This window comes from Erinaceus europaeus, chromosome 1, assembly GCF_950295315.1.
Source record: "Erinaceus europaeus chromosome 1, mEriEur2.1, whole genome shotgun sequence".
Taxonomy (NCBI): domain Eukaryota; kingdom Metazoa; phylum Chordata; class Mammalia; order Eulipotyphla; family Erinaceidae; genus Erinaceus; species Erinaceus europaeus.
This window is the reverse complement of record NC_080162.1, coordinates 56,316,094-56,387,322: the sequence shown is the minus strand read 5'-3', so window position 1 is coordinate 56,387,322 and position 71,229 is coordinate 56,316,094. Positions and strand designations below refer to the sequence as shown.

At 42.0% G+C, this 71,229-nt stretch overlaps 2 protein-coding genes and 1 non-coding gene across 8 annotated transcripts; 1 reads left to right on the top strand and 2 right to left on the bottom strand.

Moving 5' to 3' along the window:
- Window positions 1-17,484: 17,484 nt before the first annotated feature.
- SNX5 (sorting nexin 5) lies at window positions 17,485-35,429 on the bottom strand. Of its 4 annotated transcripts, XM_016189449.2 has the most exons (14): window positions 35,290-35,429; window positions 34,955-35,039; window positions 31,046-31,150; window positions 28,588-28,698; window positions 27,213-27,334; window positions 26,221-26,344; window positions 25,137-25,232; window positions 24,136-24,241; window positions 23,970-24,045; window positions 23,124-23,163; window positions 22,955-23,041; window positions 22,065-22,224; window positions 19,269-19,354; window positions 17,485-18,317 (listed from the first exon to the last, which is right to left on the bottom strand). In XM_016189449.2, exons 2-14 carry the CDS (start codon window positions 35,003-35,005, stop codon window positions 18,267-18,269), a joined length of 1,215 nt encoding a protein of 404 aa, XP_016044935.1. In that variant the 5' UTR covers window positions 35,006-35,039; window positions 35,290-35,429; the 3' UTR covers window positions 17,485-18,266. The 4 variants fall into 4 exon arrangements, with proteins under 4 accessions (XP_016044935.1, XP_060042365.1, XP_060042367.1 ...); XM_060186382.1 differs by lacking the exon at window positions 34,955-35,039 and having other exon boundaries at window positions 35,290-35,396; XM_060186384.1 differs by lacking the exon at window positions 27,213-27,334 and having other exon boundaries at window positions 35,290-35,344.
- On the bottom strand, window positions 33,283-33,518 carry LOC132542961 (small nucleolar RNA SNORD17). The gene has a single exon (XR_009553930.1). It is a non-coding gene; the product is annotated as a small nucleolar RNA SNORD17 (small nucleolar RNA).
- Window positions 35,402-49,609, top strand: MGME1 (mitochondrial genome maintenance exonuclease 1). Of its 3 annotated transcripts, none has more exons than XM_007525669.3 (5): window positions 35,402-35,531; window positions 36,597-37,177; window positions 40,790-41,012; window positions 47,845-47,977; window positions 48,570-49,609. In XM_007525669.3, the coding sequence occupies exons 2-5, from the start codon at window positions 36,670-36,672 to the stop codon at window positions 48,729-48,731; spliced, it is 1,026 nt and encodes a 341-aa protein (XP_007525731.1). In that variant the 5' UTR covers window positions 35,402-35,531; window positions 36,597-36,669; the 3' UTR covers window positions 48,732-49,609. The 3 variants fall into 3 exon arrangements, with proteins under 3 accessions (XP_007525731.1, XP_060042374.1, XP_060042379.1); XM_060186391.1 differs by lacking the exon at window positions 35,402-35,531 and adding an exon at window positions 35,608-35,724; XM_060186396.1 differs by lacking the exon at window positions 35,402-35,531 and adding an exon at window positions 35,609-35,709.
- The last annotated feature ends 21,620 nt before the right edge of the window (window positions 49,610-71,229 follow it).

Here is a 71,229-nt window from a genome sequence, read left to right as displayed (position 1 = left end):
TGTGGTGACAGGCAGCTAGACTGCACCAATTTCAATGCCCTGGCTGTGAAGTAGAGCTTTGCAAGACATTACCACTACAGGGAAAGACAAAGGGTGCAAAAGACCTCTCTGTCATCTTTCGCACAACTATGTGCACCTGCAATTATCTGAAAAATTAAAAGTTGATTTTTTTAAATACACACACACACACACACACACACACACAAAGACTAGATCCATTGCATTTTCTATAAGAGCAACAAGGAAATAATAAGATAGAGGAGCCAGGTGGTAGTACGCCTGGTAGAGTGCACACATTACCACCTTCAAGGACCTGGGCTCAAGCCTCCAGTCACTAGTGGTGGAATAGCCTTACAGATGTCTCTGACCCTTGATCAAAAAAAAAGCAAACATGGAAAACATAAGAAAAGCACCCCATGTGGTAGTGATTCTTGGTTGATTATACACATTGTCATGCACAAGGACCTGGGTTCAAACCCCTGCTCCCCATCTGCAAGGGGCAAACTTCATGAATGGTGAAGCAGTGCTGCAGTTGTTTCTCTCTCTCCCTCTCTAACTTCCCTTCCCCTCTCAATTCCTCTCTGTCCTAGCAAATATAAGAAAAATGAAATAAGGCAAAAATAAAAATTATACAAAAGAAAGAGAGAGGAAACACAATTGAGCATTGGGCCAACCAGAGAGCTCACTTGGCTGATACACTTGTTTTGTCATGGGCATGACCTGGGTTTGAGCCTGGCACCCATGTCACTGAAGGAAGCAAACGTTGGTACTGTAGTCTCTCTCTCTCTCTCTCTCTCTCTCTCTGTGTCACTGAGGGAAGCAAGTGTTGGTACTATAGTCTTTCTCTCTCTCTTTTAGCTAATTTTATTGATCTGCCATTTTTCTTATTAGATAAAGATAGATGTTGGGGGGGAGGTGAGAGGGAGAGAGACAAAGAGACACCTGTAGCTCTACTTCACCACTTATGAAGCTCCTGCCCTGCAGGTGGGTCCTTGCACACTGTAGTGTGTGCACTCAACCAGTTGTGCCACTGCTGGCCCCTCTCTGTGTCTTTATCTCTGTATATCTGAAAAAAGTCACTGAAGTGATGAAGCCCCAGAAATGGAAGAAAAAAAACCAAACAAAAAAAGAAAGAAAGAGCATTAATTAATTCTAGTAATGTAACATCCAGTAAAGAAGAGTTGTAGAAAAAGAGTAGAGAGGGACCATGTGGTGGCACATGTGGTTGAGTGCATACATTACAGTGTGCAAAGACCCAGGTTCAAGCCCTTGGTCCCCACCGGAACTGTGGAATCTTCATATGCAGTGAAGTAGGGCTTCAGGTCTCTCTCTCTCCCTCCTTCCCTCTATCTCCTCCTTCCCTCTCAATCTCTGTCTCTATCCAAACATATATATATATATTTTTTTTTTTTAAACCAGAGCACTACTCAGTTCTGGTTGATGGTGGAGTGGGGGATTGAACCTCAGACTTCGGAGCTTCAAGAAAGAAACTCTCTTTACATAACCATTATGTTATCTACTTCTGCTAATAAATATTTAAAAAGTAGAAGAAAGAAAAAGCAAAAAAAAAAAAAAACTAGGAGAGGAGATTGTCAAGGTTAGCCAATAAAACCACTAGAATAAAAGAAGTGATTTCCCATATTAAATGGCTCACATAAAGGTAAATCACCATAAAATATCAGAACTCTGAGACCAGAGAATACAAAGAGGAGAAATGAAAAAGAGCCTTTCGGGGCTTCTGTAAATGTAAGTGGTGTAACTTTCCACTGTAGACTGAGAATTCTGTTGTCTGCAAAATCAATTAGCAATTTCTGAGACTGTTTTCCAGTATCTTCTTATTCATCTTTATTTTTCTCCTCTTATTGTCATTTGATCAAGGATTTAGGAGCCAAAACTAATACCTGTGTTCAATCTACCATCAATTTAGAAGTCCGGTGCTAGAATTTTACTTCCTCTCCAAAGATTTTCATTGCTCCTGTGGAAAACTGAGCCTGGAACTGTCCCTCAGCTTCATTTGCACATTTCTCTCCTGGCAGAGTCCAGGTCTTCTGGCTCAGAATTCCCTCTCTAGACTCATATGCACAGCCCAGGTGCAAAAGTTCACTGAGGACAGGCTGAAGATATATGAGGAGCAGAGAGGAGGGCGTAGTCAGAATAAGAAGCAAGAATTCAATCTAAGGGGTTGTGAGAACCTGGGACAAACCACAGTAAAACTTAGCAGGGAATCAGGTCATGTTTTATTTTCTGGACGTGGCAGAGAAGCATGGGACCCAAGAGATAAACAGATTGTCTATCAATCCAATGGTCTTAGCAAACAAGAAACCAGGAGTTTGCTCCGTTTGTTGGCCTGACCTGTTAACTCTCCTTACTGGAGGGGTTGACATAACTCAAACCTCATGAAATAATGCAAGGCCTTATCCCTCTCCAACTCAAACAATAAACCTGTGACTACCCAGTCATTAGGCCAAATGATCACTCATTTCTCTGGGGTGTGCCTTTGTGCAAACACTGACCCTGCCAAGCCAGGGAGGCCATTTCCAGGCCAGTCTACCTCGTGGCAACAGAGAGGAGCAGAGGAGGAACTTGCCACGTGAAGCAGAGGCAAAAGGGAGATTCCAGGGGTGGGTGGAGATTTATAGTCAGCTAACAGTCTTTACCCAAGTTCATAGCCTCTCCACCAGCTCTCTGTACATTTCTAGGCCTTTGATATATCACTTAACTTCTCTGCACATGTTTCTTCATCTGTAAAATGGGGGGTGTAGATTGTGGATGTTATTGGTGCTTTACTCATTTTGTATACCTTTACGATCTCTACATACAATCAAAAGGCTTTTTTTAAGCTGTAAGAGTCTGCATACTTAGACTAAAGAACTAACATGCCCAAGAGCATCCCTCAACAAAAGCTGGTATATAAATACCCCAAGGCTCTCCAACAAGACAGTTGCTCATAGTGGTGATTCATTGATAAAACAGTAGTGGCTATCTTGTCTCACCACCTCATTTCCCTTGAGACCAGCCCTCCTCCATGGAAAGGGCTGTACTCTGTAACAGGGTCAGCTTCTAGTCAAATAGTCTATGAGGACCTGGGAAGTGGAACCATGAATAAAGTATTAGAGTCTCAAGTATAAGGTCCCAAGTGTGATCCCTAGCATCTCATGTATGTACCAGAGAGATGCTCCCTTGTTCTTTATTTCTCCCTCCCTTCCTCCCTTCTCTCTCATAAATAAACACATCTCTTTAAAAAGAGAAAGAAAGAAAAAGAAAGAAAGAAAGAAAGGAAGAAAGAAAAGAAAAGAAAAAAGAAAGAATGATCTCTGTACTTCAGAACTTGGTGTGAAGGGGGAAAAGCTTTATTTTGTGATATTTCTTAATAGGAGAATGGAGTTTACTTGCCACAAAGCATTCTTCTTCTACTACAACTTTCTTCTTCTCCTTCTCTTTCTCCTCCTTTCTTCTTTTTTACATGTCTCTCTTTTTTTCTCTACTTTATTCAGTAGGACAAACAGACATTGAGAGAGGAAGGGGAGATAGAGAGGGAGAAAGACAGACACCTGCAGACCCGCTTCACCACTTTGGAAGCATCCCGTTGTAGGTGGGAAGTGGGGACTCAAATTTGGGTCCTTCAGCATGGTACTATGTGGGCTTAGCTAGATGTGCCATTGCCTATTCTTAACTTGTAGCATTAATTCAGCTTCATTACTCGGGTGAGACCTTTCCTTTTATAGTACACTCTAATTCCATCTCAGATGGTTCACTTTCTAACAAAGTACCAAAACCTAGATATACACCAGTTTCTGTGAGAGAGAGCATATGTTCACACGTATCCATAAACTACTGCAAAATATATACCTGAAAGCAGAAGTACACTAGAGTTTGCAGTGAGTATCCCCCTAACACTTCCTCTCCACTATTCCAAGCTTTGGGGTCCATGATTGCTCAACAACTTGTTTGGCTTCGTATGTTAACTCTCTTTTCAGTCAGCAGGTTCCAGATGTCATCAGGATGCCGGCCAGGCTTCCCTTGACTGAAGACCCCACCAATGTGTCCTGGAGCTCTGCTTCCCCAGAGACCCACCCTACTAGGGAAAGAGAGAGGCAGACTGGGAGTATGGACCGACCAGTCAACGTCCATGTTCAGCGGGGAAGCAATTACAGAAGCCAGACCTTCTACCTTCTGCAACCCTCAATGACACTGGGTCCATGCTCCCAGAGGGATAGAGAATGGGAAAGCTATCAGGGGAGGGGGTGGGATATGGAGAATGGGTGGTGGGAATTGTGTGGAATTGTACCCCTCCTACCCTATGGTTTTGTTAATTAATACTTTCTTATATAAAATAAATAAATAAAAAGAAAAAAAGATTCTGGGGTGGGGGGAAGTACAGGTCCTGGAAAAGGATGACGGAGGACCTAGTGGGGGTTGTATTATTATTTTATTTTATTTTATTTATTTATTTATTTATTTATTTATGAGAAGGATAGGAGAGAGAGAAAGAACCAGACATCACTCTGGTACATGTGCTGCCAGGGATTGAACTCAGGACCTCATGTCTGAGAGACCAATGTTAAATTAATATATATATATCACTCCCAGGAGTGGTGGAGGAAAAAGACTAAAAAAAAAAGAGATTCATGGTCCAGGAGGTGGCGCAATGGATAAAGCATTGGATTCTCAAGCATGAGGTCCTGAGTTCAATCCCTGGCAACACATATACCAGAGTGATGTCTGGTTCTCTCTCTCTTCCTGTCTTTCTCATGAATAAATAAATAAAATCTTTAAAAAAAAAAGAGATTCGAATGTTTATGAACATGAAATACACTCAAAATTACAAATATAAGACATGAGCAAAAATCCTAGAAAAGCAAAACTGATATGTGACATTTCTTAGCACACTTTAAGAATGCATGTAACTTCTATAATTAATTTTAAAAAATTTAAATCTTCTATGTGGGGGGAACGGTTAGAAGTTTGGGAAGGTCTGCGCTGTAGTGCAGGGAGTTAAGAGCACGTGGCTCAAAGCACAAGGACCAGCAGAAGGATCCCAGTTCCAGCCCCCGGCTCCCCACCTGCAGGGGAGTCACTTCACAGGTGATGAAGCAGGTCTGCAGGTGTCTCTCTTTCTCTCCCCCTCTCTGTCTTCCTCTCCTCTCTCCATTTCTCTCTGTCCTATCCAACAACAAATGACATCAACAATAACAATAATAACCACAACAAGGCTACAATAACAAGGGCAACAAAAGGGGAAAAAACGGCCTCCAGGAGCAGTGGATTCATGGTGAGCCCCAGCAATAACCCTGGAGACAAAAAGAAGGAGGGGGAGGAGGAGGAGGAGGGGGAGGGGGAGGGAGAGGGGGAGGGGAGGGGAGGGGGAGGAGGAAGAGGAGGAGAAGAAGAAGAAGAAGAAGAAGAAGAAGAAGAAGAAGAAGAAGAAGAAGAAGAAGAAGAAGAAGAAGAAGAAGAAGGAGAAGTAGTTTGGGACTTAGATCTTTCTCCTCTCTACAATGTTTTCCTCCCATTTTCCTCTCACCAAAGGACTCTAGCTCCTCCCTATGAAATTAAGTACTTTTGGGGAGTCGGGCAGTAGCGCAGAGGGTTAAGCGCACGTGGCATAATAACGACAATAATAGCTACAACAATACAACAACAAGGGCAACAAAAGGGAAAATAAATAAGTAAGTATTAAAGAAATAAATTAAGTACTTTTGATAATTAATTTCACTAGGAGAAGCCAACTAAGAAATTGGTTGGCCAAAGGTCAAGGTTATGCTGCAGTCTCTGAACTCTTCTGTATGCCAGGCAAGGGGACCTATAGGTCACATGAGTTAGGAATTTTGTTGTTTGTTGTTGTTGTTTTGACACTGGGTGATCACTGTGGGGATTTTAAAGTAAAAATAACATCATTTGTAAGAGACAGTAAAGTTGAATCTGACTACGTGCTCCCAAAACAATTACAACTTTCATTTTGTAAAGAATGGCTGGATATTCTTTCAAAGAACCAGCTCTGCTTATACACCAAAGATACGTTTTGAGCATACTCTGGTTCATAACTGATATCCAACAGAAAACGACAAGTTATAAAGGCTCCCCCTTCCCTCCCCACCCTGAAACCACTTGGCCAGAGATCTAAGCCATCTTAGTAAAAAATAAGACACCATGGCCCTTGGGGCAAGATACACTAAGCTCTGTATCTGTGGTCCTTACTCAAGATGCACGACTTGTGAGAAGACCCCAACTGTAAGAAGACCCAGAAAGAACTAAATCAGAAGTAACTGATCAGTACTCTTCACAGATATCCAGCTCCTGGAACTATATGAAAAGACTGAGAAACTGTTGCAGGTAGGAAAGCAGAGATAAAAACAAAACAAAACAAACAAACAAACAAAAAACCCACCTAGTAGGAAACTAACGGGGGCGGGGGTACACTGAAAGGTTCTAGAGCTAATGAGTGCTACTTTAGCAGAAAGCTAGTGAAGTTCTCACAGGGTCTTTAGCTTGACTGAGGATGTTATAACAGGATTGATTTCCTAGCTTAGGTTACTGGTTTATAACTTTGTAAAATGTGCTATTGTTTTGTAAAGCTAGGGAAAGTCTCAGTACTTATTCTTACCATTTTTGTACTACTTTTCCATTTATTTTATTTGTTTATTTATTGGATAGAGACAGAGAAATTTAAAGGGAAGGGGAGATAAAGAGACACTTGCAACACTGCTTCATCTCTTGCGAAGCTGCAGGTGGGGTCTACCACTTTTTTAAATGTTATTCAAAGGTAAAAGTTAAGAAGAAAACAGCAGCAGGGGCTGGGTGGTGGCACACCTGCTTAAGTGCACACATTACAGTATATAAGGATCAGGGTTCAAACCTTGGTCCCCACCTACAGGGGGAAAGCTTCACAAGTGAAGTGGTATTGTATGTATTTCTGTCTCTTTCTTTCTGTCTTTTTTTTTTTTTTTTACATTTTTTAAATATATATATTTATATTCATTTATTATTGGATAGAGAGAAATTGAGAGGGGCTGGGGAGAGAGAGAAGGAAAGAGAGACACCTGCAGCCCTGCTTCACCACTCGTGAAGCTTTCCCACTGCAGGTGGGGACCAGGGGCTTAAACCTAGGTCCTTGTGCTCTGTAATATGAGCACTTAACCAAGGTATCTCTTTCTATCTTCCCCCTTCTCTTTTGTTCTCTCTCTCTCTGTACCCAATAAATAAATAAAGAAAAGAAAAAGAAAACAGAAGCAGAGACTCTCCTGCCCTAGGCTCCAAATTCCCAGGTTCAATCCCCCATACCATCATAAGCCAGAGTTGAGCAGTGCTCTGGTAAAAAAAGAAACAAAGGGGAGTCGGGCGGTAGCACAGCAGGTTAAGCGCATGTGACACAAAGCGCAAGGACCTGCTTAAGGATCCCAGTTCGAGGCCCCAGTTCCCCACCTGCAGGGGAGTCGCATCACAAGCTGTGAAGCATGTTTGCAGGTGTCTATCTTTCTCTCCCCTGTCTTCCCCTCTCTCCATTTCTCTTTGTCCTATCTAACAGTGATGACATGAATTAAAACAACAATAATAAAAAAGGGGCCACAAAAGGGAAAATAAATAAATATAAAAAAAGAAAAAATATTTAAAGAGAAAGAGACAGAGAGAGAAATGTCCAGCTTTTTAACAGTTTGTACAGAAAGCAGCAAATGTCCAGCTTTTTAGCAGTTTGTACTTTTAACAAGAAAGGGACAGTCACTCTGAAGTCTTGCCTCTCCAGAGCCCTTATCCACTAGGGAAAGACAGAAACAGGCTGAGGGTATGTATGGATCAACCCGCCAACACCCACAACCAGCACAAAAGCAATTACAGAAGCAAAGAGTACCAACATCTGTACCCCATGAAGAATTTTGCTACATATTTCCAGGTGGGGAGAAATGTTATAGGAAAATGATCAGAGGGCTCTGAACTCCAACTCTATCAGGCCTTGGAGAGAAAAGAGGAAAACATCCAGAAGTGGTAGTGGGTGTAGGTATGACTTGCAAAGGAAAAGAAGGCAGGACCTTAAAAAAAAAGGTGTGTGTGGGGGGACAAATATATACAAATATAGACAGATAGTTATAGAAATAATATTCAACCCATATCCATAACCTTGGGAGAACTACTGTAGCTTCCGATGGAGATACAGAACTCTAGTGGTGTGAACAGTGCAAAATTATACTTGTTATCTTATAATTTTGTAAATCAAGGTCAAGTCACTAAAAAAAAAAAAAAAAGGTATAGTCATCACATTTGTGTTGGCTTGGGCTATGTTCAAAGCCAGAGAAATGGGTGAGTGAAGATTAAGTGCTTAAGTTTTCTCTCTCCTCTCTTTCTAAAACATACCTCTGAGGTTGGAAGAAAAAATTACAGTCATATTTGAATAGATTTGGCAGGAAAAATTGCTGTGACCTGACATTGCCTCACACATTTATCAATAGCATTAGGCCCAGGCCATAGTACTGGCCATGCTCAGAGTTGGATCACATAGAAGATAATGCATACATCTTTTTCCAATTATTTGACATCTCACCACAACCTGTTAGAATTTGGGTCAGAAACCAGTGCTGCAGTCAGGAAGTTTTGGTACGTTTAGAATGTTGGAACCTAAGCTCTGGAACTACAGGCCAGAAAGGATGTGTGTGGAGGCAAGACAGGTTGAAAGTATCTCTGAGGGAGAAGTGGTGTGGAGAGGCTTGAGAAAGCTCTAGCAGAGCCAGGGCCCTGTGCTGGAAGCCAGCAAGGAAGGTGGGGCTGCCTGGTGAGCCACCTGCAGAGAAGGGGCAGTCCCACGGAAATACCAGGAAGTAAAGTACAAGGAAAAAAAGGCAGGTTTGCCACGTCTGCTACTGCCCTTTGAGCAAATAACTGAGTGTTTGAGGTTGACGAGAAATAAATATTGACAAAAGTGAGGAGTAGCAGCAAGACCAGGTGCCCGAGGCTACAAAGGGAGGAGCAAAGACTAGAAAGGGCCCCGTGGATATCTTAGGAAATACCAGGCCTCTGAACTCCCCTCCTGAGTAGCCCTGGAGAGGCTTCTTCTCCAGAGCCCTGGAGAACTTTGAGTCAGGGCCCCAGGATAGTGAGCCAAGTAGGAGTTTAGCTGCTTCTGTTTGGCAAAGGCGTACCCAGAGTGGCCGCTCAAAATCTATGACGAATGCTAGATAAACACAGACCCTGTATCAGCAAGAGATAGTGGGTCCCTAAGTCCAAAGGGTCTGCCCGCATTTTTAAAGTAGAGCTTCTCAAGGTGCAGGAATAGGGATCTCATCAGAGGCTTCTTGATTAAAACTACACATTCCTGGGCCCTACCAGTCCCTGGAGAGACTCAGGATGAAAGCCCAGAATGTGCATTTTTATCACCTTCCCTGGTGACTCTGAATCCTGCTTAGGTATGAGACGCATTGGATCCATTCAACAAGAGTATGCTGGGGCCCAGAGAGCAAGCACAACCTGTTTTAGCCCCACAGAGGAAGGGGAGTTCCTGTTTCCTGGCTTCCACTTCATCAGTCTGCAGTCTTGTTAAAGTTCGGAGGCTCCAACAGGCCAGGCTAGCGTCGCGGTGGTAGACAGAGACAGAGACTCGGGGACACACAGTCTCACACTTCCCACCCAAACTTTGGGCTCATTTGGGGTCTCAATGTCTTTTTACTGCAAGACTTCCTTGACTTTCTATTTCAAGTCCAAAAATGGAATCCTTGATGTCCTTCTGTCCCAGTACTGGCCACATGGGATTGTAGTAACCACCCACCCTTGGTGCTTGTTATGTGCACATGGTCTAGACTGACACCATCAGGAAGTTCTCTGCAGCTCAGTTCACTTCTGCCTGGTTTCTTTAACCTGTGAGCAGCCAAAGGAACAAGGTGCTGCCACCGCCAGACCTGATGGGGTTGTCTGCTTGTCTGCAGGCTAATCATGGCAGCCAGACAGAAGGAAGGCTCTCCTAGGCCAGACCTTGCTTCTCTGGCTATATATGCAGAAAAATCACCTCCACAGGAAGGCAGGACTAGGAACTGAGGAGAGGCATCCAGGAGAAAGGAAGTCCTACATAAAGAAGGACAGTTGAGTTTCACGAGTGGTGAAGCAGTGTTGCAGGTGTACCTCTCTGTCTCTCTCCCTCTCTAGCTCCCATTCCCTCTTGACTTCTGGCTGTCTCTATTTAATAAATAAAGATAATAAAAAATTAATTAACAAAAATATTAAAACAAAAAATAATGTCAAAGAAGGACAGCTGGCTAGGCAGCAGCCAATAGATATTCACCCTACCCAGCTCCATTTTCCTGATATCATCATCATAATGTTCATTCACCACCACCACCACCACCCCAGACTCCTCTGATGACCAAGACTCTTCAGAATTAAGTCTAACCTGACCTCTGCCTCTCCTACCATCATGTCTGGTTCTGCTTTCTGGTGACACCCCAAGTAGCCTGTCCCTCTGTTCTCCTTCTAGCCCAAATGGGCTCACCCATAGTTCATGTCCCCTGAAAGTCACCCTGAATATCACTCCCCTCACATCAGACCTCCTAGCTCCAGCACCCCTATTTCCTCTGATGTTGAGTTTCAGAACCCTCCCAGGCTGGCTGCCTGCCCAGTCATTGCCATTTATCACACACAGACCACACTCCCCTGCTCAGACCCTCCATGGATCCCCTTTATCTGACAACAGAATCCTCATTATGATGTTTAAGACCCAGCTAACTATGGTCCCAAAATATTTGTTGGTCATTACGCCAGGCCCCCTACATTGCTTACCACTGTGGTCTATTTACATAATCATTGTTTTGCCTGAGACCCGCCCTGCCTGCAGGGTACTGGTTTAATCCCCATTGGTTAGATGGAAGCTTGCTACTTTCCCCACTCTTTTCTTCTCTCCACCCCCTATCCTACCTATTTCTTTTTCCGACCTGACACTTTCACTTCAGAAGATATAAAGACATTTTTCTCTGATCAATAAAAGAATTGCATTACGTTCCCGCTTAGCCACGAGAGTTCCTGGTTCCTCTCCTGTGTGGCTGGGTAAGCAGCAGCCTAGGTTGGCTTCAGTCGAGTTCTCTCCAACCCAGAGGGCATGTGCCCGAGAAGAAACACCCTCAGGCTAGCCTGGCAAATATCACAGGCTTTTAAGCATTCATGGATCTGTTTTGACTGTAATAGTAATAACGATAATAATAAAGTAGGGCTGGGAGCCATCAGGGCAGCAGCACACCTCTTGCACACCTAAGACCCCAGCTTTTATCACCAGCACTGCTATATGTCAGCACTGAACAGTGCCTTGGCCTCACTCTGTGTGTGTGTGTGTGTGTGTGTGTGTGTGTGTGTGTGTACATGTGTGCGTGTCTCTCAAGAAAGCCAGTATGATAAACCTTTTAAAAATGTAAATATTTCCAAGTCCTCTGACCCTGCTAGAGAGCAGATGTACATATGGTCATGCACTTCTGCTTTATTCCTGAGGGATAATGAAGACACCAGCAAGCTCTGGACTTCACCTTCACCTTTGTAAATGGGAGCTACAGGCTCTCTGTTACCACTGCCATTCTAAAAAGCAAAAATTTAAATCTTAAAAAAAAATTTTAATCTATTTTTACAAAAAAAAATCTATTTTTACCAGAGTACTTGCTCAGTTCTGGCTTTTGGTGGGGACCTCAGAGCCTCAGGCATGAAAGTTGTTTGCATAACCATTATGCATGCTATTTACCAGGCCTCCTTAAAATTAAATTTTAAAATGTGTTGGACAGGAGGCAGCTTATATTTGAGAAGGCATCAACCCATAAAGTTAAATAGGCATGAGCTTGAGTTTCTGCAGTTGTGTGGTCTTGGGTGAGTGACTTGTGCCTTATCTTGATGAGCTTTAGTTTCTCATCTATGGAGTGGGGAATATAGTAAAAGGCGAAAGATTTATGTGACCTGAACAGAAACCAAAGCGTAGTGGGGAGTATAGTAAACAGCAAAAGTCCTGCAATGTTTACAGCACTTCCCGTCAAAAGATGGAATCAATTTCCCTCCTCAAGTCTAGGCTGACGTTGTAAATTGTTTGGGCCAACAGAAATGTGGTAGCAGTGACAATGTGCCTGTTCTAAACCTAGGCTTCAAGGGCCTGCAGATTCTACTTTCTTTCTTGGGAGGTTGCCCAAGAAGGTCTAGCCTGGGAGATGACAGAACATGTGAGAGATAAGCCAGCCCCCTGAGGCCAATGGAAGCCACTAACTTCAACTGACCTGCCAGTTGTCCATAGACACAGCTACCAGAACTGCCCAGCTGAATACAGCCATGAATGATTAACAGTTGCTACTTCGGCACTATAGAGGTGGTTGTGTAGCAAGTTAACTGATAGCACATCCTAAAAACATCCCGAGGGTGATCTTGCCCTCACAATTGCCTCTGTAGCCCTCTCCCCTGAAATGTCCATATGCCCTTTTCCCTCACAGCACCCTGACTTTTTCTCTTTAATTAGTGCATGGGTCAGCTTTATGATGGTACTGGGGATTGAACTTGGGGTGTCCAGGGCCTTGGACATGAAAATCTGTTGCATTACAGATGGTATTATCTGCCCATATCCAGTCTATATAAATTAGCAGCTCCATCCCATTCACTCTTTCTAATCTACATTTCACCATTTCCCCTTTTTATATTTATTTTTCATTTTGTTGCCCTTGTTGTTTTTCACTGTTGTTGTGGTTATTATTGTTGTTATTGATGTCGTCATTGTTGGATAGAACAAAGAGAAATGGAGAGAGGGGAAGACAGAGACGGGGAGAGAAAGATAGATACCTGAAGACCTGCTTCACTGCTTGTGAAGCGACTCCCCTAAAGGTGGGGAGCCAGGAGCTCGAACGCGGATCCTTATGCTGGTCCATGCACTTTGTGCCACCTGCGCTTAACCGGCTGCACTACCGCCCGACTCCCCATTTCCCCTTTATTTTTGTTGCCAGGTTTATAGCTAGGGCTTAGTGCCTATATTTTAAATTCCTTTTTTTTAAAATTATATATCTATTATTGGATAGAGACAGAGCAAAATTGAGAGGAGAGGGGGATATAGAGAGGGAAAGACAGATAGACACCTATAGCCATGCTTCACCACTTGTGAAACTTTTCCCCTGCATGTGGGGTCCAGAGGCTTGAACCTGGGTCCTTGCATAATGTAATATATACACTTAACCAGGTGCGCCCGCACCTGGCCTCTAGCAGTTATTTTTCTTTCCTCTAGACAGAAAATAAGAGGTAAAGAGGAAGGGGGAAGCAGAAAGAGGAGAGACGTCAGCACTACTCCACCACTGGTGAAGCTTTTCCCCGGCAGGCTCTCCCATGTGGTGACCTAGGGCTAGAACCAGGTTCTTGTACATGGTAACACACATGTACTACTGAGCCACCTGCAAGCCCTCATATTTCTACTTCATATTTGCCTATTGTCTTGCCTCCCCTAAAACACACAGAAAAATGCAAGCTTCATGAAGTTAGTGTGTGTTTCGTCTACTAAAACCTACTAAAACTTCCAAAACCTACAAGAGCCAGTTGCTTGTGGAAGAATAAGCCTGTCATATATCTTAATTCCTACTCTGTCGTTCATGGACTGCATATCCCAGCCACTTCCCCAACTTACTCTGACCCTCACTCCTCTGAATCAAAGCAGCCTTTGTACTGAAATAATCTCTTCAAAGCAGGAGAAGTCTTTACCCTATTCATTTGATCCACTTCTTTTAGATCCACCAGTGGAAATACTCCCGTTTCTACTTTTCAACTTAGAAACTGAAGATGAAGTTTCATGAGAAATCAGGGTACTCTGAGGCATGTCTGACCTATAGCTCCTCAGGCCTTGGGACAATTACTTCCTGCTACCCATCCTAAGACCCTGAGTTTCCACCCCTTGCACCAAATTAGAAGACTTCCCCTCTCCTCCAAGCTGGCACAGATAGAAAACTCGCCCCTCACAAAGGAGACTGACAAACCCAGCAAGCACCTCATTACACTGACTTCTAACATTGTCCAGTATGAAAAACTAAAGGAAAAGCATCCGGCACTATTACTTTAGACCACAGGTGGGCACTCCCTGAGACTCAGAAGAGGGGCAAAGAGAGAGCTCCCTTGCCACTTTAGTCCTCTTTCCCTCTTGACAACTCAGGGGAAAATCCTATGAGCTAGGGAGGAAAAGCACACTTAAATGAGCTCATCTCACACCATAATTGAGACTGGGACACTCATTTCTTTTCCAAGAGCCAACGGGAAGGATTTAGGCACAAACATGTTTTCTGCCTCCTAAGGAGGAAGGACCTGGGTTGGACAGTGGAGTGCACAGGATAGCATGCACAAGCACCCTGGTTCCCACCTGCAGGGGGATAAGATTCAAAAGTGGTTCTGGTGATGGGAATTGTGTGGAGTTGTACCTCTCTTATCCTATGGTTTAGTCAGTTTCCTTTTTATAAATAAAAATTTTAGTGGTCCAGGAGGTGGTGCAGTAGCTAAGGCAAAACTCTCAAGCATGAGGTCCTGAGTTCGATCCCCAGCAGCAAATGTACCAGAGTGATGGCTGGTTCTTTCTCTCCCCCTATCTTTCTCATGAATAACTCTTTTTCTATTTATTTATTCCCTTTTTTGTTGTTGTTGCCCTTATTGGTTTTTATTGTTTACTGTTGTCCTCATTGTTGGATAGGAGAGAAATGAGGAGAGGAGGGGAAGACCGAGAGGGGGAAAGATAGACACCTGCAGATCTGCTTCACTGCTTGTGAAGCGACTCCCCTGGGTAACCGGGGGCTCGAACCGGGACCCTTGCTCTGATCCTTGCGCTTTGGGGCACCTGCGCTTAACCCACTGCGCTACTGCCCAACTCCCAAATAAATTCTTTAAAAAAAAGAGGAAAATTAAATGAAAAATTCAGAAGTGGTGAGACAGCGTTGTATGTGTCCAACAATTGCAGTGAATTTGTTGTGCAAGCATCAAGGCCCAGTGATAACCCTGGCAGCAACAACAAAAATAAGACACCTACAATATTGTTTCATTGCTCTGGAAGCTATCTCTTTGCAGGTAGGAAGCAGAGGCTTGAACCCAAGTCCTTGTGGCATGGTATTGTGTACCCTCACCTGGCCCACTGTGAACCCCTCCAACACTCCCAATTGTTTGACACCATGCCCAGAAAGCAAGTTCTCAAAACAGGAATAGCTTCAGTAAGATTAGTGTTGAGTCACAAATCTAAGGCACACATGGGTCCTGAAGAGGTCTGCTTATGTGCGAAGACACTATTTGGAATTAGTTATCTCATACCATGACATTTTTTCCCCTGCTTCAGATAGTCCTTTAGCCACAAGACTATCTGAACCCTGAAGAATGTTAGGCTTCCATGGTACACCCAGAGGTTCAAGAATGTCCGGGTTATCTCTGCCACCTATAGGTGGCAGCACGATAGTGCCTTACACTACCTCATTTACTGGAAATATTTGCAAATAGAAAATAGAACAAAAATCTCAAAGGAACCACCCAATGTGCCATCTCCCCAGCCCAAAACTTAAAAAAAATTATCATCTTTATTTATTGTAGACAGCCAGAAATAGGAAGTGGGAGAGAAACCTGTAGGCCTGCTTCACTACTTAGGACATTTTCCCCCTCCAGGTCGGGGCTGGGTCCTTCTTCTTCTAGCGTTTGCCCTTCTTCCATAGCCAGTCAACAGCGTCAGGTTGAGCCTGATGTAAAGTTTCGAGACCTCCTTTGAATCTGGAAAGGTGGCAGTCGTTGACTATGTGGGTCATAGTCTGTCTGTAGCCGCAGGGGCAGTTCGGGTCGTCTCTGGCTCCCCAGCGATGGAACATAGCAGCGCACCAGCCATGGCCTGTTCGATAGCGATTGAGGAGGGCCCAATCATAACGTGCTAGGTCAAAGCCGGGTTGACGCTTGCAGGGGTCTGTGATGAGGTGTTTGTTCTTGACCTCAGCTGACTGCCAACTCTGTTTCCAAGAGTCTGGAACAGAGTTCAGTGTAGGCATAGGGGACCAGATTGGGTGACGAGACGTCAAGCATTGGACAGGGTGGGCGAAGATAGCCGCGTATATTGGCAGGTCCGGTGTGGACGTGGGAAATGAACTTAGATGATGTTGCATCCGGACGAATATCTGGCGGGGTGATGTTGCTAAGAACTGGCAGCCATGGAACCGAGGTGGAACGGATGGTTCCAGAAATTATCCTCATGGAGGAATTTGGAATCGACCAAGTGGACATGGGGGCTACGGAACCATACTGGGGCACAGTATTCTGCAGTGGAATAGCATAATGCCAGAGATGATCATAGTGTGGAAGTGCTCACGCCCCATGAGGAGCTGGCCAGTCTTGCAATGATGTTATTCCTCGGCCCACCTTTGCTGCAGTTTTTATGAGATGTTTGTGAAATGACAAGAGTGCGATAGAGAGTAATGCCAAGATAGACTGGCTGGGCTTCATGCCGGATTCTCGTATCGCCAAGCTGCACATTAAGCTCACGCAAGGCCAAGGCATGGTGTAGATGGAAAACAGATGATACCGTTTTTGCAGTGCTAGGGATTAGACGCCATTTTTTACAGTAATCAGATAAGGGCTGGGTCCTTATTCTCAACATCAAGTGGCGCTGCAGTACCTAGGGAAGTTGTGTTTATGTCATTTTATCCCCCTCAAATAAAATTTGGGTAATAAAAATGCCTGAGCCCCATAAAGTGGCAAGTTCCAGCTACTGACCTCATACTGCTTCATTATGAAGGCCAGGAAACCGGGGGGGGGGGGGGGGACAGTAGCACAGCAGGCAAAACAAGGACCCCAGTTTGAGCCCCTGGCTCCCCACCTGCAAGGGGTGGTGGTCACTTCACAAGTGATAAAGCAGGTCTGGTGTTTTTCTCCCCTACCCCCCTGCCAACCCTCCCCAGCCCTCCACTCTATCCTATCCAGCAGCAGCAATAACAAAGGTAACAAAATGGGAAAAAATGGCCTCTAAGGAGCAGTGGATTCAGTGCAGTAACCCTGGAGGCAATTTAATTGAAATGTCTGCTGTGGTAAATTCTATCTGGCTGATTAGTTGACAAAGAAACCCATACCCTAGATTCAGTTTCCAACTTTTGCAACTCTCATTCCATTTATAACTGGCTGGGTCTGCTGAAGTATCTTCACACTGAGTTAATAAAAGATATAAGGCACAGCATTCTTGGGGACATAACTTATGTGTCAAAAAATCACAATCCTATAAATAGAAGCAAACACAGATCTATATACTTCTTTATAAAAAGGCATGGGGTCAGGCACTGGTAAATCCAGTTGAAAACATATTCAAGCCCCTACTCCCCCACCTACAGGGGAGCTTCCTGAATTGTAAAGCAATGCTGCAGATGTCTTTTGTTTTTCTTCCCCACCACCTCAATTTCTCAGTCTAATAAAATAAAATAGGAACAATAAAAAGTTTACAAATGTTGGCTCAGAAGATACTGCATTCTTTTCCAATGTAGTCAGCCTTGTTTTCCACAAAAACACTCTACACGGTAGCATGACTTATTTCTTTATTATAGTCTATAAAAGCAATCCAAATGCACACCCACCATTAGGGAGTTCACATCTTAATGTAGATCTGGCTATAACCTAAAGTAGACCATGATGTCTACTTTATATAGGCCCTTATCTACCTCCTGCAATTATTTATACCCCAACTTAATGACTAAGAGGGGAATGGCTGGTATATCACATCAAAGGGTTAACTGGAACATGATGGTAGGAGAACCTGGTGGGGGTTGAATTGTTATGTGGAAAACTGAGAAATGTCCCACATACATGTAAAACTACGGCATCCTACTGTGAACTATAAACCACTAACCCAATGAAGAAATTAAAAAATTAAGAGGGTAACGATATGTCTATCATCATTGAACAAGTAGCTGAATTACTTTGCAATCTGTATAAATGGGCTTGCAGGAAAATGGGCACAAGAAATAGTCAATGGCATGTAATAGGTAACTGCTTATCTTGTTTCAAGAGGCATTTTCCTAAACCCTTTCTTAAGGACTGAAGACCAATTACAGAGGACTCAAGTATTTAGAGTCTTCTCACTTTGAGGTACTAAAAGCCTAAGATAAAGATTAGTCATACCTAAGTAGCATGCAATAGAAATGCTTTTAAACCAACATGGTTAAGTGTTGAAGATTTTTAAAAATCAAAATATTTATTCACATTAAATTTTAAACTAAAGTAATAAATCCTCTGTGGTAATGATTTAAGTGCAAGTAATCCCGACTTTCACATTCGTGTGCTTCTTTCAGGGAAAAGGCAAATCAGTTGTTCTTGAACAAGTCAATACAGCTCTGCAAGAGGGAGACATTGTTCTGGAAGAAAAACAAGAGTCAAAGTAGAACAATGAATGTTTCTTAAAGTCCAAGACTTTCTATATACAGTTTCCTTGTTCTATGCACATATAGGTAATTAAACTCATTTATAAACTAAGCTTTTTTTACTAGAGGATTTGGTACTATTAAGTCACAATAGAAACATAAAAGTATACCCCTACATTCCATTTTACTTTAAGAGGCAGAGACAGTGAAGGAGATCATAAAACTGAAGCATCCTTCAATAAGTTGAAAGCCAAGCTGGATGCAGGGTGGGTAAGCATAAGACAAAGCAGCACACCATCCAAGTGAGCTATTTCACTAGCTCTAACCCAATTTCACTGAGTTTCCTCAGTCTGGTAGTACTACTGTTTGAGTGAATCACAGATTAAGAGCTAGTCAACTGACAACTAGCACATCGTTTATTTGCTTCAATTGCAACCATATCAATTCTATCTTCTGTGACTTATCCAAGTGACATGTAGGGCAACAGCAAGTGTTTGTTCACCAGGTAGAGCAAAGATCTAGGTTTAACCTGTGGGCCAACCACATGGGAGTACTTGCAGAGGGGAACCTTACCAAATTATTGACCTCCATCTTTTCTGTACAAAATTATACAGACTTACATATATTAAAAGGAGATTAATGTGGTCTATAAAGTTGTAGAGGAAAAGAATGGCAGCCAACAGCAAGAACACCCTTCTAAGAGGATGATTTCATTAAATCATTACTGGTTTCTGACTTGCAATGCAGAGAAACATTTAACATGTACCTTCTACTTATAAGTAAAATCACAAGGGTATAGAGCGTTCACCCAGCAGTAAAACCTCAAGTTTGATGTGTATTGGAGATGCTCTAAAACTAAACCATAAAGCAAACTCCATGTGTCTGATGATACAGCAAAGTGGAAAATGACTTACAATAATCTCTATAATTTTTAAAAGCTCTTACCTTGGCATGCTTTATTTCCAGTTCAGACATTTCAATTAGATTCTTTCTAAATGCTGCCACTCTCTTTCGTTTGAAATTGATGAGTTCTGTAAGAAACCAAGTTGAACAACTTTCAGCTTCGTGTTAATTCTCAGTATTACTTACTTACAACTGCATAGCTCTATTTTTGTGACTAAAACACAAGAGATACTGTATGTAGTATGAAACTGTAGCGATATGCTTGTCACTGCCGGTAAGAATACTGAGCAGGGGAGTTGTGCAGTGGGTTAAGCACACATGGTAAGAAGTGCAAAGACTGGCAGAAGGATCCAGGTTTGAGCCCCTGGTTCCCCACCTGCAGGGGAGTCACTTCACAGGTGGTGAAGCAGGTCTGCAGCCCTCTCTGTTGTCCCCTTCTCCCTCCATTTCTCTCTGTCCTAACAATGATGACATCAATAACAACAATAACAGTAAAAAAAAAAAAAAAAAAAGACAAGGGCATCAAAAGGGAAAATAAATAAAAAAATTCTAAGCGGGAGTCGGGCGGTAGTGCAGCAGGTTAAGTGCACATGGCGCAAAACCCAAGGACCAGTATAAGGATCCCAGTTCAAGCCCCCGGCTCCCCACCCTTAGGGGAGTCCCTTCACAAGGGGTGAAGCAGGTCTGCAGGTGTCTTTCTCCCCCCTCTCCATTTCTGTCCTATCTAACAATGACATCAATAACAATAAAAAAAAATAAGAGGGGAATAAATATTAAAAAGAAAAGGAGCATCAGAAATCAGAACGGGGAGAGTGTAAGAGTCCATGGCTTATATGTATATTAAATGCCTCAATTCAATACCCAACACCACAAAACAAACCATAATTAGAATGGTCACTGACTACTTAGAAAATCGTAAATGATTTATCTTCTTTATGTCAAAGATTGTAGAGAAGCCTGGGGAGATGGTGAATCACACAAATGGCTTTTCTGTTATTTTTACATTTAAGAATGGCACTTTCACCACCAGGTTAATTAAGCGCACATAGTACAAAGCACAAAGACCCAAGCAAGGATCCCAGTTCAAGCAGGTCTGCAGGTGTCTTTCTCCCTATCTTCCCTATCCTCTCAATTTCTCTGTCCTATCCAATGGGACATAAAGAAAAAAACGGCCTCCAGGAGCAGTGAATTCATAGTACTGGCACCAAGTCCCAAGTGAACCCTGGAGGCAAAAAATTTAAAAAGTCCTACAACACTGCCACTTATGTTCACTTTCAGTTCATTCTCATCAGTTCAGGCACAAATTGTGGAAAGAATTCTACAGTATTATAAAAACTACTAAAATGCCAAGTATTATGCATTTAAGCTTACATGGTGGAAAAACTGGGGATATTATCAAGCAACTAATCCTAGGCAATAAAGATAGGCCCAAGATGATATTGTTTAAATTACAGCTTTTAAAAAATTCTCTCAAAAATTGTCAGTCACTAAATACTCTGGTCTGTGTATCTAAGATTTCAATTCAGTAATTCTGAAGCATGAGTGCACAGGTAAACAGTTCAAGGACCCATGTTCAAGCCTCTGGTCCCACCTGCAAGGGGAAAGTTTCACAAATGATGCAGTGCTGCAGGTGTCTCCCTCTCTTATCTACCCCTTCCCTCTTGATTTGTCTATCCAAAGTTTCTAAAAACAAAGAAATCCATGGCAAAAGTATATCACATAACACTCAAGCATGAGGTCCTGAGTTCAATGCCTGGCAGCACAGGTACCAGAGTGATGTCTGGTTCTTTCTCTTTCTCATTAATAAATAAAATCCTTTAAAAAAATACATTTTAGTGGTCCCAGAGGTGGTGCAGTGGATAATGCACCGGACTCTCAAGCGTAAGGTTCTGAGTTCAAGGCCCGGCAGCACACGTACCAGAGTGATGTCTGGTTCTTTCGTCAATAAATAAAATATTTTAAAAAATACATTTTAAACTATGCTTTAACATAGTAATCTGTGATCAATAAAGTTGATAAAGGAGATGTAAGGAAATACTTGTGCATACAAGTACTTAAGCTGAAAGGCTAGAGTTAGGAAGGAACAGAAAGTTGGCTAAGATAATCATCGGCACTGCCTAAAATCTATAAATGACCTCAAATTGTGTCCTAGATCCTCATAGTTGATCCTGAGATAATTTTAAGGTAAATGTTGGGGTTGGTTGAGTCCGGTAGAGTGTACATGTTAGTTAGACCATGTAAAGTAGCTAATTCAAGCCCACTATTCTACCTTCTCCACTTCCCCAACCCATCTGGTTCTATCAAATAAAACAGAAGAGCCACTGCGAACAGTGGATTCACAGTACTGGCACTGAGCTTTAGCAATAACCCTAGTGGGTTAATAAAATGTCATTTTGGGATTTGGGCAATAGCATAGTGGGTTAAGTGCACGTGGCGCAAAGCACAAGGACTGACTGGCCTAAGGATCCCGGTTCGAGCGCCCGGCTACCCTCTGTAGGGGATTCGCTCCACAGGCATTGAACTCTGCACGTGTGTCTTCCTCTCCCCCGCTATCTTCCCTCCTCTCTCCATTTCTCTCTGTCCTGTCTTTCTCTTCTAACATCAATTAACAATAAAAAAAAAAAGGGCAACAAAAGGGAAAATAAGAGTCTGCTTGCATATCCATTATGCTATTTCCTCTACCCACAAATGTCACTGTAAAAATAACACAAGTTAGAGACAACTGAAGAGTTACAACACCAAATGCAATGCTGGGGCAGCATGCTATAATGGAAAACATTTTTTTTGCAACCTTTCCTCTGTAAGCTGGAAACTATTCGAATTAAAAGGTATAATAACCTTCTTTTGCAGACTCAGAGAGCTGTTCAAATTTCTGACAGCATTCCTGTTGGTTTGTCTCAGCCAACTTGACATCTTTGCTTTTCAAACGGGCTTTATCCAGTGCTTTGTTTGAGTTCTCATAGTCAATGAGGGCTTTGGTACGTCTATATAACAGATCCTGAGGGGGGGGGGGGAGAAACAGTAATACTCACCAGAGAGGAACAAAGAAAAACCAGTTATCTAAACCATTTCAAAAATTATACAAATAACCAGTGTCTAGAAGGCTACACAGCATGTAGGGCATGAGGTCCAGAGCTCAATAACCAACATTACATATGCCAGGCTATTGCCCTGAATTTTCAAGTTACTAAAACATGAGGGGAGAAATATACTTTCATCCTGCCCAGTATTTGTTAAAATCTGTGTTCAGCCAAGATTAGCAACATTTTTCGTATGAATAAAAATAAAACCTAGCAGTGAAATTAAGTTAGCTGTTATGTAACAAAACATATGCAGCAGCCAGAGAAAGAGTTCAAGGAATAAAGCACAGGACAGACATGTTTGATGTTCCTGATCCAATCCAGGCTGTGTATGCCCAGTGATGTTCTGGCTTCTTTCACAATATAAATTAATAAATCAGGTCTGGCAGGTGGTACACACTACCAAATTCAAGTTCGTGGGGTGAAGCTCCCAGATCCACTCATGAGGGGGGTATAGGTGGGGGGAAGGGCTTCAGGAGCACAAAGAAGTCCCAGGTGAGCAGTAATATGAAGGTTTAATTCAGTGGTACTACACTTTGGTTCCTTCCAGAAACCAAATCAAAAGAAATACATCTGAAATTAAATCTGCCCTGGGAGTCAGCAAGGAGTAACCCAGATATAACAACTACACTGAGGAAGAACCCTTACCTTGGCAGCCTCTATGTTGAGCATGTAGTATCGAAGGAGTTCTGTCAACTTTAAATCTTCATCTGAAGAAACTCGACTCTCCACTTTCTATAAAAAAAAGTCACCATCTAAGCAGAAATATAGATTATATAAAATATATACTGTATGTTGATTGCATAACAATCCTTACCCTAAGTTTTTCAAAGAGCTCAGCAACCTTCAGCAGGTACCTGAAAACAGATATCTTGGTTTATACTTAAGGTCTTGATATCTCAAATATAAACTTCCCATAATTTTCTGAATTTAGCACTGGTAGCACTGATTACTTTTTCCAAATAGTACTTTGATCTAGTAGAAAATAAGGTAAGTGGCTTACAGCACCACTTGCACTGGACTTCTTTCTGCCTTCAGTTATCGCTGGGGCTGGGCTAAGTGTCTACACTTCAAATCCAGTGCTCCTGGCAGCCATTTTTTTGCCATTTAAAAAATTTATTGGGCTTGGGAGACAGCATAATGGTTATGCAAAAGCCTTTCAAGACTGAGGCTCTGAGGTCCTTGGTTCAATCCCCAGCACTATCATAAGCCAGAACTGAGAAGTGTTCTGGTTTCTTCATCTTTCCCTCTGTATCTACTCTTTCTCATTAAAGTATTAAAAAAAAATTACCAGACAGGAGAGAACTTGAGGGAGGTGGGGAGACCCCTACAGGTGAGGAGCAGGGTCTCAAACCCGAATCTTTGTGCTTCATCTTATGTATGCTTAACTGGTGGGCCGCCATCCAGCCCCTGCACTGTTACTTTTTCTGATGTGGGCTTGCACCTATACATTATCATTGAGCTGTATCCCTGGTTTCTGGTGTGTGCTTCTCTTGGTGTCGCCTCAGTCATTTCTGACAAAGAAATCTGAACTGCCCTATAAGCAGGGCACTACTACTGAGCTCTGGCTTAAGGCAGTGAGGATTGAGCTGGAACTTGGGGAGCCTCAGGCATGAGAATCTCTGCATAAGCACATGTCATCTGCCCTGACCCCAAAACTTACTTTTTGATTGCGGTGGGCTCTTCTAAAGCCAGGCTGTGCAGGCAGGCTGCAGTGTGGATATAGTCATCTGCAACATCTGTGGAAACAAGGACAATACTTCTTATGTAAATAGAACTGGCATATTAGCAAAGGTACCTACCTACCTGAAGACTGACTGGATGCTTACTTTTATGTGATCTTGTCATTTTGTCGGCTTTTCCACAAGAATCCTTGATTCTATTATAATAATTAATGAGGAAATTCTTCTCTTGCTCAAAGAAGTCATCTACCTCCTAAAATAAGAAAGGTGAAACTTTGTAAAAATTTGTTTTGCATTAAAGTTCTTAAGTCTAACCCATCACAGATCAATCTGACAAAGTACCATTTCATATGCTAATCAAAAACCAAGTGCTAGTAAGAAATGTCAAATGAATTTTCTAATATAGTCTGGAGTCTTCTTCAGACACCAGATACTTGTAAATACAACTTAAAAAGGAGATAGGGCCCTTGAGCGAGCATGAAAAGTCCTAAGATTTTACACCAGTACCAAATTATGCTGGAGTTAAGCAGTACCTCTGGCTTCTCAATCAATATAACCAAAATTACTTTAAAACATTAAAATATATTCACCAAGTCCATGAAGTATAACATGTAAATGAAATTTAAGTTTGTTTCCCTAATTTATGAATTAAAGTTATCTATTTACATGAAAACAATTTTTTAATTTTAGTCTTAATTTTTTTATTGGATAGAGACAACCAGAAATTATGAGAAGGGGGTGAGAGCAATACAGAGACACCTGCATCACTGCCTCCCCAGTTGCAAAGCTTTCCCCCTGCAGGTGGGGACTAGGAAGCTTGAACCAAGGTTGTTGAGTATTATTATTTTTTTATTGTTGTAGTTATTATTGATGTTGTTGTTGGATAGGACAGAGAGAAATGGGAAAGAGGAAGGAAAGACAGAGAGGGGGAGAGAAAGATAGATACCTGCAGACCTACTTCACTGCCTGTGAAGTGACTCCCCTGCAGGTGGGGAGCCAGGGGCTCGAACCGGAATCCTTACGCCAGTCCTTTGCGCATAGTGCCACATGCACTTAACTCGGTGCACTACCACCCGACTCTCCGGTTGTTGAGTATTATTAACATGTGTGCTTAACAAGGTGTGTCACCACCAAATCAAGTTACTTACCTTAGCTCCAGAAAAAAGGACTTCATCAGCACTCTTCACCACACTTTTAAAAAATCCTCCAAACATCTCTTTGGTATTTTTCCGCCTAACACTTAACTGAAGAAAATCAAAGAGAACAGCTTATAGTATATACATTTTTCTAGGTTAAGTTCTTAATACACCCCAAGTAATATTGTTTACCAAAAAGCATAGACATAAATAAAACACTTTGAAGTATATCAAGAACCACATTTAAAGTATCTAATGACTGGCTAAGTCTGAAAGTCCTAATTTGGTGCTTTTAAGACCTATTTTACTTATCTCAGGAGACTGAGTCCACATGAGAAACAGAAAACACTGAAGCCAGAGCCACTCTGGTACATACACTGCCATGGATTGAACCAGGAGTGTCAGGCATGCAAATCTTAATAGCTCTACTACCTTAGCTATTTATTTCCTCCTGGCTTTGATACATTTTAATTCAGATACTTTGAAAAAAAATTATCAAAGCACCCAGTCTTCATAGCTTTAAAATTATTCTATTACAGGGGCTGGGCGGTGGCACAGTGGGTAAAGAGCACATTGCACAAAGTGCAAGGATCTCAGTTTGAGTCCCGGGCTCCCAGCTTGCAGCTGTCTATTTCTCTTTTCCCGTCCCCTCTTGATTTCTCTCTGTCCTATCCAACAACAATGACAATAACAACAAGGGCAACAAAAAGGAAAAAAAAAAATCGATTGCCTTTTCTCAATAATCTCACTTGCATTAAAGAGTATCTTAAGTTTTGGCGTACATATTCCATGGAATAGTACGATGCAATCAAAAGATAAACAACTCAACTGTTTTTAAGATGTGTAAGAACTATGGGAGGTGTATCTTTGGGAGATGGGGGTAGGGACATAGAACTTTGGTGGTGGATGTGGTATGGAGCTATACATAATAATCTTCAAATATTGTAGCTCAAGATAACAAAGAAGCAATTACATTTTAGAAAAATGTACCATAATGATAGTATTATATTATCTATGTTGTAGTTTATTTATAAACATAGGTAGTATATGTAGTACATATTGACTGTAGCATGAAAATGGAATAAAATAGCCTTACATCTTGGTCATATTCCAAGAAAACATGAAAGTTGCGGTCTTTACTGAGAACAGGATGTGAAGAGAGGCGCTGAAGGAAAACCTCATGGGAAGATACAGTCTTCTTAAAGACAGCAAGATATTCACTGTAAGAGAAGGCATAAAGGCATTCAGTTGAGGTCACTAAACTCATACTGCTTCCAACTCCTTGAGACTAATACTTCATCTAATGCACAAAGTTCCAGTCCACTGTTCCCAACTTATCAGTATTAATATCACAAAATTATACACAATCTAGGCTAAACTAGTCTATGTCTAATTTGATAACAAGACTTATTATTTTGAACTCTGTGGAATGAGCCAAAACAATAGTGGTGCTTGAATTGCTGGAGCATATCCTCAAAGCCTCAACCTACATGCAATTTCTACTGGTATTTAGTAGTTTAAAAACACTGCCTCTTTGAAATAATGGAAATGTCCAGGAGGCAACAAAGCAAGTTTCATGTTAGAAGTTTTCTCCCCAGAGACCCTTGAGGTTTGCTCCCAAGCACCACAAACTCAGGTGAGCAATGCTCTGGAAAAATGAAATGAGAATGAAAATAAGGTTTAGTGTACTGAACCAAAAGACTCTAGGGTGAGGGAAATGGTCAGGTCCCAGAATATGGTAGTGGAGGACCAAAGCCTGGGTCACTCACACCTAAATCAACATGGGTGCTATTCAGCATTTACAATTTAGTTAAGTGTATTTCTAGTAGTCAAGCCTGAGGGATGCTTTTCTAATTACCAGAAACTTGAAAAATTAAAATAAAGACACAAAGATCTCTCCACTATACAAAAATCAGCATTCTATTAACAAGTATAGTCTAACCAGTGTCAATGGTCTCCAGGAAAGTGATGTGTAAGTAAGGTAGATCACACATGTCCCACCCTCTGAATTTCTTTAAATTTAGGAGATGGAAACACAGTATATACACTTTTTTGGTAAGCAAAGCCCCATTAACAAAATTCATTTACGCTTCCAGCTCTTGCTTCATCTTGGCAAATTCTTCTTTAGTCATAGACCCTTCACCCTCACCCAGTTTCTGCATCTTCTCTCGAGGGCCATCAAAGTCAGGCTTTGTAGGAGCAGGAGGAATCTGCAGAAGCAGAAAACTCATTAATATATATATATATATATATATATATATATATATATATATATATATATATATAAATTTATTTTGCCCCTAGGGTTATTGCTAAGGCTCAGTGCCTGTACTACAAATCCACTGCTCCTAGAGGCCATTTTTTTCGCTTTTGTTGCCCTTGTTGCTTATCATTGTTATTAATATTATTATTGTCCTTGCTGTTGGATAGGACAGAGTGAAATCTACAGGAAGGGAAGACAGAGAGCAGGAGAGACAGACACCTGCTCCACTGATTATGAAGTGACCCCTGACCCCCTCAGGTGGGGAGCCGGGGGGGGGGGGACCTCAAACCAGGATCCTTACACTGTTCCTTGCAATTCACACCATGTGTGTTTAACCCACTGCGCTACCAACTGCTACCAAGTGACCCCTCTCATTGATATTCTTGTGCCAATAGTAATGATTACTAAGTAGATAGAAAGTCCAACTGGACCATTTGAAGGTCAATTCACTTAAATCACTTTTTCACAATTTAAAATAAGTATACTGTTGGCAATTGGGCACAAACACATCTACCCTACTATGTTGGTCTAAAATCTTTATAATCATTAATGCTGAATAAAAAGTAAAGTCACCGAAGTACCGTCAAGATTACAGTCTCCAAACCTCGATCAAAAGACTAATCTTGGGTCACTACATTTCTGTACTAAATTTTACTAGGCCAGAATTTTCAGCCTGCCTGGCAGGACAAGCCATTTAATTCCCCTTTAAAATTAAATCTCTTCACTTTTATTTATTACTAGAGTACTGGTCAGCTCTGACTTATGTTGGTGCAGGAGACTGAAACTGGAGCTTTCTTCACTTATAAACTCTCAAGGGCTGAGCACAAAAATAACAGCCTCCTTTACTTTATGGCTTACCATTAACAGTGAGGTTTGTCTTAAAAAGTAATCCTATATTTGTTTTTTAAGTCAGAGAGAATGAGAACAAAGCACTGAAGCACCCTTCAGTGTGGTGGAAGCCTAGCTCAAACCTGGGCCAGGACAATGGGAAAGCAACACTGCAAATGAGCCTGACCTCAAAGAATCCATTCTATACTTCAAAGAAAATATGAGAAATACCAGTCCCAAAGGGATTCAGAATTGTTCCACTATTAGACTGCTTTCCAGTTTATACAGTAAAGAACTGGAAGATTATCTACAGCTCACCAACTATTAATACAATCAACTTTAATAATTACTTAATTTTTAAGGTACACTTACAATGAGTCCAGCATAGTCTGTAGTTTCAATAAGAGTATCATGTAACCACACAAAGTCTTCATGTTGCCTTGTAACAGAAAACTCTGAGCTCTGAAATATGGGCAGAGTTGTCTGTAAAGAAAGGAGTCAAAAGCTAAATTAGGCTAATTTTTTAGAGAAAGTGGTTTGGGTTTCCTGAGCAAAACAATGAGTAAATTCTGCTGTCAGTGAGAGCCACTGAACAATAACAAAAAACACGATCCCCTCACCACTCAACAGTGTTAGTTAAGATTAAAAATATGTTATAAGGAATTGTTTTTAGCACAACTGGTTAAGCTCACCTTTCCATGTGAAAGGGCCCAGGTTCTAGCCTCCCTGCAAGGGAGAAGCTTCATAGCTGTGAAGTGTCAGTCTCTATCCCTACCTCTCCCCCTCCCTCTCAACTTCTATGTCTTATCAAAGAAAAAAAAAAGCTACCATTAAAAAAAAAAGTATTTTATTTATTAATGAGAAAGATAGGAGAGAAATACACACATCATACTGGTAAATGTGCTGCCAGGGATTGAACTTGGGACCTCCTATTAGAGTAGAATGCTTTAACCACTATGCCATCTCCTAGACCAAGAAAAAGGAATTCTTTTCACAAAACATCTTCTAAGTCTATGTAAAAAAAGTATGTAGTCTTCATAGTGCCTCCCCAAGGCACTGAGGAATGCTAATCAAATCAACATGAAAGAATTGAAACAAGGGAGATAACAAGTTTAATCCCAGGCACCAAACATCACAGCTAAGCAGTGCTCTGCTGTTTTTCATGAAAATACAGGGGTTTTTTTTGTTGTTGTTTTAAGAAAAAGGGCTTAATAGATAATGTTGGGTTTGCATGCATGAGGCCCTGAATTGTCCTGGCCCTTTTCCCACTTGAAATTAAAAAAAAAAAGAAAAAGAAAAATGTGAGGGATGAAACATTAAAGGTGGGGCCAGGTGGTGGCACACCTGGTTAAATGCTCACATTACAGTGTGCAAGAACCTGAGTTCAAGCCCCAGGTCCCCACCTGCAGGGGGAAAGCTTCACAAGTGCATCCCTTCATAAGGGATGCAGGTGTCTCTCTGTCTCTCTCTACCCCTCTATTCTCCATTTGTCTCTATCCAATAATAAATATTTTTGAAAAAAAAAATTAAAGGTAGGACATATAATGAAGATAGATGGTACAACCCAAAAGTTCACTCAACTACTTAAACCAAATTGTGTTCATCATTTTATTTTACTTAAACCTTTGTTTCCTCACTGGTTAACAGTGACAACAGATTATCACAAAACCATTGTTATCAAGAGAAAATTAGAAAAAGGTAGGGTAGACAGCATAATGCTTCTTGAAAGAGATTCTCATGCCTGAGGTTCAATCCCTAGCCCAACACCATAAACCAGAGCTAACAGTGCTCTGGTAAAAAATTAAGTAAACCTTAACCTTTAATACCTAGTATTAAGAAGCATTTAATACACTTTGATGGGTGGGGGGAGATAACAATGATCTCCATGCCTCTGAAATCCCAGGTTAAATTCCAACACCAAAATATAAACCAGAGCTTAGCAGTGCTCAGGTCTCCTCTTTCTCTCTGTATCTCATTAAAATAAAAACAAATAAGACCTATCAAGAAAAAAAAAAAACCTACATTTTGACATAGTATTTTAAAAGATTCAAGATGCTGCTATAAGGACTGACTCTAAGAAAGTAAACTGTATTTATTAGTAATATGCCAATCTAAAAATCTTTATTTTTTAAGTGGGGCAGGAAGATAGCTCACATGGAATAAAATGCATCTTACTGAATTCAAGGCCCTGGGGTCCAGCCCTGCCTCATGTGAGCACCATACATGGCACTAGGGGAATCTCCACAGATGGTGGAACACTGCTGGGGTGTATCTTTGTCTCTTTCTGTCTATCAATCATAAAAATAAATAAGCCGTAATGAGTTACTTAAGTACTTCTTTTAGACTTGAAAAATTACATCTATGGTCCAGGAGGTGGCACAGTGGATAAAGCACTGACTCAAGCATGAAGTCCTAAATTCAATCCCTGGCGGCACTTGTACCAGAGTTATGTCTGGTTGTTTCTCCCTTCCTATCTTTCTCATGAATAAATAATAAAATACTTTACAAAAGAAAATTACATCTAAAGTCATACAACTTTGTTTACTATCACTTAATGTAAAATACACACTTAAGACCAATAATGAAGATCTCCACAATAATAAAATGCTGAAGACACTCACTTTGCAATAAATGATAATCTGCAAATAGCTATCACTTAAATAGTCTCTCTTTTTACCAGAGCACTGTTTAGCTCTGGGTTATGGTGATTGGGGGTGGGGGTGAACCTGGGACTTTAGAGCCTTGGGCATGAGTCTCTGCATAATCACTATGCTATCTACCTCTTATACCCACTGTGAAATAACTGCAACCAAGGCATTCTGTCACTTACCTTGGTATGCACTGTAAACTTGACCTTATCTCTCTCACTGAGTGCATCAGGTATATCAATCTGAAGCGAAGGATCAACATTCAGGTCCACAGATACAGATCTCATCTGAAATACATTTTAAGAGGTATTAGTCTCAAATTCATTTTTAGTCCTAGAAATATAATTCCCAAAACAGGAGGTATTAGAAAAAAAAAATCCAAACAATATAATTTAGAATACAGTTACATTACTGGAACTGGAGGGAACTGCCTAAGTATGTGGATTAGGTGCAAAGTTTTCCTGTAATCTGGACAAAGCAACAGGCTGGGGAGACAGCACAATGGTTCTGCATAAAAGACTTTCATGCTTAAAGCTCTCAAGTCCCAGGTTCAATCCCCAGCACCATCAGCCAGAGGTAAAAGGGTTATTTATTATGTTACCTTCTTTCATTACCACAACACAGAATTGTTACCCTTTGTGTATAAAAGAATTAATGAGGGAGTCGGGCGGTGGCGCAAAGCACAAGGAGCAGCTTAAGGATCCCGGTTCGAGCCCCCGGCTCCCCACCTGCAGGGGCGTCGCTTCACAGGCGGTGAAGCAGGTCTGCAGGTGTCTTTCTCTCCCCCTCTGTCTTCCCCTTCTCTCTCCATTTCTGTCCTATCCAACGTCGACATCAAGAAAAACTACAACAATAAAACAAGGACAACAAAAGGGAATAATAAAAAAAAGAATGATAAAAAGGGGGCGGAATAAGAATCCAAGTCTTCTACAAGAGTAATGTTTTTCTGAACATTATTAATCACCCTTGAACTCAAACTGACCACCTAACAAAACACATGGGGGGGGGGGGCGTGCCTGCGTCTGGACCTTAAACTATATAAAGGATATTGACACTGGCAATTTTTGAGCATGTTGGCCACTGTCAACTTGATGGTCACCATTCTCAAGTTAAATAAACTTCCTTATTTTGTAACAGATAACGCAGCAGATAAATCATCAAGTGAAAATTATGAAATGTTTAAAGTATTCAAAAGTAAGCACTATCTCTCCAACTCCGGAAATGTCAGTACTTCTGCTTATTCAACAAAACCAACACCCATAACCCCATGCTACAGCACATACTTTAAAACCACCATGTAAGTGGTTCCCCCAACTCATCCACCCCAGCCCTCACCCCCATCAGGCTCCTTCAACTGTTTCATCCTGCTGGCTAATTCTGCTAAATCTGACATGAGCCACAAATGTGGAAATGTCCCTGACTGTGGCGCAAGTCAGGCTTCAGAACCACTCTAGCTTACTTTTTTTTTCTTAGAATTTACTTATTCATCACTCTGGTACATGTGCTGCCAGGGATTGAACTCAGGACCTCATGCTTGAGAGTCTGATGCTTTATCTATCCACTGTGCCACCTCCCGGACCTCTCTAGCTCACTTTTTTTTTGGGTGTGTGTGTGGGGGGGAAGAGACATCTCTTGTGCAAACCGCAAGGACCTGCATAAGGATCCCAGTTCGAACCCCGGCTCCCAACCTGCAGGAAGGTTGCTTCATAAGCGGTGAAGCAGGTCTGCAGGTGTCTATCTTTCTCTCACCCTCTCTGTCCCCCCCTCCTCTCTCCATTTCTCTCTGTCCTATCCAACAACGACATCAATAACTACAACAATAAAACAAGGGCAACAAAACAGGGAATAAATATAAAAAACTATAAAAAAAGGAGAAAAACCAATAATCCTTGTGTGTATCCTCAATTCAAGGCAGCCCAGCCCTGACTGCCGAACCATTCTGCAAAGCCCTGAGCTACAAACTTGCTGGTCAATCCTCACTGGCCTGTCATTACAGCACTTCGTGCTCCTTGGTCTTCAAATGCTTACTAGCTCATAAAAATACAGGCTCCGGTTTATACTAGTGCCACACAAGCAAACTAATGAGGCACAATGAGAAAAAAATTCCCAGTGACTAATTTCCAACAATTTTGAGGCTGAGGAGGCAGTTCAGTGGGCATAATATATGCTGACACCACATATGACAGCTGTTTTGGCTTCTCAAATTAAAAAAAGCCTTTATTTGTATATAATATTGAATATGCCAGCCACAAAGAAACTACTACAGAAAGAAAGCACTGTTTGTATATATTTAAATGATTGCTTATTTTATCAGCCCACTGGTAAAGCCTAATACTAAATCTTCAATGTGGAAGTTTTTCAGAAGACCTTAGTCTAATATAGATATTCTTATCTATGTTAGCAGAGGGGCTGCAGCCAAGTAATCAGATTTTCAACACTCATCTCGGTGAGATGGGGCCCAACGAGCACCACCCCTGCTGACACCAGCCATTCTTACCAACAGTCCCCCAATACACAAACTGTCCACAGTAGAACACTGTAGACTGCAGGGCATTTGGAGGCTATGTACCCCTGTTCCTAGAACAGGAACTGAGGCTTGGAAGAAGGTCAGTGCCTGCGCACTCAGCGAATGGATAAACTGAATCATCATTTCACAAGGCTGCAAACCCATTAGTCAAAACCCAACATGTAACCAGGTAAAACTGAAAAAGGTTTTTTTTTTTAACCAAAGCACCAACTCTGCGCTGGTGTATGCTATCAATGGGGATCAAAACTAGGATCTCTGTTGCCTCGGGTTTGTTGAGTTGGTGCTACCTACCCCCTTCCTTGAATTGTAGGAGCCATCTATTCAGATACTAGAAATAAAGGAAAAATTAAAAGGGCATCTAATCCCCAGATACTTGTATCACTTTTTTCAACTGAATTCACATCTACTGGGAAGCAAACAGCATGGGCTGGCTAACTTCCTTACTTCAGATGTAGAGTATGGGAGATACAGTACCAGAGAGTTCCTGCTGTGGTGCCCCAGCTCAATGCTGGGCTGGATAGTTTACTTAGTGAACTAATCCTAGTCCAGCAGATCTTTTTAACCAGAGCTCTGCTCAGCTCTATGGTGGCGCTACAGATTGAATGTGGGACCTTGGGTGTCTTGGGTAAGTAAATCTCTTTGCAGAACCATTATCCCAACTCCCCAGGCCCCGCCTTCTCTTTCCTGCCTCTAATGGAACTCTTTTTCTACAAGTCTTTGCAAACAACCCATTTCGATTTAAAAACTTAAAGAAACAGCTAATATTCACTCTACGTAGCTCTTTTCTGTAACCAGAAGGAAACAGGCTTCACAATCACCCAATTTTGGTGAACAGTGGCGGGGCACTTTTAAAGCCGTTTTCTGTTAAACCGGCCCTAGCTCACACCAACCCCTATTCACTGCAGAATTCACCTAAAAGTCAAGCAGCAAGATCCAACTTGTCTTGAACTGGCTATGGCAACTTGAGTTCACTGCGTTATCTTTCGGGGTCTCCAGACCCCGGGGGCAAGGGGATCGTTTACAATAATAACAAAAGCCAGCAGTGAAGAGCTTCAAGTAACATTTAAGCATCTACCAAAAACTTTGAGTCCTGTCGAGCTGCACTGAGCGTTTATAAAGTTTAAGACACTTCCAGAGTTTTCTGACCTGAGGGAATTTTCCCAGAATTTGGAGAAAAACGAAAGAAAAAAAAAAAGAAAAAAAAAAAAGCTCTTTCAAGGGGGAGGGAGAGCGTCAATCTGGAAGCAAACCTTGCTCGCTTTTGCTGCACGCTCAGCGGACTCCAGTCAGCACAATCCTGTCTTTACGGAACCAAGGAGTTTCCACCGAGCTTCTGACCCGAGAATTCACCCCCGGGCTGCCAGCTGAGCTCGCTGCGGCAGCGGGCACCGCGACGGGTGAGCCGGAGGCCCGCGCAGTCCCGGCGGGGAGAACGCAGAGGGCTCTTGCGGATCCCTGCCCACGGGTCCACGAGCTTCCCCCAGGCCCTCGGGGAAAGGAACCTGGCTCCCAGGAAGTCGGCAGGGCCTCCCGTTCGGAAGCCTGAAGGCAGGGAAGGCCTCACCTTGCTGCGGTCTTCCTCCTGCTCCTGCAGCAACTCGGGAACCGCGGCCATGGCGACGCGGGCCTCGAGCTGGGGCCGCCTAGGGCTGTGCGAGGAAAGAAGAGGCTGGGCCACCGCCGTCGGGGCGCCTCTCAGGGGCGGTCGCGGCCCCGCCTCCGCTGGCCTCCCTGCCCGACGGCGGCGGGAGGCCGCGCCACTCCGCCACCATCCCAGCGGCCCCGCGAAAGGCGAGAGATGTGCCACGTGCTCCCCCAGAACGGCCTCCCCCGTCCCCGCTGCCGTCCATCTTGGAGCCGGGCAAAAACAACAACAAAAAAAATCTATGCGGGGCCTACCCTGCTCAGCGCCACGCGGAAACCACCGAGCGCAGGGCCAGGGGAGAGAAGGAGTTACTAACACCCTACCAGCGAGGCGCCTCTCAAGAGAGAGCACGCGCTCCTGCGAGAGAATTTATTACCCAGCCCGGATCCAAGATGGCGGACAGTGGTGACGTATCCAAGATCGCGTGAGAGTAAAGGAGCGCGATTTGGAGGAGCGCACGCTTCTGCCGCAGGGCATCGGCCCCAGGATCGAATATGTACGTGAGTGTGTTGAGCTAGGGGCTAGGGGAGGGGCATGGGCAGCGCAGTGCATACTGGGACTGCCGTGGCGTGGGCGGAGCTTAATTCAGGCCCAAAGCGCGGGACGGGTGAAAGGCAGGATCGATAGAAGTAGTTTGCGCCCTTGGGATTGAGTGAAATATCGAGTTCTCGGAGGTACCTATTCCTGCGGTGGGCCGTGCCTTTTTCTAAACCTCTTCCCTCATTGTGATTCCCATCGAGGAATCACTGCCGCCTATCCCCTACATGGGATCTGCCTTCTGGGCATCCCGATAGTGGGTCCTACTGACCACCTGTTTTCCCGCGCGACTCTCACGTGACCACTCAGAAACAGGACAAGCTTTTTGCTTAGGCATCACGTTTTTCCATATTGAATGAGTGCTGGGGACGTCTTTCCTCAAGCTGCCCACTATTATTTAATAAGTGTGTTCTTTCTATTACTAATGATTCTTTTTTTTAGAATTCTTATTTATTCATGAGACAGATATGAAGAGAGAAAGAACCAGACATCGCTCTGGTACATGTGCTGCCGGGGATCGAACTCGGGACCTCATGGTTAAGAATCCAATGCTGGAAAAAAAAAAAAAAGGAATCCAATGCTGGGAGTCGGGCGGTAGCGCAGCGGGTTAAGCGCACGTGGCGTAAAGCGCAAGGACCAGCATAAGGATCCGGGTTCAAGCCCTGGGCTTCCCACTTGCAGGGGAGTCGCTTCACAAGCAGGTCTGCAGGTGTCTGTCTTTCCCCTCTCTGTTTTCCCCTCCTCTCTCCATTTCTCTCTGTCCTATCCAGCAACAACGACGATAATAACTACAACAATTAAACAACAAGGGCAACAAAAGGGAATAAATAAATTTAAAAAGTAATAATCCAATGCTTTATCTACTATGCTACCTCCCGGACCACTGTTATTAATGATTCTAGCTTTGTAAATAGCTTTGTTCAAGTACAAAACATGTTGAATGCACTTATATTGATGCAACTTTCTCTTGAATAATTCGATTATTCGACACTTGGTATCTTAACACTAGTTTTCTCTATAATAGGATTGCAAAGCTTAAGACGGAGGCCCTCTATGTTGCAAGAAGACTAGAAGGAGGTGACAAAAGAATCTAAAAGATGAAGGAATTTAAGACCATCTGCAGGCAGCTCAGAAGTTTAAAGGAGTTGTCTATAAAACCAACCCCACATGTGGGTTTCTCCACTTCCTCTTATTACTATGACCGGAAGAAAAAAGTGAACCCTTATGAAGAAGTGGATCAAGAAAAGTACTCTAATACAGTCCGGTCTATCTTGTCACTCAGAGGCCATGGTCGGACTCCAGATTCATTGTTTGAGGAAGATGCTTTACTCTATGGACCTGTGAGTAAGTGCAAACCACCAAAGCAGGATGAGGAAACAATTGCAGGGAACCGGTTTCCTCTTTTCAATCGGGAAAGAATCCTGAAACCAAATGCAGCATGTTCTCCTGCAACCCCTTTGAAAATCCCTTTGCAAAAGAATATACCAAGTGTGACCCGGGTCCTTCAGCAGACCATGACACCAGAACAACTTTTCTACTTGGAGAGGTGGAAAAAGCGGATGATTATGGAACTGGGCGAGGATGGCTTTGCAGAATATACTTCAAGTAATTTTCTCAATCTTAATTCTTTGTGGTTTGTTTTTTTCTAGACTAGGTAGAGTACAAGTATCGAAAGAATTAAGGGTTAAGCTTTATATTTTTGGATACCATTTTATTAAAGGGGTTAATAGTGTACAGCACAATTGTTGACACATGGATAAAATTTCTCATCTCATGAGAGCTGTTGGCAAGACACTCTCACCCCCCAATTTAGGTCCTTTTCCTCCATCATACAGCAGAATGAAGTTGTTTTTTTTTTAACTTGGCTGGTGAGGAACTGCTTTCAAATATTAATTGCCAGTAAATAACACCTTATGTGCATTAACTCATAACATCTGTGGAGCATAGATTATCTTATCCTCTTTTCACATATCAAAGCACAGAGATCCAAGTCTTTTGACGAAATTCATTTATTTGGGGCTGGGAAATGGCATAGTGGTTGTGCAGAGGACTGCATGCAAGAGGTCCCAGGTTCAATCTCCAGTACCATCATTAGCCAGAGCTGAGCAGTGCTCTGGTTAAAAAAAAAAGAAGAAAGAAAAATTATCTTGTAAGCTAGAAACTTAACTATTAGGGGAAAAATTATCTTATTATGGAAAAGGAATAAACTCTGGGTGCTGCCTTGAAAGTACTCCCCTTGCTCTACCTATCAGCGTAGACGAACATTTAAAATTTTGGTTTCTAATATACGGGTACAGAACACTATCTGTACTGAGATCTGGATAAATTGAGATAATTAGATGTTTTTGATTAGGAACTGAGAATAAGTGTTAGGTTTCAGTTCTTTAAGTTTTAGATAAGTGAGAATAGCTTCCTTAAATAGACTATTCAAAAGCCAGTTGAATGACCACTGGTATAGTTACATTACCTTGTCCCTATGAGATTGATATAGTTGTATTTTTGGTTGCTTTGAGTTTTTTGTTTATTTGTGTCTTGCAATTTTTTAAGTCTTTCCTATTTATTTCTTAATGAGAGAACACTGAAGCATCACTCAGCACATGTAATGCCAGGGTTTGAACTCAGGGCCTCCCGATTGAGAGTCCAACACTTTATCCACTGCAATACCTCTCAGGCTGAATTAAAGCTTAGCTCATACTAATCCCCAGAAGCCTTTTGATTCCCCTAATGGTATACACACACAAATACTTTTTAATTTTAAAAATAATATGCTGCAACGGGGAGGTGGTACAGTGGCTAGACCACTAGACTTGGAAGCATGAAGTCTTGATCCCTGGTAACCATGTGATGCTCTGGTTCTCTGTTCATCACTAATAAACCTTTATTTATTTATTTTTATTATCTTTATTTATTTATTGGATAGAGACAGCCAGAAATTGAGATCAGGAAGGGAGATAGAGAGGGAGGGAGACAGAGACGCCTACAGACCTGCTTCACCACTTGGCAAAGCTTTCCCCCTGTAGGTGGGGACCAGGAGCTCGAACCCGGGTCCTTGGGCACTGTAATATGTGCACTCAGCCAGGTGTGCCACCACCTGGCCCCACTAATAACCTTTTACTTAAAAAAAAAAAAAACAGAACAAAGAGAATAATATGTTTATTTTTGAGGTATCTTACACATGTAGTCCCATGTGTTTTAAAGAAAATTTCAAAAGGGGGCTGGACTAGGTATCTCAGCTAGTTAAGCACACATGGCACAAAGTGTAAGGATCCCCGTTCAAGCCCCCAGCTCCTCACCTGCGGGGGGGGGGGGGGGGTCGCTTCGCAAGTGGTGAAGCAGGTCTGCAGGTGTCTTATCTTTTTCTCCCTCTCTCTGTCTTCCCCTCCTCTCTCAATTTCCTTCTGTCCTATCCAACAACAACAACAACAACAACAGCTATAACAACTACAACAAGGGCAACAAAAAAAAAAAAAAAAGGAAAAAATGGCCTCCAGGAGCAGTGGATTCGTAGTGCAGGCACAGAGCCCCATCAATAACCCTGGAAGCAAAAAAGAAAAGAAAATTTCAAAGTAAATATTATATGGCAAAAATAATCCAAACACTACCCCTATAAAACTTTGCTGAGAGCAGTTACAACAAAGACAGTCCTCGGTTATATGGGTCAAGGTATGTTTGCAAGGACTATTTGTTTCACATGAGAAAGTTCCACGTGAGATACTCAGACAAAGAGAAGCTAGAGCAGCACTCTAGTTCATGTCTAGTCAGGAACTGAACCTGGAGCCTCAGGCATGCAAGTTTGATACTACTTCCCTAACTGCTCGTCCACTTCTTTGAGGTAGTTATCAATAATTAGTGGCAATTACTAAGCCCTTCTGACTTCTAAACAAGCAATAATATATTAACACATCTTTAAGTGGCATCTTTATTTGTACCATTGACACTGTTTCCTCACTAGAAGTTGTTTTGATTTTTCTGAAACCAGAATGTGGAAATTCTGAAGCCACCAATAAGAAACTTAGGCTTGTCACATGACACTGGGACATTGAGACTCTAGGTGTTGGGTTTATGAACAAAGGAGGAAAGTGCTCAGCTGGTACCCTGGAAGAAGGAGAGAAATATCTATTTGGCCTCTTTGTTTATTATTATTATCTTTTATTATTTACCAGAGCACTGCTCAGTTCTGGCTTTTGGTAGTGCAGGAGACTGAACCTGCAACTTTGGAGCCTCAGGCATAAGAGTCTTTTTGCGTAACCATTATGCTCTCTACCCCTGCCCCTATTATTATCTTTATTTTATTTTATTTTATTGGATAGAGGCCATCAGAAATTGAGAAGGGGGAGATAGACAAGAAGAGAGACAGAGACACCTGCAGCACAACTCACAAAGCTTTCCCCCTACAGGGGAGCAGGGGCTTATCCTGAATCCTTGTGCATTGTAACATGCGCTCAGCTGGGTGCGCCACCACCCAGCCCCAGAAATTCCTATTTAGAATATGCTTTATTACTATTCTAATGTGTTTCTCGGTTAACAAAGGCTCTGTCTTAAGAAATAGGAAAAATCACTTATTCATAAAAGGCAGGCACAGATTTTTTTTGAATGTACTTATTGGGTATAAAGACAAAGAAATTGAGAGGGGATGAGGAGATAAGAGAGGGAAACAGACAGAGAGATACCTGCAACACTGTTTCACCTTTGGTGAAGCTTTCCCTCTGCAGCTAGGGACCAGGGTTTTTACCAAAACCACTGCTCAGCTCTGGCTTATGATGGTGCTCAGCTCTGGCTTATGGTGGTGCAGGGATTGAACCAGGGACTTCAAAGTCTCTTTGCATAACCATTATGCTATCTACCCCCACTCCACCTGTCTATCTTCCCCCTTCTGTCTCAATTTCTTTCTCTATGCACATAAAATATAAAATAGATACACAAGTGTGGCCCTGTAGTCATTGAGTCATCAATTTTAGTTCTGACCTTCATTTTTAGCCCATTTTCTTTTCTAAATTATTTTAAACCCTTTGGTTTTCAGAGTGCTTTGTTAAGTTTCACAGGACATTCATGGAATATCTTAGGGCTTGTCTTTGAAAGGTAGCTTGCATGGTTTTTAATTTTATTGTTCAGTGGTGTTTAGCATGTTTGATTTTTTTTTTCTAATGCTAACTTTTTTTTCTTCTGCTCCTTCTACCACTGCTTCTTCTCCTTTGTCCCCTGATTTTTTTTTTTCAGACATATTTTTACAAGGAAAACAGTTCCATGAAGCCGTAGAAACCATACTTTCATCCCAGGGAAACCTAGACTTCCGAGAGAGGAGTGAAAATCTCAAATCTGGCTACATTGAGAGCATTCAGCATATTCTGAAAGATGTCAGTGGAGTACGAGCTCTCGAAAGCGCTGTTCAGCATAAGACCTTAAAGTATGTAGGTCTGATGGACTGTGTGGCTGAATATCAGTAAGTATTATTTTCAGCAGCATACAGAGTTGAGCTAATAAAAAGTTATACAGACTGTGCTATAAGATTCAATTTGAGGAGCTGGGTGTGCGCATAATAGTGCACAAGGACCCAGGTTCAAGCCCCAACCTCCACTTGTGTGTGTGGGGGGGTGCTAGTGGTGAAGCAGGGCGCAGGTGTCTTTTCTTTCTCTTTCCCTCTCTATTTCCCCCACCCTCTCGATTTCTGGCTGTCTCTATCTAATAAATAAAGATAGTTTTTTTTTAATATTTATTCCCTTTTGTTGCCCTTCTTTTTTTGAATATTTATTTTATTTATTTTCCCTTTTGTTGCCCTTGTTGTTTTATTGTTGTAGTTATTATTGTTGTTGTCGTTGTTGGATAGGACAGAGAGAAATGGAGAGAGAAGGGGAAGACAGAGAGGAGGAGAGAAAGATAGACACCTGCAGACCTGCTTCACCGCCTGTGAAGCGACTCCCCTGCAGGTGGGGAGCCGGGGTTCGAACCGGGATCCTTATGCCGGTCCTTGTGCTTTCCGCCACCTGTGCTTAACCTGCTGCGCTACAGCCCGACTCCCAAGATAGTTTTTTTTTAATTAAAAAAAAAGATCCAATTTGATTGCTGCATTTTCTTTTACCTATAAATAGTACCATGGCATTTTCAGCCATTATTTATTTACTATTATTTTTGCTCTATTCTTCTCCTAGAACTGAGAACATTTTCATTCTGCCTTCTCTATTTCTATATTTTATTTTATTTTATCAGAGCACTGCTCAACTCTGGCTTATGGTGCTGCTAGGTGGGGACTGAATTTAGGACCTCAGAACCTCAGGCATGAAAGTATTTGCATAACCATTATGCTATTTCCCCAGCCCTACTACATTTCTGGTGTCTATGTCTTTCCTTTTTGTTTTTGTTATTTAGTAATGGTTTATAAGAGTACAAGACTACAGGGTTTTGGTTCTTCACTACATGCTTCACCTGAGATTTTTCTTCCTTTTTTTTTTTTTTTAAATTTCTTTATTGGGGAATTAATGTTTTACAGTCAAGCACTGCTCAGCTCTGGTTTATGGTGATGTGGGGGGTTGAACCTGAGACTTTGGAGCCTCAGGAGTGAGAGTCTCTGCATAACCATTATGCTGTCTCCCCTGCCCAAGATTTTCTTCTTCACTTCTCCCTTAAGGTGTGACATTTATGATATAAAAATGTGTATGAGGGGGCTGGGCAGTGGCTCACCCAGAGAAGTCCACAAATCCCCATGCAGAAGGCTCCATGTTCAAGCCCCTATTCCCCGTTTGCAGAGGGGATACTTCAGGAGTAGTAAAGCAGATCTGCAGGCGTCTTATCTTTTTCTCTCCCTCTCTGTTGCCCCTTCCCTCTCAGTTTCTCTCTGTGCTGCCTAATAAAAATTGGGGGTGGGGGGGGAAGAAAGAAGGAAAGAAAGAAAAATGACCATTGGGACCAACATCAAGCCCCAATGATAACCGTGGTGGCAAATAAATATGTGTGTGACAGGTAGAAGAATTGGGTATAGAGCAGAAGATTGGGGGGGCGAGGCGGAGGAGGGGTATACAAGAAGAGCCACATAATTCTTGTAAACTGGTGTCCCAAAATCAAAGTGTTTGAGGGCTGGCGATGTAATTCACTTGGATAGCATGCTTGCTTTGCCATGCACCAGATCAAAATTCAAGCCCAGTCCCCACTGCACTGAAGAAAGTATCCTTCCCTGTTTCACTGCCTCTCCTCTTTTTTTTTTTTTTTTTTAAGAGAAAGGCTGAAAGAGACCACAGCACCAAAACTTCCTTCAGTGCAGTAGTGACCAGGATCAAACTGGGAATATGCACATGACCACTGTCTGTCTGAGTGAACTATTACACTGGCCCTTACCTCTCATTTTATATCTCTTAAAAGTCAACCTGGAGTTACAGAACCCTGATGAAGACAAAAAATAAAAATAAAATAAAGTGTTTTAATACCCCTAGGATGACCTGTTTTCTTTTTTTTTAATATATATATATATTTATTTTATTTTTTCCCTTTTGTTGCCCTTGTTTTATTGTTGTAGTTATTATTGTTGTTGTTGGATAGGACAGAGAGAAATGGAGAGAGGGAGGGGAAGACAGAGAGGAGGAGAGAAAGATAGACACCTGCAGACCTGCTTCACCGCCTGTGAAGCGACTCCCCTGCAGGTGGGGAGCCGGGGTTCGAACCGGGATCCTTATGCGGGTCCTTGTGCTTTGCGCCACCTGCGCTTAGCCCGCTGCGCTACAGCCCAACTCCCGGATGACCTGTTTTCTAGCATTCCTTCCTGTCCTTCAAGTCTGGTACGTAAGATACAATTTGATGACTACATTTTCTTTTCCTTTTCCCTATAAATAGTAATGAGATCTGTGGTCCCAGAAAGTCACCTCTTTCCCAGACTTCCAGTCAGCATTTAACATTGATAAGAACACTGAGCTTATTCAAGTTTCCTCAGGCTTTTAAAGTGTGACTGTTACCATGCTTTACACTTACTCCAGATTCCAAGGGCACATAAAACCTGCAGATACCCCTATACCAAAAAAGAAACTAAGTGAGCAATTAACAGTAGGTGAAGGGTAGGTGGGAAAATGGCCATCTGTGAATATGAATGCCCATGAAAATTTAAACTTAAGAGACAGCAAATTTGCTCATCTGGGGACTGGGGAGATAGCATAATAGTTATGCAAAAATAACACACACCCCTCCCTCAGTCCCTTGCAGGGGGGAAGCCTTAGAGTAGTATTGCAAGTATCTCTTTCCTTCTCTCTCTCTCCCGCTCTCTTTATTGCTCTGTGTCTCTGAAAGAAAAAAAAAAAAGGCCACCAGGAGTGGTGGGTCCATCATGTAGACATCAAACTCCCATGATAACCCTGGTGGCAACAAGAAAAGTGTTAAAAAGTTCTTGTTTTTTTACATGTTCTATAATAGTTGTCATTTCCTGTTTTTCTCAGAAGTGATCCTAATGGGTTTGAGGAACTGGTTCATTCTAGTTTTGATAAAAATTTCCTTAATCACTACTGGTGTTGAGCATCATTTCATGTACTTTTTTATTTCTTCTTTGGAGAAATGTCTTTTCAAGTCCTTTACTCACTTTTTAATTGGGTTGATTTTGTTATCGAGGTTTTACTCAGCTAGCTAGCTGGCTGGCTAATAAGGAGAGATAGTTTCCATTGAGGAAGGTCCTGTGGAGTAGGAATGTGGTCACCAGTGACCTCTGTCTTATCTGGGGCTGCAGTAGGAAGTTGCTTGTTCCTCATTTTTTTCTTTTGCTCACAAAACTATCCTTTCTGTTATTTCCTTAAGATGTCTTTACCTCCAAGTTGTATTCCTAATGAGGAATGTTTGCTTTTAGATGGAAATGCATTTGCTAGTCTTTGACCTAGTATATCCAGAAACCACTTTATCTTCCATTTCCAGACTGCAGTCTGTCCAGTTGGGAATGTTTTGCCTTCAGAACTAAGAGTCATACAGCCAGCTTTTGGCACCAGGCATAGCAGGGCTCCCACTAATTTTTGTGTATTGACTTTGGTTTCTCTCTCTCTCTAAGCCTTTTTTTTTTTAATTGAGACAAAGAAATTGAGAGAGAAAGATTTGTAGAGAGAAAGAGACAGAAAAACACCTCTTTCCCTGCTTTACCACTTATGAAGCTTTTCCCCTGCAGGTGGGGATCAGGGGCTTGAACCCTGGTCCTTACTCACTGTAATGTGTGTGCTTAACCAGAAATGCCACCGCCTGACCCCTATGTATTTGTATACTGTTACTTCACTGAACTTATTTACTGCTTCTACCGGAATTGTACAGATTCATTATGCTTTTTGACATATAAGGACATATCCCCTATGACTAGAGATAATTTTTACTTCTTCCTTTCAAATGTTAGTACTTTTTATTTCTTTATCTTGCCTACTATGAAATATCTGGAACATCCAGTACTCTGTTCCTTATCTTGGGAAAGAAGTTTCCAGTCATGCTCACTTTTTCCTCTTTTAGTATTCTGCTTCTGCTGGTTTCCTAGTTTGCCACTGGGGTTATCACTAGGACTTGGTGCCTGCACAACGATGAATTCATTGCTCCCAGCAGCCATTTTTCCCTTTATTTTATTTTACTTTATTTTATTTTTAATCTTTCTTTTGGATAGAGACAGAAATTGAGAGAAGAGAGGGAGAGAGATCAAGACCTGCAGCACTGCTTCACCACTGGTAAAGCTTACCCCCTACAGATTGGGACCACTGGCTTGAAACCCATGTCCTTCTAGGCCATTGCCCAGCCCCTCCTTTATTTCTTATATATGACTTTTATTATATTGAGGCAGTTTCTTTTTACTCCTAATTAAAGTGTTTTGTCATAGTGTTTCTGTGTCAGCTGAGATGTTTATGTGACTTCATCATTCCATTAATGTATTTTATGTTGATTTTTTTTTTTTTTTTGAGGTTGGGCCATGATCCTTGTATTCCAAGAATAAATCACACTTGGTCATGGTGTTCGCTCCTTTTAATATGCTCTGAATATGGTTTGCTAGTACTTTGTTGAGGATTTTTTGCACCAATGTTTATAAAAGATGTTGACTTGTTTTCTTGTATTATCGTGATTTGTCTTTGGTACCAGGATAATGCTGGATTCATAGAGTTAGGAAGTTAGGAAAGCTTCCTTACTTTTCAATTTTTGAAATTGAAACCTTCAGAGGGACTGTGTTGTTTCCTTAAATGCTTGACTTTTTCCCAGTAAAGTCATTATTCCAGGAATTTCATTTGTCAGAAGGTTTTGCAGTCAAATGCCTTTCACCTCTAAAATATACCCCCTTTCAGGAGATCTTTGACTAGTGATTTAATTCTGGAAGATTTTATGTTTCTAGGAATTTATCCATTTCCTTCATTCAGCAAACTTTGGATTTATTTCTTCATTTTCTAGTTCCTTAAATTCTAAGGTTAGGTTTCTGATTTGATTTTTTTTTTTAATGTAGTAACTTGCAATTATAAATTCACTCCTTGACACTATTTTCACGGTGTTCTTGTAAGTTTTGGTATGTTATGTTTATCTCAACATTTTCTAATTTTCCTTGAGATTTCTTTGGTAGATTTTATTTTATTTATTTACTTATTTTTTGCTTATTGCCATAGTTTCAATAACAATTCAAGCCAAATTTTTCAGATGAAAAGGGAGAAGAGAAAGCAGGAGAGACACCACAGCCCCAAAGCTATTCCAATGATAACTGAGTCACTTGCCAGGTGGCCTATCTTGCCACCTTGCTAACTTTGGTTGTTTAAGGGTATGTTATTCAGGGGCTGGGCAGTGGCACACCTGGTTGAGCACACATTACAATCCATGAGGACCTGGTCCAAGCCCTTACTCCACACCTACATAGGGGGAAGCTTTATGAATAGTGAAGCAGGGCTACGGATGTCTCTTTCTCCTTTTTCTTCTTCTCTGTCTTCCCTCTCAATTTCTCTTCTTTTTTATTTCTTATGTTTTATTTATTTATTATTGTATAGAGACAGAGACACCTGCAACCCTGTTTCACCACTCGTGAAGCTTTTCCCCTGCAGGTGAGGACCAGGGGCTTGAACCTGGATCCTTGCGCACTGTAATGTGCATGCTTAACCAGGTGCGCCACCACCTGGCCCCTTCTCTCAGTTTCTCTATCTCCATCTACAAATAAATAAATAAAATAAATTTATAAAAGAGAATTTCTGGAACTTTAAACAAAAAAGGAGTATGTTCAGTTGCCAAAATTTTGTCTTTTTTTTTTTGGTTTTATTTCTATTTTATTTCTTACATCATGATAAAGAGAAGACACTTTGTGTAATATTTCTTTAAATGTATTAAGACTTAATTTATGGCTATTTTTTACTAGAGTGAGCACTGCTTATCTCTGGCTTATGGTGGTGTGGGGGATTGAACCTAGGACCCCGGAGCCTTTATTAGAGTCTGTATGCATAACCATTATGCTATCTTCCCCCACCCTTAATTTATGGCTTAATATATGGTTTGTTCTGGAAACTGTCCCATGTATGTGCACCTCTCTCTTAAGTTTATGTGAGAGAGAACCAAAGCATCACTCTGGCACATGCAATGCCAGGCACTGAATTCAGGACCTCATGCTTCATAGCCCATCATTTTAGCCACTGTACCACTTCTCTGGTCTCATGCTTTGGTTTCTGAGCAAGCAGATTTCTTGATATATCATGATGGTTTTTTTTAATTTAATTTAATTTAATTTTATTTTCTTATGGGACCACTGCTCAACTTGAGCTTATGGTGGTACTGGGGACTGAAACTGGGACCTTAGGTGCCTGAGACATGAAAGTCTTTCTGCATAATCATTACACTGTCTCCCCAATACATAATTCTTTATGATGGAGACTTTGTTTCTGGTCCTTTATAATTCATTCTGAACCACATAGGATTTGAAGTAAAATAAAATAATATCATAGTAAATGTAGTCTCAATCTTTCTGTAAAGTATTTAGGACCTCTTGTTAAAGAAGAAGAGTCAATAGGTGTCCAAAAGAATTCCAAAATAGTTAACAGTATTGAACTGTGGAAAAAATTTTTCCTCAGTATTCCCACACAGGCCTGCTTCTATATAGCACACTCGTAATGTTTTTAGGCATCATACCCCTGACAAGCTCACTACTGAACTAAATAACTCAAAGGAGCAATAATATCTTAACCTATAATCCTGAGAAGTAAAGCTTTTCAGAAGTGGAAAACAGTCATTGATTGACAGAAATAAAATACACATAAAAAGCTTAACCTAATTGAGTTGTTTGTTTGAACTATTACTTACAAAGACTTTCTTTGGTTTCTCTTTAGAGGCAAGTTGTGTGTGATTGATTGGAAGACATCAGAGAAACCAAAGCCTCTTATCCGAAATACATTTGACAACCCCCTGCAAGTTGTGGCATACATTGGTGCCATAAACCATGATCCTAACTATAGCTTTGAGGTGAGGACCCTGAATTTTTAGTTAAAGCTTTGCTCATGTTTGTGTACTGATATTTACTTCCTTAAGGGTTTTATCATTTGCTCAACTCTGATCTTAGTCTACCTACCACTTTAAAGTCACCCCTACCTCTTGATCTTTTTTTGGTTGCTGTTAATAGTTCTTTAATGATCACTGTCAGTTCTTCAATGTCTTATCTGTCATCTTTGTGTCCCTCTGTGTTCTGGAACAGTCTTTCATCAACCCATCTTAGAAACTGAGTTAAGAAATACAACTATAGGTTGATTGTTCTTAGTTTGCCCTGGAGTAAGAAAATTAGCCTAAACTCTGGTTCTGCTATAGAAATACTGGAATTAGAGGCCAGGTGGTAGCACATCTGGTTGTGTGTACATGTCACAATGTGCAAGGAGCCAGGTTTGAGCCCCCAATCTCCACCTACAGTGGAAAAGCTTTGCAAGTGGTGAAACAGTGTTGCAGGTATCTCAAGCTCCCCCTTCTGTCTCAATTTTTGGCTGTCTCTATCCAATAAATAAATTAAGATAATAAAAAAATAGGAATGAAAGAAATATTGTAATTGTCCTTTGTTTTTTCCTAGGTTCAGTGTGGTTTAATTGTGGTGGCCTACAAAGATGGATCCCCTGCCCACCCTCATTTCATGGATTCAGAGCTCTGTTCCCAGTACTGGACGAAGTGGCTTCTTCGATTGGAAGAATATACAAAAAAGGAAAAGAACCAGAATATTCAGAAACCAGATTAAGGAGCAAGATACTTTGGGGGGGGCAATTCAGCATTTTCTTACAGTTTGGGGAGATTTGTCAGTGTTTTCTGTGTTTACTAAGAAATGGAAATAGCACAGGATCTGATAGCTACATTAGCACAATCAGAAGTGTTAATTTGTTGAAAATTTAAAAACAACAACAACAGAAAAGATTAGATTTAAAAAGCTGGGTGTTAGCACATGAAAGACCAGCTATGCTGTCTCTGCTTCTCATTTATCTGCAGAGGACAGACAGGATTGACACAGTGTTGGTGACTCTTGGACTTTCTTGTAGGCCTTTCTGTGTCCTGGGCAAGATGCCCAGTCTTTGAACTCAGATTGGGGCAGTGAGGCTTGATATGCCAAGCATGTCCCCAGGCCATATCAGGTGGGAAGAGGCCAGCTATCCCCAATGTGTACATGGAAGAACTCACATCAGCCAACTAGTACTGCCAGTGTAGTGTCCTAAAACTTGTATTATACTGGGGTTCTCTGTATATTTATTTGAGGGAAAAAAATAAGTTTAACCTGATTAGCAGTGCCCCTTGGCATGCCATTAACCCTCAGAAATAGCCAGAGCCCAGTTTGAGAATTCTAATTGTGGCTTTATTATGGTTTGAGTCAGCATATCAAGTACATGGAGAAAATGTGGGCTATTTTAGCTGTTGAGAATAAGAAAGTTCAGTTGCTTTTTCTGTGTTTGATAATCCATAATCAGGTTCATAAAGCATAAATAAACATACCTAGGGAAGGATTTGTTTCATTTTGCAGTGAATGAACACTTAGGTTAATGTTTGTTTGCTGTCTTAAAGTAGTTAGGTGCTACAATCACTTTTTTCTTATATTTGCTGCTAATTATAAGAAATAAAACATAAAATATGAAAAGTGAAACTTCTGCTTTTGTTTTTTTTAATTTAAATTTGTGTGTTTACATGATAATTTCTTAAGTGTGGAAATTGGTTAGATTATATATATATATATATATATATTGCTATTCCAAATAACTATATCTTTTTTTACATTTATTTATTTTCCCTTTTGTTGCCCTTGTTGTTTTTCATTGTAGTTATTATTGTTGTTGTTATTGATGTCATCATTGTTAGATAGGAGAGAGGAGGGGGAGAGAAAGATAGACCTGCAGACCTGCTTCACTGCCTGTGAAGCGACTCCCCTGCAGGTGGGGACCTGGGGCCTCCAACTGGGATCTTTGCTGGTCCTTGCACTTTGCACCACATGTGCTTAACCCGCAGCACAGCTGGGTGGTAACCCAGCTCCCTTTTTTTTTCCTTCAGTGTTACTGCTGGGGCTCGGTGCCTGCACTATGAATCCACTGCTCCTGGAGACCATTTTTCCCATTTTGTTGCCCTTGTTATTGCCATTGCCATTGCTGCTGCTGTTATTGGATAGGACAGAGAAATTGAGAGAGGCAAGGAAGATGGGGAGAAAAAGACACCTGCAAACCTGTTTCACTGCCTGTGAAGCAACCTTCCTGCAACTGGGGAGCCAGGGGCTCGAACGAGGATCCTCGTACCACGGTATTTGCACTTTGCACCATGCACTTAACCTGTGGTGCTACTGCCCAGGTCCCTAGATTATATTTGTGTTTTTTTATTTTAAAGATTTTATTTTATTTATGAGAAAGATAGGAGGAGAGAGAAAGAACCAGACATCACTCTGGCACATGTGCTGCCGGGGATCAAACTCGGGACCTCATGCTTGAGTCCAAAGCTTTACCACTGCGCCACCTCCTGGACCACAGTATTTTTGTTTGTTTTTTTATTCCCTTTTGTTGCCCTTGTTTTATTGTTGTAGTTATTATTGTTGTTATTGATGTCATTGTTATTGGATAGGACAAACAAATGGAAAGAGATGGGAAAGGCAGAGGGGGAAGAGAAAGACACCTGCAGACCTGCTTTACCGCTTGTAAAACGACCCCTGCAGGTGGGGGGGGGGGCTGGAACTGAGATCCTTAGGCCCTCAGGCCTTGTGCTCTGCGCCATGTACCTTTAACCCGCTGCACTACCACCTGCCTCCCAGATTATGTATTTTTAAATTGTATTTGTTTATATTCATTAGTGAGAGAAAGAGCAGAGCATAACTCAGCTTTGACATAAAGTGGTGTCAGGGACTGAACTTGGGACCTTAATTTATTTTTCAGGGACTGGTGGAGAAAGAAAAAGGGAGGTGGGGGACAGGAACTAGGACTTTACTGGTATATGTTTTGCCAGGGATCAAACTTAAGCACCTCATGTTTATTATTACAAAACTCTACCTGCTGTACTACCTCCCATGCCAGCAGATTTTATTTTTCCCCTAGATTGAGTCAGAGAAAGTGTAAGAAACCCCAGCACCAAAGCTTCCTTCAGTATTACACAGGGCCCAGTGTGAACCTGGATTGTGCACATGGCAAAGTAGCCTACTATCCACACTTATCTCACCAGCCCCCAGGAAAGTTCAGTATTTTTCTATAGTTTCGTACCTCTGATATGTTTTCTGTGTGAATACATGTATTGGTATCACTTGCAAGAACACTAAGATTCAGGCAGGAGGGAGAAGAACTAAGAGACTTAGTAATTCACTTGTACATTTTTCCAAGCAGTATATATCCAGGTAGCCTGTAATTTCCAAGATCAAAAGTCAAGTGAGACATTAAAAGTTGGACAAGCAGGTTTTCTTTAAAAAAAAAAATAAGAAGAAGAAAAGGAAACACTGACAAAAACCATAGGATAAGAGGGGTACAACCTCACACAATTCCCACCACCAGAATTCCGTATCACATCCCCTCCCTTGATAGCTTTCCTATTCTTTATCCCTCTGGGAGTATGGACGTAGGGTCATTATGTGGTGCAGAAGATGGGAGGCCTGGCTTCTGTCATTGCTTCCCCATTGAACATGGGTGTTGACAGGTCGATCCATACTCCCAGTCTGCCTCTCTTTCCCTAGTGGGGCAGGGCTTCAGGACACATTGATGAGGTTGTCTGTCCAGGAAAGTCCAGTTGGCATCATGTTAGCATCTGGAACCTGGTGACTGAAAAAGAGTTAACATATAAAGCCATACAAATTGTCGATTAATCATGAACCTAAAGGCTAGAGTAGTGCAGATGAAGATTTGGGGTCTCTGTTTTGGAAATACCTAGTGGGTCTATTTTGGGTATATTCCAAAGGGCCCACAACTTTATTCATTTTTGCCTGAACCTGACATCTGATATGCAGGTGGATCCAAGTTATTGTCTGGGGAGATGATGTCATGGCTGTAAAAAAGGGATAGAAAGCTAAATGGAAGTCTTGCTGGATCTAGTCATCTAAATTCTAAGGTCAGGCTAATTTATTAGAGCAGGGTAAGAAAACCTGCCTGTTTGGAGTAGGGCACCAAAGTAAAAATCTCTGGGTGGAGGATAAGAGTGGATGCTCAGCTGCACTGGGGGTGGTGGGGAAGATGGGATGGGACATTTTGGTGGTAGGAATGGTGTTTATGTACACTCCTATTAACTTGTAGTCATATAAATTACTATTTAATTAATATGAGGGGAAAATTGATTGAATGTCTCAAACTTTTTAGTACACAGACCATAGAAGCAACCGATGGCGTTACTTTATAAGATATATATAATGTGTATATATATATAATCAAAGGACAAATTATGGTGAGGTCATGTATGTATGATACAGCAAATCCTGACAATGGAATTTCAATGGTGAGTGAGTAGTGTTCCCTTCACAGCCATCTTGGGCACCTTCAGCTGTGGGCTTCTCAGAGGTGACAGTGTCTGGGAGGCTGAGTTAGTCTTCATCTCACCCAGAGATTCCCTGATGTTCTTGGTGGTCTTCTGAATGATAGGTGTGGACCTCTGCAGAGTGAACACAGTGTCCTGAGCCTCAGAACCCTGCACATTGTCACGGCTGCTTCCTTTGCCCCTTAGCTCTGCTCCAAAATCATCATAATCCACATCTGCACAGACCTCCACAGAGATAAACAACATATTGGGAAAGATTCATCATGGAGAATGTTCCACCCCAGCTCGGCCAATTCTACCAATCATCCTTAACCTGGTGTGTAACCATGATCTACTCTCTTCTTCAGGACAGACCTACCTTCATAAACACACACACACACACACACACACACACACACACACAGAGAGAGAGAGAGAGAGAGAGAGAGAGAGAGAGAGCGCCACTAGGCAGAGAGAAAACTTTTCTGGCAACATCACAGTGATTTCTGACCATGGATATCTGCCCCCAGACTCCATGTTATTTCTGACTGAGGGCAAAAGTAACTTCATGTGTTCAATCATATCCTAGAAGCTGTTTTGTGGGCCAGAGAGCAGACACTGAAAGCTCCTAAGAACGAAACTCTTAGAAAGGGACTTCGTCAAGAGTCAGGCGGTAGCACAGTGGGTTAAGCGCAAGGACCGGCGTAAGGATCCCGGTTCAAGCCCCCGGCCCCCCACATGCAGGGGTGTCACCTCACAAGCTGTGAAGCAGGTCTGCAGGTATCTATCTTTCTCTTCTCCTGTCTTCCCTCCTCTCTCCATTTCTCTCTGTCCTATCCAACAATGACGACATCAATAATAACTACAACAATACAATAAGGGCAACAAAAAAAGATAAATATTAAAAAAAAGAAGAAGAAAGAAAGAAAGGGACTTTGTCATCCTTGAATCTGGGTGTCTCGGCCCATAAATGGGGCAGGTCATGAGTAAAAGGTCCTAGTGTCATTCTCATTTGCGGCCTTACTGATCCAAAATGACCCCACACGACACCTAGAACTGGTATACTTCAATTTCCATCCCAATAAACTGGGTTCCTATGTGTCCTATTTTACTTGAACTTCACCTAAGTTGGACTTTACTTGTACCCAATATGCCACACAGCGCTATCCAGTGGATAAACACATGAAGGTTTTTACATGATAAACTAGTTAAAGTACAAAATCAAGGGGCCAGGTGGTGGCGTACCTGGTCAAGTAAACACATCACAATGGGCAAGGCCTCAGGTTCAAGCCCTGCTCCCTACCTGCAGGGAGAAAGCTTCATAAGTAGTGGAGTAGGGCTGTAGATATCTCTCTGTCTCTATCTCCGCCACCCTTCTCAACTTCTTCTGTCTCTATCCAATAAGAAATAAAATATTTTTAAATTAAAAAAATAGATACAACAGCCTTCAAGTACTTAGTGTCCCATGTAGATGAGAGAATTGTGTGAAGATAAGACATTTTAAAAAAATATTTATTTATTTATTGTTCCCCTCTGTTGCCATTGTTGTAGTTATTGATGTCGTCGTTGTTGGACAGGACAGAGAGAAATGGAGAGAGGAGAGCAAGACAGAAAGGGGGAGAGAAAAACAGACACCTGCAGACCTGCTTCACCACCTGTGAAGAGACTCCCCTGCATGTGGGGAGCTGGGGGCTCAAACCGGGACCCTTACGCCAGTCTTTGCACTTTGTGCCACATGCACTTAAGCTGCTGCTACTGCCCGACTCCAGATAAGACATTTTTATTATCACTGCAAGTCCTCTAACATTTTCTTTCTTCCTATCTCTCTCTCCTCTCTCTCCTCTCTCTCTCTCTCTCTCTCTCTCCCTCTCTTTTTACCAGAGCACTGATCAGCTCTGGCTAATGATGGTGTGAGGGGGATTGAACCTGGGACTTCATAGCTTCAGGTATGAGAGTCTCTTTGCATAACCATTATGCTACTTACCCCTCCTCTTTTTCTCTTTTTATTGATTTAATAATGATCAACTAGACCATAGGCTATGAGGGGTTCAATTCCACACAATTCCAATCCCCTCCATTGGAAACTTTCCTGTTCTTTATCCCTCTGGAAGCATGGACCCAGGGTCACTATGGAGTGCAGAAGGTGGAAGGGCTGACTTCTATAATTGCTTCTTTGCTGGACATGTTGTTCTGTTTTGTTTTTACCATAGCATTGCTGAACTCTGGGTCTGGGACACGGGGGGTTGTACATGGAACCCTTTATGTCTAATGCATGAAGATCTTTCTGTATAACCACCATGCTATTTCCCCATTCTGCTATGAGATTTTACTTTTTTTTTTTTTTTTGCTTCTAGGGTTATTGCTGGGGCTTGGTACCTGCACTACAAACCCCACTGCTCCTGGAGACCATTTCTTCATTTTTGTTGCCCTTGTTTATTGTTGTTATTGCTGTCATTGTTGTTGGATAGGACAGAGAGAAATCGAGAGAGGAGGGGAAGACAGAAAGGAGGAGAGAGAGATAGACACCTGCGGACGGACCTGCTTCACCACTTATGGAAAGACCCCTCTGCAGATGGTGAACTGGAAACTCCAATTGGGATCCTTACGCTGGTCCTTGCACTTCGATCCATGTGCGTTTAACCCGCTATGCTACCACCCGGCCCCATTTTCGTACATTTTTACAGGATTTTCCTTCGTCTTTATCTTTTTTTTTTTTTTTTTTGCTTTTGACAGAACACTGTTCAGCTTGATCACTGATTGACAACTTGTATGCAAAACTTCACTGAAGTCTCCGCTATTTCACCTGCCCAAAGAAATGGGATTGGGAGGGGGCCTGACGCAGAGCAGGTTAAGAGCACATGGAGCAAAGATCATGGATTGGCCTAAGTATACCTGTTCCAGCCCCCGGCTCCCTGCACAAGCGGTGAAGCAAGTCTGCAGGTGTCTATCTTTCTCTCCCCCTCTGTCTTCCCCTCCTCTCTCGACTTCTCTCTGTCCTATCCAAAAACAATAACATCAATAGCAACAACAACGATGGGCAACAATAGGGAAAAAATAGCCTCCAGGAGCAGTGGATTCGTAGTGCAGGCGCCGAGCCCCAGCAATAACCCTGGAGACAAAAAAAAGGGGGGGGGGGTTTGGAAACACTGCTTTGTAGTATGCACTGAGCAGTTTCTTGTTCTTCCCATTAAATGTGTTTACTCATGGGGAGATAGCATAATGATTATGCAAAAAGATCTCCATGCCTGAGGTAGCTAAAGTTTCAGGTTCAGTGGTCCGGGAGGTGGCTCAGTGGCTAAGGCACTAGACTCTCAAGCATGAGGTCCTGAGTTCAATCCCCAGCCACACATGTACCAGAGTGATGTCTGTTCTTTCTTTCTCACCTATCTTTCTCATTAATAAATAAATAAAATCACAGGAGTCAGGCAGTGCCACAGCGGGTTAAGCGCAGGTGACGCAAAGCTCAAGGACTAGCGTAAGGATCCTGGTTTGAGCCTCTGGCTCCCCACCTGCAGGGGGTCACTCCACAAGCAGTGAAGCAGGTCTGCAGGTGTCTGTCTTTCTCTCCCCCTCTCTGTCTTCCCCTCCTCTCTCCATTTCTCTCTGTCCTATCCAACAATGAGGACAACAATAACTACAACAATGGGGAAAAAAGGGGGGGGCAACAAAAGAGAATAAATATTTTAAAATAATATCTTTTTTAAAAGTTTCAGGTTCACAAAATAAAGAATTCTGGGGTTGGGGGGAGTGTTCAGGTCCTGGAACCTGTTGGTGGAGGAGGACCTAGATGGGAGGGTTAGTGGGTTATATGGAAAACTGAGAAATGTTACACATGTACCAACTACTGTATTTTACTGTGACTGTAAACCATTAATCCCCCCCAATAAATTAAAAAAGAAATAAATGAATGCATTAAAAAATTCAGGTTTAATCCCTAGTACCACTCGAAACCAGAGTTGAGGGCTGGGTGGTGTTGTAGCCACTGAAGTGCACATATTGCCATGCATAAGGACTGGGGTCACAGCCCCTTGGTCCCCACCTGCAGGGAGGTGCTTCCCAAGTGGTGAAGCAGGTCTGCAGGTGTATATCTCTTTCCATTTCTATCCCCCCTTCTCAACTTCTCTCTGTCTTAACTAGTAAAATAGAAAAGAAAAAAAAAGTCAGGGTTGAGTAGTGCTCTGGGGGAAAAAACAAAACTACAAAACTGTTTATCCATCCATGATTTTGTTTGTAGTTTTCCCCTTCTTGAATTGACCATGCATTGGGCCCATCCTCCCCTCAGTCTTCCCATCCCAGTGGAATATGAGGGCCTCCCTAGGCTGATGGGCCTGCCCAGCGTCAGCTCTGCACTGTCAGGACCTGCTGGCTGCCACCTCTGCTCCATGCTGCCCAACCAGCTGAGGACCATTAGGTCCGGGTTCCCCTCTAGATATTTAACGTCAGAGTGAGGGAAATAACCCAGGCACTCCATCTCATTCACCCAAGCAAGCTCTGGGACTGACACAATCAGCAAAAGTCCTTTGTCTATAGCAAACACTCATCTCATTGCTGTAAGGCCCAAGGCTAAAGACAGGGAAAGGCAGAAACATGGCACCAAAAAGAATCTAGGAAGTCTCATCACCTGCCCTTCTCTGAATTGTGCTTTCCATTCCCTGGTCTTCTGGGGCCCCTTATCCTCTTTGTAAACTTTACCACCCAGATGACCTCTCTTGCTAAGGAGGACTCCATTCTCTATCTCCCTCCACACCAGCTTCCTCTGAACATCACCATCCCTTGCGTGCTGACTCTCCACTCCAGAGGAGTTTCCTCTTACAGGCGCTTGACTGAAAATGAGTATCTCCATGTAGATGTTTGCTTAGTGTTGGAGGGCAGCTTAGGGAAAGCAGCACCCATCCCCCTGCACCCTGCAGGACACCAGGAGAAGGGACCAGAGGTAGGGGCCAGAAGAGCCCATGTGTGTGCATATCCCGCACCAGCACTCCCTCTCTACCTGATTACAAAATGCAGATGGAGAGTGATCTGTGAGGTGGTACAATGGCTAAAGTATTGGACTCTCAAGTATGAGGTCCTGAGTTTGATCCCCAGTAGCACATGTACCAGAGTGATGTCTGGTTTTTTCTCTCCTCCTATCTTTCTCATAAATAAATAAATTTTTTTTAAAAATGCAGATGGAGACAAACGCCAGCACCTGAAGAACAAAGGAACCCTGATGTTCACCCTTCCTCTGAAGGAACTATAAAACTTAGAAGAACTGGAACCTGGAGGCCTTCATCTCTCTCTCTCTCTTTCTCTCTCTCTTTTTTTCTCTCTCATCTTCATACCAACATGGCTTGTGCTTTCTTCTCCTTTTCTGTCCTTATTTTCTGCCAATAAATGCTCATGTCCCTGAAAGATGACTGACTCTCTGGAGATTCTTCCATGTAGGAGTCAGTCTAGAACCCCATGGGAGGGAACTGGGAAGTGGCCCCACATAGCTGCTCACTTCCCCCTTAACAATAGTACACTTGGTAACTAACTGGCTTCTAGGGATCAGTGAGCTTCAACAGTGGATTTTAGGCAGTGAGCCCACTTCTTGGGACTCCGTTTATCCTTGATCTGATGAGAAGTATGGGCTGGCCAAGAATGTTTCTTACACAATGGTTCTTAGTAGCCTCTTTAGATCACTGATCTTGAGTCAGGAGACTTGGGTAGATTGCAGCCTTGTACCTTTGAATATCTTTCCCCATAGCAGGTCTACAGTGTTCTCATGTGTAATAGCAGATAGTCAGGCTGTGGCACCTCTGGTCCTGCATGTTTTTGATCTGATCCCCATTTTTCCTGGTTTATATGTCCCTGGATATAATTGACAGCAAGGGGATCCTGTCTCCTGATTTTCACCTCTGGTTATTGTTGTTTCCCAAGAAGCTGATCACCAGACTCCCAGATAGAGGAATTCAGGTTTTATTTTTTTTCCAGGAGGCAATAGCTTCAATTTACATTTCCTATCTTAAATTTAAATTTAACAACAGTGCTCAGTGCCAGGGAAAACCTTTTTTTTTTTTTTTTTTTTTTGCCTCCATGGTTATCATTGGGGCTTGGTGTCTGCACTATGAATCCACTGCTCCTGGAGGTCATTTTTCCCATTTTGTTGCCCTTGTTGTTGCGCTTATTGTAGTTGTTATTGTTGTCATCGGATAGGACAGAGATATTGAGAGATAAGGGGATTAACAAACTTGCTTTTGTGAATCTGTTCCATTCTTGGCATATTTTTGTGTATCAGTAGAAGATGTTTCATTTAAGGCTAACCTAAGTGGCAGTGTGCATCTCCTCAGCATTGACTTATTTCTGTCTTGTGATCTTTCCACGTTCCTCTACTCTGTAGAAGTGTTCACCTAACTTACCTAGGTCCCCAGGACTCTGGGTCATCACTGTTCACTCATTCACTTACTGTTCTTTTAACTATATAGTGAATATCTTCACGTGTCTGTTAGGGCAGACAGTATGGTAATATGTGGATGCAAGCTGCCATGTCTTTGGGAACTTATGTTCTAAATTATCCCTTCTGCACCCGACTGTTGATTATAGTTGCATCAGATACTCTTGTGTAGGCATATTCCCTGACTATTGCCTCAACTCTCTAGCATGGGGGGGCAGCTTATTATAAGGCTCAGCAGACCTTAGAGCCATGGAAAGGGTATGCTGTGATCATGGCATTATGGCTCCTCAGAATTCCACCTTAGTTGCCTCAAGAACATGCAACAATCATCTAACTCTTTTTTTTTTTTTGGTTTAAACTTTTATTTTTTTTTCCTTCCAATTTTATTTTTTTTATTTATTTTTATTTTTTTATTTAAGAAAGGATTAATTAACAAAACCATAGGGTAGGAGGGGTACAACTCCACACAATTCCCCCCGCCCAATCTCCATATACCACCCCCTCCCCAGTAGCTTTCCCATTCTCTATCCCTCTGGGAGCATGGACCCAGGGTCATTGAGGGTTGCAGAAGGTAGAAGGTCTGGCTTCTGTAATTGCTTCCCCGCTGAACATGGGCGTTGACTGGTCGGTCCATACTCCCAGTCTGCCTCTCTCTTTCCCTAGTAGGGTGGGGCTCTGGGGAAGCTGAGCTCCAGGACACATTGGTGGGGTCTTCAATCCAGGGAAGTCTGGCCGGTATCCTGATGACATCTGGAACCTGGTGACTGAAAAGAAAGTTAACATACAAAGCCAAACAAATTGTTGAGCAATCATGGACCCAAAGCTTGAAAAAGTGGAGAGGAAGTGTTAGGGAGGTACTCACTGCAAACTCTAGTATACTTCTGCTTTCTTACTTTGGTGCCATACTCCAAACTCAGTCAATTTCTGCTTTGCGTTTCTACTTTTTCTTCTTTTTAATCATCTAACTATTGTCTCTGCTCTGGATACATTACCTTCAAGGTTGCTACTGTAGCTTGCCTAAAGCTTTCTTCCACAGGCTCAGACATTACTGGTCATGTCAGCTGTGGATGCCTTGTGCTAGTTCAGTAATGCCATTCCCAATTCCTTGTCCTTCCAGCCCAGTGGAAAGAGAGACCTGTCACTGTCAGAAATCTTCCTATATCATCTCAGCTGTCCCACCACCCATGGAATCAAGCCCTTGTTTTTCATTTGTTTGTTTGTTTTACTTATAAATTATTATTTTGTTTGTTTTACTTTTAAATTACTTATTTGTTATTAATAATATGTTACAAGATTTAAGATTACAGTTAAAGTTCCACACCACCAAAATTTCATACTCCCACCCTCTCATCTCCCAAAGATAACCACCATAGTTCTCACGAGGCTTAGAAACAGCTTGAGAACAAAGCCTTTGTAATAAATTCCCTGTAATGGAAAAATCTGGAATTGTCTTTGCTTTCCTGAAGGTATTTTGACTGAAACAGAGAAAATAGTAAGGAGGTACCTCTGCAGTGTCAGTTCCCACCCTTGTGAGTGATGCATGTAGGGCTGGACTGGCAGAGAGCAACGGTGCTGGGAAAGCATGTTCATATCCTGAATCTAAAGCATCCAGAACTTCTAGGAGGTGGCCTATGGCCTGCCTGCATCCAAGCTCCCAGGCAGTGATTCCCGGCTGCCACCTTCAACCTGATATATCCAGTCCTTTGGATGTACTCAACCAGGTGCACCACCACCGGGTCCCTGCTCTTCTGATTTTTTCTTGACATCAATTAATTCCCTTTAGACTTTCCTTTTCAATATTTTCATCCATCTTCACCATCCTCACCCCTTCCCAAACATTGAGTTCCCTACTTTTGCCCATGGGTCTACCAGTATTAGTCATTTTAAAATCAGTAAGGTGAAGCAAAGGATCAGCCAAGAGGAAGCCACTAGCTCTGACAATCTGGCATCAGAAACATCTGACGTGTACATCCTTGCCCACTGAAGACACTTTTTAAAAATCCCTTCCCTTTCTTTCCCTATCCTCTCCTTTCCGTTCATTTCTGTTCATTTCCTTTTCTTTTGCTTGCTTGTTTTTTAATTTTTTTTAAAGAGATGAAGAAAGGCAGAGAGAGAGAGGGAATAAAAGAACTCATAGCACCAAAGCTTCCTTCAATGTGATAGAGACTTGAATTTGGGTCATGTGTACAGCAAAACAGCACACTATTCAAGTAAGCTATTTCACCATCCCTGGGACATTTCTTTACACAAAGACATTTGTAAATTCTGGAGGGAATAAACACCCGCTTACATACTTCCTTCTTAGAACTGTGAGATTAAATGAAATAAACACTTAGAACAATGAGAAAATAATAAGTGTTAGCCAGCATTATTATTCAATCCTTAACACCACCATATACCAGAGCTCATCAGTACTCTGGTCTTTCTTTCTGTATCTCTCTTTCATTAAAAACAGACAGATAGGGGACCAAGCAGTGGAGCACTAGGTTGAGCATACATCTTACCATACCTAAGGACCCAGGTTCATTTCCTCTGTTCCCATCTGCAGGGGGGAAGCTTCACAAGCAGTGAAGCAGTGTTGCAGTGTTGCAGGTATCTTTCTGTCTTTCTCTCTTTCTCTACGTCCCCCTTCTCTCTCAATGTCTCTCTGTACCTGTCCAGTAAATAAATTTAAAGAAAAGATATATAAAAATATTTTATAGGGAATCGAGTGGTAGCACAATAGGTTAAGTGCTCATGGCAAGAAGCACGAGGACCGGCATAAGGATCCCAGTTCGAGCCCTGGCTCCCCACCTGCAGGGAGTAGCTTCACAGGCAGTGAAGCAGGTCTGCAGGTGTCTGTCTTTCTCTCCCCCTCTCTGTCTTCCCCTCCTCTCTCCATTTCTCTCTGTCCTATCCAACAATGACATCAATAACAACAACAATAAAAAACAACAAGGGCAACAAAAAGGGAATAAATAAATATTAAAAAAAGAGATCCCACAACTGAAAAGTTTCTCCTAGAGTTGTGGGGGCCAGACTCAAAGCTGGGTAGCACACATGACAAAGCTAGAAACTTCTCAGTTTAGCTTTTTAGCTGGCCTGTAGATTTTAATTCTGTCACATAGTAACTCTGTGATCTGGAGTAAGTTACCTGGTCTTTTTATTTCTTTGTTGTTAAGTTGAGCTTTTTTCCCCTTTTCATTTATTTATTTATTTATTTATTTATTTATTTTTATTCATTACAGGATAGAGATAGAAATTGAGAGAGGAGGGGGAGAGGAGGGGAGATAGAGAAGGAAAGAGGCAGAGAGACACCTGCAGCCCTGCTTCACCACTTGTGAAGATTTCCCCCTGCAGGTGTGGACCAGGGGCTTGAACCTGGGTCCTTGCACACTGTAATGTGTGCATTTAACCTGGTGCACCACCACCTGGCCCCTTACCTGATCTTTTTGTTCCATCACTATAATTTTTTATTTGTAAAGATTTTATTTATTTATTTATTTATTTATTTATTTATTTATTTATTTATTTATTTATTCTACATGAAGCAGTTATAGAAAGGCAAGTCAGAACACCATTCTGGATACATGCTGTGTCAGGGATTGAATGAAGAACCTTAACTATGAAAGTCCAGTGCTTTACTAGTCGAGCTATTTGTTTAGCCAGCCATTATTCTTTATCAAATTATCAAGTCTAAATGCCTCTTCTGATCACAGGTGCATAGCTTGAACATACAATCAAATTCTTTAAAAGGGTTTATACTCCTACCGCTGCTTTTACTTTTCAATTTGAACAGTATTATTGCTAGAACAGGATTGCCACCTAGTGGTGGGAAGAAATAGCTTTCTTGAAGTTACGGCATAAACAACATACTTGGTAATGTGGAGATTTTAGTAACTGCAACAGGTCTGATTTGAATTCAGTCATCTGTGTGAGACTTTTTTTCAGTAATCCCATTTTTAGTCAGTTTATGAGCATGAAAGTCGATTGCATAAACCCCTGTGCTATCTCCAGGACCTAACAAATAAAATTTTTAAGATGTACTTGTTTATTTTCAGGAGAGAGAAAACAGAGTACGCTCAGCTCTGGCATAAGATACTACAGGGGGTTGAACCTGGGGCTCCTGGTACCATACACATGCAAGTCTAGTGCACTTCCACTTTACTTTCTCCTCAGTACTAGAGATAGATAATTATAAAAGTTATGTATCTGATCCGGCGGTAGCGCAGCGGGTTAAGCGCACATAACACAAAGCGCAAGAACCGGAACAAGGATCCCAATTCGAGCCCCTGGATCCCCACCTACAGGGGGGTCCCTTCACAGGCGGTGAATCAGATCTGCAGGTGTCTATCTTTCTCTCCCCCTCTCTGTCTTGCCCTCCTCTCTCCATTTATCTCTGTCCTATCCAATAATGAATGACATCAACAACAACAATAATAGCCACAACATAATAGCCACAACAAGGGCAGCAAAAGGGGGGAAAATGGCCTCCAGGAGCTGTGAATTCATAGTGCAGGCACCAAGCCCCAGCAATAACCCTGGAGGAAAAAAAAAGAAAGAAAGAAAGAAAAAAAAGTTATGTATCAAGATATTTCAGGAAAGGTATATATATATATATATATATGTAGCAGTGCTCTAAGGTCTCTCTCTCCCCCCCTTCATCCCTCCCTTCTTATTTCTCTCCTCTCATAATAAAGTAAAACCAACCAACCAACAAATATTCATTGGTGTCATCCTAGACTATCCCACAGAACCAAGTTCTTTTTGAGTTGGTGATTTTGCTTAAAATAAAATTGCTTTAAAAAAGTGACTTAGGAGGTGGTACAGTACCTGGAGTACAGGCATAAGATCCCAAATTCAATCCTGTGCATTATGTGTGCCAGAGTAGTGCTCTGCTTCTTTCTGTCTTATTTGTAACTAAAACAGTAAATTATATAAATAATCATACAATAAAATTCCTCTATCGTGTTTGTCACTCAAAATGTACTTTTGTAAGTGCATAAACCTGAATCCCAGTTCTGCCTGATGTCCAGCTCAAGTCTGATAGCTCTGCAGAAAAAGCGATGGTAGTGGCCAAGGAGGTTGCACATTGGATAAAGTGTCAGTTTCTCAAACATGATGTCCAAAATTTGATCTTTGGCACTGCATATGCCAAAGTGATGTTCTAGTTTCCTCCTCCTCCTTTTTTTTTTTTTTGTCTCCAGGGTTATTGCTGGGGCTTGGTGCCTGCACTACGAATCCACTGCTCCTGGAGGCCATTTTTTCCCATTTTGTTGCCCTTGTTGTTGTCATTATTGTTATTGCTGCCACTGATGTTGTTGTTGCTGGATAGGACAGAGAGAAATGGAGAGAGGAGGGGAAGACAGAGACGGGGAGAGAAAGATAGACACCTGCAGACCTGCTTCACCACCTGTGAAGCGACTCCCCTGCAGGTGGGGAGCCGGGGGCTCGAACCAGAATCCTTATGCTGGTCCTTGTGCTTTGCTTTGCCTGCGCTTAACCCACTGTGTTACTGCCCGACTCCCTCATAAAAGTCTTTTAACCACTATGCTGTATCCCCAGCCCTAGTCACTTTGATTTTTATTTTCATTTTACTTCTTTCTGTCACTTAACCATTTCAAACATGTCTGTCCTGATCCCTCCTATATATGGGGCATGTACATAGAGCAGGACAAATCAGGAGCAATCAGTGCATGTACATTGCTTGTTAGATGAACTGTCTACACACGAATATCTCCTTTCCATTACTATAATCGGCAGTTACATTAGGTATGTTTTTGTTCTTGTTTTAATCCAAGACTTGGGTAATAGCTACAGAACATAATACAAGTTCAGGTAGTTACAAACTGAGAGAATTTGGTGTGCCTTGAATGCAAAATTAAAAACAAGTGAAAGAAGTAGATAATAATCACACAGAGCAGTTTTAAGAGCAATAAGGGACAAACAACAAAAGAGCCTGTCTTGGACAGGGAGATAAGACTTAGATCCCTAACAGCACCAATAACCAAAGCAGAGTGCTGCTGGGGAGTGGGGGTGAGGGTGGATGGAGGGGGGCGGTGGGTAACGCCTTATCTCAGAACCATAGAAGAAAGATCTGGGAATCAGAATGGTCTATAAGGGACACCAAACTCAGGAGTTTTAAACTGATTTCTTGAGCCAGAGAGATAGCTCACCAGGTGACTTGCCTGCATTCCCATGCATGAGACCCAGATCCAGGTCTCGCTATTCCCTGAGAGATGCTACAGCAATGGAAGAGACACTAGTGGTACGGCTAATTGAAAGATGTATGTAGGGAGTCAGGCGGTAGCGCAGCAGCTCAGCGCACTTGGAGCTTTCCCAGTTCAAGCCCTTGGCTCCTCACCTACAGGGGCGTCGCTTCACAAGCGGTGAAGCAGGTCTGCAGGTGTCTTTCTCTCCCCCTCTCTGTCTCCCTTTCCTCTCTCCATTTCTCTCTGTCCAATCCAACAACAATGACATCAATAACAACAAGAACAATAACTACAACAATAAAACAACAAGGGCAACAAAAAGGGAATAAATAAATAAATATTTTTTTTTAAAAGAAAGATGTACATAGAGCTAGGGGAGTCGGACACTGTACAATGGGACTTAGTGTGAAGTAGCCAAGAGCAGATGCTGCAACAAACCTGGGTTCCTGAGTTAGATATTAATTCATATCTTTACCCAACAAATATTTGTTGAGTGCCCGTTCCCTGCCAGAGTGTGTAAGGCAAGGTCTTGAGGATATAAGACAAACATGAAGTTTACAGTCTACAGGAGGGGAAAACAGTCAAAAATAAAAAAAAAAAGGTAGTAAGAAAGATTGAGAGGTTGGAGAGATAGCTTACCTGGGAGTGTCTACACTACCATGCATGTGACCCAAATTTAAACCTCAGCACCACACAATAATTGCCACAGCAATTATGGAAGAAGCTTTCATGTCATGATAATATATATAATATGTAATATGTATAACATATATAATATATATACCATTACATATATTACACATATATCCTTGAAGAAGCTAGGCTGTGGTATACTGGTTGAGTGTATACATTACAGTGCTCAAAGGAGCCAATTTTAAGCCTCCACACTCCATCTGCAGGGGAGAAACTTCTTGAGCAGTGAAGCAGTGGGATAGGTGTCTTTCTTTCCCTCTATCTTTCTCTCTCTTTAATGTTTTCTTCTTTTTAAAAAATTTATTTTATTTATTTACTATTGGATAGAGACAGGGAAAGTGAGAGAGGGGAGAAATAGAGGAAGGGAAAGAGGGGGCCAGAAGGTGGCGCACCTGGTTAAGCATGAACATTACAGTGTATAAGGACCCAGGTTCAAGCCCCTGGTCATGAAGCTGCAGGGGGATAGCTTCATGAGTGGTGAAGCAGGGCTGCAGGTTTCTCTCTGCCTCACTTTCCCTCTCTATCTCCTCCCCCAATCTCCCTCTGTCTCTATCCAATAATAAATAAAATATGCATTTAAACAAGAAAGAGAGGGAGAGACAGAGACACCTACAGTCCGGCCTTGAACCCAGGTCCTTGCACACTGTAATGTGTGCACTTAACCAGTTGTGCCACCACCTGGCCCCTTGTCTCTCTCCCTTTATATCTTCTCTGCTCTCTCAATTTTTCTGTCTGCATAAGAAAGAAATAAAGAATGGAAAGGAAAAAAAAAAAAGAAGAAAAGAAGCAAAGAGGGAAAAAATGGCTACAGGGAATAGGAATTATATTGATCATTCAAGCACCAAGCCCCAGAGATAACCCTGGTAACAAAAACAAAAGATCCTGGAATGGTGAAATAGTTCATATGTTCTACTAGGGAAAGAAAGAAAGGAAGAGAAAGAAGGGGAGGGAGAGAAAGAGAGGGAGGAGAAGGAGTGAGAGTTAAGATTGAGAGGTATCATGAAGAAACAGAAAGCCACTGAGCCAATGAGGGAGACTGCAAGAGGGAAGTGGTCAGCAATATAGTCTCCCTCTGGAAGAGTTTCCCAGGAAAAGGATCATTGGTAAGAGTCTGCTGTTTAGAAGGGCAAACTGGAAGAAGACAGGGCTGTCAGAAAGCAATGAGGAAAGGGAAGGAATTGCAGGCTGGGGGTGCTCAGAGTCATCTGGTGTTGCCAAACTCTATAGGCTATGAAAGGAATTGGAGTTGTGTTCTAAGATTGAGGTATGGGATAAGCAGGGGAACAGAGTCAATCCACTCCCTTTTAAAAAAAGATCATTCTTGTTTGGAGAACAGAATACAAGAGCAAGAATTAAAGCAGAGACCGGTTAGACAGCTACTTTAATCAGCTAGATCAGGGGTCAGCAAATGACAGCCCACAGACCAATGCCAGCTGCTGCTGTGTTCTCATTCTCTCTCTCTCTCTCTCTCTCTCTCTCTCCCCTCTCCTGTCCTCTCCTTTTCTCTCCTCTCCCTCTGTTTTTTAGATATATATTTTAATGAAAGAGAGATACAGAAAGAATGACACATGGAAGGGAGAAGAGAGACCAGAGCACTGCTCAGCTCTGGTTTATGTTGGTGGGGTGATTGAATCAAGGACTTCATAGCCTCAGGCATGAAAGCCTTTTGGTATAACCATTATGCGGTCTCCCTAGCCCTGCTGCTTGTTTTCATAGAATCCAAGCATTTTTTTCTTCATATTTTAAAATGGCCGGGGGGGGGAACCTCATAAGTAGAATATTTTGTGACACAAGATAAGAGTTCTAATCTTACCAGCTATGAATGAAGCTACTGAATACAACAACATTCATCTGTTTGCATGTTGTCTACAACTGTTTCTGTTTTTCAGGAGCAGAATAAATAGCTGCAGCCAGGACTCAATGATCTGTAAAGCCTAAGATGTTAACTCTCTGAACATTTACAGAATTTGGCTAACTCTTGGTCTAGATAAGAAATGGTGGTAGCTTGGACAAGGGGGACAGGAGAACAGATATGGGAATGAGCAAAACTGGGAATATATTTTGAGAGCCTTGCTTGATGGTCTGAGTGTATAGACCAGTGAAAAGTAACATCTAGGTTTGAGTGTTGGCTATGATTTGCTGAGATGAAAAAGACTAGAGAGAACAAACTAGGTTAAATTCTAGCTCCTCTCAAAACTCTGCCAGTAGCTTTGACAACAGCAAATCACCGTGGAATTAGTGGCTTTAAACTGATTTCTTGAGGGCTAGAGAGATGGCATAAAGATCATGCAAGAAGACTTTATATCAAGGCTCCAAGATTGCCAGGCTCAATCCCTAGCACCACCATAAAGCAGAGATGAACACCTCTATGGTATGTCTCTCTCTATACCTATCTCTCTGTATCTCTCTCACTAAAAGAAATGAATAAAAATGTAAACATTATAAACTAGTAAAAAAAAAAAAAGATTTCTTGAGCTGGGGAGATAATTCACAAGGTAGGGTGGCTTCATTCATATGTGTGAGATCCAGGTTCAAGGCCCAGCACTCGATGGAAGATACTGTTGAGCTACCCAGGATGCTCTGGTGTCTCTATTTGAAAGAAACAGTGGCCTGGAGTGGTGAAACTGTACATGTATGAGGTCCATGTTCCACCAAAAGATAAAACTATTAAAAACTGGTTTCTCAGACTGGAAACACAGCACAATGGTTATGCAAAAGACTTTCATGCCTTAGACTCCAAGGTCTCAGTTTCAGTCCCCAAGACCATCACAAACTAGAGTGAGCAGTGCTCTGGTTTTTCTATATATATATATGGCTCTCTCATTAAAATAAAATAAAATAAAGGCAACAAAAGGGAAAATAAATAAATATTAAAAAATAAGTATTTAAAATAAAATTAAATAAATAATACTAAAATAAAAACTGATTTCTCATGATCCCAAGGGCATGCTAGGTGCTTCTAGTGGCCTGGGGACTCAGCACAGGTACTTTTTAAGCCTTTGCCTTTTTCAGTCTCATACTGAAGTCCCAATGTCCAAAGCAAGTCAAGAGCCCAAGCCAAGGTATTTTTTTGTTTGTGTTGTTGTTGTTGGTGGTGGTGGTGGTGGTGATGTTGTTTTTATCAGAACATTGTTCAGCTTTGCTTGACCTTGGAGCCTCAGCCAAGAAGAGTCTTTTTGCATAACCATTATGCTATCTCCCCTGCACTAAAATGCACCTCTTGATGAGCAGCCGGACAGTTCCATTGCAAAAGTGTATGGATCTAAGGAAAGGAAGAGGGGAGAGTTGTTTTGACAATATACCAGACAAGTTATATAAAATCTTGGATCTGCAGTTTGTAAATGAGCAAAGCACTATGTATAGGGTTTTTATAAATACTGAAAATAGCAAGTTTTGTTGCTGCTGTTGTTTTTGTTTACAAGAACACTGATCAACTCTGGCTTATGATAGTGCCAGGAATCGAATCTGTAAAAATAACAAGGTCAAAATCTCTGGCATAGGGGATAGGCAGATGGCTCAATGGTAAAGCACCACCTATCTTCCATAGCTTTTTTTTTTTTTCTCCAGGGTTATTGTTAGGCCTCAGTGCTTGCACCACGAATTCACTGCTCCTAGAGGCCATTTATCCCATTTTGCTGTCCTTGTTGTTGCCCTTGTTGTTGTTGGACAGGACAGGGAGAAATTGAGAGAGGAGGGGAAGGCAGAGAGGGGTGAGAGAAAGATAGACACCTGCAGACCTGCTTCACCGCCTGTGAAGCAACCTTCCTGCAGGTGGGAAGCTGGGGTCTCAAACCAGGTCCTTGCTTCCGTCCTTGTTCTTCGCACCATGTGCACTTAACCTGCTGCTCTACCTCCCAGCTCTTCTTTCATGCTTTTTTTTTCTTCCATGCTTTTAAGGCCCTAGGTTTGGTCCCTACCACCACATGAGAACAACAAAGACTAAATGAGTAGGACTCTATGGGTTGTGGAGTGGTACTTTGCACTCTCTCTATCTCTAGCTCATGCTCTTATAAAAAAATAAAATAAGGGGTGGGGGTAGATAGCATAATGATTATGTAAAGAGACTTTCATGCCTGAGGTTCCAAAGTCTCAGGTTCAATCCCCTGCACCACCATAAGCCAGAGCTGTGTTGGGCCTTAAAGCCAGCTGCCCCCTGCTCTGCTCCATGCTCCATCTGTGGTCTATTTACATAGTCATTGTTTTGCCTGAAAGATCCCCACCATGTTATCCCCTCAAGGTATTGCTAATTCAGTTAAAACCATCACAACAGTTGCTAAGGACACTTCTACCTTCCCAGTATGCTTTTGCCTCTCTCTACCTCCTTTCCTAGCCAATCTTGCCACTTCCGTTTTTACCCTATGAAGCCCGCTGCTGTTCCGGTTTCTCTTTTTTTCTCTTCCGCATCCTGACCTGGAGAAGGGTTGGCATGCATAGCGGGAGGCGGCCATTTTGCTAGCTCCATGTGGCCTAAACCCACTGTGCTCACACCCGACTCTGGAATGTCCACATCAGTAAAGAATAGTATTACCACACTGCCATGTGTTCCTCGCCTCTCTCTCTCTGTCAAGCTATCCCGGCAGAGCTGAGCAGTGCTCTGGTAAAAAAAATAATAATAATAATAAATAAAATAAAGTGAGGAGCTGGTGGTGACATGCCTGGTTGACCACACGTATTACAGTGCACAAGGACCAAGTTCCTGGTTCCCATCTGCAGAGAAGAAGCTTCACAAGTGGTGAAATAGTGCTGCAGGTGTCTCTGTCTCCCACTTCCCTCTCATTTTCTCTTTGTCTCTACTCAAAATAAACAATCAAATAATTAATTTAAAAAGATCTATATAAGAAAATAGAAAAAAAACTTTTAAAAAATAGAGTAAAGTGACCCAGGAGTTAAAGCCTTGGACTCTTAAGCATGAGATACTGAATTGGATCCTTGGCATCAAATGTACTATAGTGGTGCTCTGGTTCTCTTTCTCTTTCTAATAAATGAGCAAATATAAAATAAGATTGTTAGTACAGGGTTAGGGATGTAGTGTAAAAAGCAGAAAGACTGGCATGCCTGAGGCACCAAAGTTGCCAGGTCTAATTCCCAGCACCACCATAAACCAAAACTGAGCAGTAATCTGGTTGAAAAAAAGCAAGGATGGGGCCAGGAGGTAGCATAGCTACTTAAGTGCACATGGCACCAAGTGCAAAGACTGGTGTAAGGATCCTGGTTTGAGCCCCCAGCTCCCTACATAAAGGGTCACTTTACCAGTGGTGAAATAAGTCTGCAGGTGTCTATCTTTCTCTCCCCTCTCTGTATTCCCCTCCTCTCTCCATTTCTCTCTATCCTACTCAACAACAATGACAACAGTAACAACAACAATAACAACAAGGGCAACTAAAGGTAAAAAAAACAACCTCCAGGAGCAGTGAATTCGTAGTGCAGGCACCCAGCCCCAGTGATAACCCTAGAGGCAAAAAGAAAAAGAAAAAAGAAAGCAAGGG

Excerpts from the sequence above, each read along its gene's own strand:
- SNX5 (XM_016189449.2), bottom strand. The coding sequence starts at position 35,005 with ATGGCCGCGGTTCCCGAGTTGCTGCAGGAGCAGGAGGAAGACCGCAGC. Across the intron at positions 24,046-24,135 it reads AATGACAAGATCACATAAAA|ATGTTGCAGATGACTATATC; the intron begins GTAAGCATCCAG and ends TTGTTTCCACAG. Across the intron at positions 19,355-22,064 it reads CTCTGAGTCTGCAAAAGAAG|AACTCATCAATTTCAAACGA; the intron begins GTTATTATACCT and ends GGTTTCTTACAG.
- MGME1 (XM_007525669.3), top strand. The coding sequence starts at position 36,670 with ATGAAGGAATTTAAGACCATCTGCAGGCAGCTCAGAAGTTTAAAGGAG. Across the intron at positions 37,178-40,789 it reads CTTTGCAGAATATACTTCAA|ACATATTTTTACAAGGAAAA; the intron begins GTAATTTTCTCA and ends TTTTTTTTTCAG. Across the intron at positions 47,978-48,569 it reads ATCCTAACTATAGCTTTGAG|GTTCAGTGTGGTTTAATTGT; the intron begins GTGAGGACCCTG and ends GTTTTTTCCTAG.